The 72,089-nt window shown below is 23.9% G+C and overlaps 1 protein-coding gene across 1 annotated transcript; it reads left to right on the forward strand.

The window, feature by feature from the left end:
- The first annotated feature begins 27,104 nt into the window (after positions 1–27,104).
- Positions 27,105–55,614, forward strand: LOC145842428 (uncharacterized). Its single transcript, XM_082949872.1, has 15 exons — positions 27,105–27,239; positions 30,734–30,824; positions 32,206–32,288; positions 33,496–33,575; positions 39,787–39,973; positions 43,412–43,567; positions 44,777–44,902; positions 45,925–46,102; positions 51,741–51,872; positions 52,172–52,363; positions 52,614–52,814; positions 53,119–53,244; positions 53,751–53,892; positions 54,436–54,685; positions 54,934–55,614. The coding sequence occupies exons 1-15, from the start codon at positions 27,147–27,149 to the stop codon at positions 55,096–55,098; spliced, it is 2,202 nt and encodes a 733-aa protein (XP_082805998.1). The 5' UTR covers positions 27,105–27,146; the 3' UTR covers positions 55,099–55,614.
- Positions 55,615–72,089: the final 16,475 nt, after the last annotated feature.

The raw sequence follows: 72,089 nt of genomic DNA on the forward strand, positions 1-72,089 counted from the left end.
GAAATTACTGATTAGTAGGAACTTATCTTGCTTTATATACTATTGTAAAGTGTTTTTTTTGATTTTGTACTTGAAAAAAAAAACAATATTTTCATTTGTTAAGTATGCATAAAAGTTGTTTAAGCAATCAAAAGGAAACACATTTCCCTTAAAATTTTTACAGTTAAAACTTTGATAAAAATTTGATAAACTTAGATCTCAAAACTGGGTAAAGTTTAAAGTTTTCTGTAAAGTAAAGTTGATTTTTACACTTAAAGAACAGGTTTAAAAACGTTTACTATTTCAATAATTTTCTAAAAACATTTTGAGCTGTCGTTTTTGATTTCTTAAAATTTTTAAAATATAAAAACATGTTGGAACAATTTTTTTCTAGTATTGTTTTAAACTCAAAAAGTTTATTTTTTTCAATGCTTAACGAAAAACATAGGTAAACAGGATCGTCGCGATTTGCAGTTGCAGTACCACCTGTTCAAAAATAAAAGAAGAAGAAAAAATTAGTTACAAAATTTATTTTGTTCTTTTTCTTGGTTGACTTTCGCGTTTCAGCTGAGCATCTTGAACTACTAGCCTGGGAATCTTTTTTTTTAAACATTTTAATGCTGGATTCTACCATTTTAGATGAGTTTTCAAGGTAACATCTAACGCAATCAAGAATAACAGACGGTCTAAATTGTTCTTGAGTTGATTGCTCTGAATTCAGACTGCAGTTTTCTTGTTTTAATCTCCAAAATGTTTCTTCAACGACATCAGATAGTTCTTTTGCTTTTTTTTCAATCATATCAATGTTTGTAATTATTGACGTGGATTCAAAACTTGGTGAGTTATTCTTAACATTTTGGTCAACATATTTTTGAATTGAATTGTTTACGCTTATGCTTATCTTTATATTTGGTCTAGATATAAAATCAATAAGTTAATATAAACTGAATTTAAACTTCTATACATTCTCAGTAAATTGATAAAAATTACCCATAGTCACTTTTAACTACCTTGAGTTATAAAAAAAATGGTTCTAATCGCCTTTTAACTGATACTGATAAAACAGTTAAATTTATTAAAAACATTATATAAAAGTATAATTAATAATAACAAAAATTATTATTATTAATTAAAAAAGGTAACTATCTTACAGGTTTTGTACAATAAGTATGCTTGAACTCATCAAATTAGTTTTTAGTGAGAAACCCTGGCTAATTACTCACTTTTGGACTGTATTCTAAATTTGTTTTCCAAACATTGAAGAATTTAACATATGTTTACAAAAGACAATTAAGACGTTAAACTAAATTAATAACCTCAGTATTTATTTGTTTTTTTTTTTGAACTATAACCAAACTTTTATGAAACTATTTATAATTATGTAATTAACCGTCCACTACAAAAAGGTACCAGCTTAAACTGATAAAAAACAACCTGTAACCCACGGGTACATGCCCATTTTTATAACAAGTATTTGACAGGATTTATAATATAATAACTGCAGGATTACCACTGAAAATTAAGAATTTGTTTTTAAGGAAAATTATATTAATTTGTAGACAAAAATTTATATCTGCTTGAAGGTCCTTGATTTTTTTACTATTATTATATTATAACTCAGTTTTAACTATTCATTTTCTATAACAGATCTTATATACTTAATTTAAACTGGTAAACTAGTAATAAATTATTACTTTATAATTTTATTCTATAAAAATACAACTTTAGTTGCCACTTTTTGAGGTTAATCATATATTCTAAGTTTTTAAAAGTCAATAAATAACTAAAATTATGAGAAAAATAATAAAAATACTGTTAACAAAGTTGCTAATTGTTTTTTTTTTCCGGGATTTTCTAAATATACATTTTTGAGTCTAGTTTAAAGTTAATTTTCAGGTAAGAAACTGTGTTAAGTATTACAATAACATTGAAAAGATGCTGTAAAGCTGTGTTTTTTAATAAAAAAAATGTTGATAATTACAAGAATTTTTTATCTTTATATGGATTTTTGAGTCAAATCAGAATTTTACTACTGAACATGTTAAAATTTGTGGTTTTTCCAGGTTTTTTTAGTTCAAAATACATGGTTTTTCCAGTTTTTTTTTTGCCTAAACGCAAATTCCAGGTTTGTTAACGTATTTTCAGGTTTTCAGTTAAAGTGGCAAACCTGTGTTAATAAAGATTAAATGCCAAAAATAAACAAAATAACAACAAAATAAATTTATAGAAATTTCATTAACAAAAAACTGGCTTGAGATTAATAACCTTAACCTTGAAATTTATTTGAATAAAAATCAAATAATTTTGTTTTTAGCAGTTTAAAATAGCCTGGTATTTTTTTAACTTATAATACTAGTCTGACTGAGTAAGTGTCAAACCTTCGCTATAAACACTAATTAACTAATTGCAGGAACTGAATTTTACAAAAATTTTGAAAATAATTTTTTTTTTAAATTTTATATAATTAGAAAATCTATGGTTCTTTATCAATTTTGTTACTCGGCAGAAAAAGAGTAACATGGTGCAAGATAATCATTTTCATTACCCTATTAAAACAATAGATTTTATTTAAATAATTCACAGTAAAACTTTTAAAAAATTTTTAAACACATTTAGTGATATTGAAGTTAATAAATATAATAAAAATTAAAACTTTTTAACTAATTATCAAAAAAAAATCTAGTTTATGACTTAGTAATGACTTTTGACTTAGAATTTCCCTATATTAAAGCCAGTAATACAAGCCTAAATTACCAAAAATTATCCTTTTATCAATATAGCTAATTGGTGATTAAACTGAAGAAAAACCTTATTAGCTAGAAAGTTATGTCCAAACTAGCCTGAACATTTTCATTACGTAACAACCCTGTAATAGCTATTAGCATGTATTTATATTAAATTAGTAAAACTAAATCCTTAAATTTAATGTACATGAAGCTAGATTTTTTATATTAATATAATAACTTAAAATACAGTCAAAAATTATCATTTTAAAAATTAATAAAAAAATTTAAACTTTCATATCTAAATAAAGCTTAAAAACTATTAAAAAAATTCAATCAAGTCACAATAAGTTTTATACAAAAACTATAAAAAAGCAGGGTTGCGAAAGGTTTTTTGAGTTGTTTATTTATGTTTTCTACATTTTTTCACGTTTTTAAAAGGTTATTTATCATTTTTGCGTAAAAAAATAATCTTAAGGGAAAAAACAGTTTAAATGGTGTAAAAATATTTAAAATATTCTATGTTATGACTTTATAAGTATAGCATAAAATATGTTAATTAAAAACTATTAGTTGTACACTGTTTTTGAACTTAAAAGTTAAAATATATTTAAAAAATTTTTCCATGTTAATTAATCAATTGTTAACTGCATGCAGAAAATAAGTTTATGTTAAACAAGTTTTATTAGTTTTAATTATAAAGCAACTGAAAGTTTGGTTATTTTAAATTAGTTTCTTAATGCCTTATATCTTAACAAGTTTTTAAAAAGTGACCATTAAAATATCGTGACATTTCAACATTTAATCACAAACTTTTTTTGAAGGAAAAAAATTTTACGTTTATAGAAAAGTTCTTGAAGACATTATAATAATATTTTAATTATCAATAGTTAAAATTCAATTTATGTATAATTTTATTGTTTAAACTATGATTTCTTAAATTATAAGCTTATTTTACATAAAAAGTTACATGTATCAGTTAAAATTAAACTTTTTAAAATATTTCTGTAGAAAAAAATTGAACATCTTATTTTGAAACTAAACTGTATTTGATTTGGACTAAAACTCTTAAATCCTTAATCAGTTTCAAGATAATCAGGAATGCCACTCTTTAGTCATAAAAACTATCCTAGTTGACAAGAAACTTTCCTGAGTTATCCAAAATTTTTAATAAATTTAAAAGAATATTAAAAAATGTAAAAATTTATGTTATTTGACTTCGTAAAAAAATAATGAGTAACTAGGTTATAAATCATTAAATAATGAATAGCTTATTACATTCAAGATCAAAAATGTGGACATAGGTTTCAGAAAATTGTCAAAACAATCCAAAGTCTGTTGTATTACGTACAATTTCTTTATTTTATCCTGAGATTTAAAAAATCAAACTAGTCTGAATTATTCTAACTTATTCTAAGATTAAAAAAAATAAATTGTTTTGAATACCCCGAACATGTAACTATCCAAATTCAATATTGTTGCTCACAATTCTACAAGATACAACTAATATTATTGTAATGACCTTAAAGTTTTAATATCATATTTTTCAATATTCACTATTCAAAAAATTAGTAAAATACCTCAAGAGTTCCTGTTAGCATAGATGAAGTTAAAGATAAAATAATTTATTTTGTAATTATTTTTTATGTTTTTTATTTGTTTTTCAATGCCAGCAACAGCTCTTGGAAACCAGTATTTGACATCCTGTGCTAAGCTTTAAATATACATAAAAAGAAAGACATTATAAAGTAAAGTATATTTATAAAATTAAAAAACAGTTTTTTAATACAATAGTTGCCAAATTTCTATCAACAAATCGCCAATTAGCTACTCAAGCATTACATTTTGAATTAAAAAAACATTTCAACATACTATTACGAAAATTTTAAATTCAAGACTAGTTTCAGACTTTCAATATACGTTCTGGAGTTTATGGCAAAAAAAAGGTCTTATGCGTATTTAATGATAATTTTAAAACTTATGCTATTATGAAAGTATGATACAAACTACAAAGTTATAGCAGTATTAATTAACAGCTATACAACTGCGTACAAACTAAAAAAAAATTATTCGACTTAAATATGTAACTTTATTTCTTTCATAATTGAGAATTGAAAATATCTTTAAAAATTTACCTTAAAAAATTTAAGTTAAATAGTACTCTCTAATTTTTGGATGTTTGAAGTGTTACTTTAAAAACTAATAAAGCTTTTAATAAACCATGTTTAAATTCATTTAATAAAATAGGGTAATTAAAAAAAACAAAGAGCATAGCATAGCCATAACAATTTTTACAAATAAAACTTTAGTTGACATAATAAACAACGTTTTTTAACTTTCTATTACTGTGGTATGTAAACTTAAGTAAAAAAGTTCAAATCTTCATGATAATATAAGAAACATTAACACAGTATAACAAAACTGTGTACAAAGTCTAATCCACTTTATTAACAATAATTTGAAAGTTTATTTATATCAATACTTTTAGTTTTATAAAATGTTTGTGTGTAAGTGCATTCAACCGTTAATTCCACTTCACTGTATCTTAAATGGGAGCTCAAACTAATTTTATTTCGTTGAAAGTGAAAGAAATGGGGTATTGTCTCGTTTGGAACCTATTAATAAATCAAGGTTTTATGAAAAGTTTTTGTTGACGATTGAATGTCAAAATAATGATCTGCGTCGTTCCGGTCGTGTAAGCACCCGGAGAAGGATCTACGATGCTTAAAGTGGTACCAACGAACCTGTTTAAAAATAAGTTTATATAATATTTTTTTTAAGAGTAAACTAAGTTAATTGTAATATTTAAATTTTATTTGTTAATGCTGGGTTTATTTTTGTTAGTTGTAGAACTGAAAACTGTATTTAAGTTTACAACTTATTTATAAGTAGTTTTATTTTGCTAAGTCAATGTATTGTTTTATCTCCTTTTAGATAAAATCTAAAGGGAGATGTATAAGTGTTACTTAGCTTTCATTGTGTTTTCTTTTACAGATTTTATCATTATTTTAATTAGTTTATCATTAAACTTAAACAAGATAGATATACACCTATCAGTGAACTTATTTTGTTAAGTTTTTATTTCGGCAAACGATTATTTTAAGTTTTGAATAGGTTTCAAATATATAGATTAAACCTTAGCAATTTTTTTCTTTCCAATTTTGAAATTATTTACGTTTACTTTAGACTTGTGTTATTTTCTATTTGTTTTTACCAAACATACTTAAACTTTGTTGAAGTTCTGAATTAAAAAAGTATAACTTTATTTACTATTTTTATCTATAAAATCAAAAAATAGTTTTGCACTTAATCGCTAACTTTGTGGTTTGAAATAAGTCTAATTGAAATCAGAATCAAAATTAGTCTTGCCACAGAACGCAGGTTGTAACTTTATAGCTATTAAAAAGCTTATAAAAAATAACAAGTTGATTTAATAGTTCTACACATAAATATCTAACTAAAATTTTTTTTTACAGTAATATAAATTGTACTTTAATTGTTTTAACTTAATCGAGATTATGGTTAGTAACTTAGAACTTCTCCATTTAACAAGTAATATGTTGCACATATTTTTTACTCTTGAATATAAAACACTTATTGAATTTCATTACTATTTTATTATATTAAAAAATTATAAAGCTGTTTTATTTAACAACTGAACTTTTTTTTGATAGTTTTATATTATATGTTTTAATGCTGAAGAAAATTTCACGCTTTAACCTCAATTATTTAAATATAAATAAAACTTTAATATTTAAATAAGTACATGTAAATAAATTTTGTTTTATGAACCAAACCTGATATTTTTACGTAATAAAATAAACCATTAGAATTTTTTTTAGTTAAGCAAAGATCAATAAAGTTTTCACTTTTTATATAACTTGTTTTTTGTTATTGTTGATTTTGTTAAAAAAAAAATTTAAAATACAATATATACTTTTGCAGTAAAACTATACTTGAATTTTCAGTAGTTTATATTTGTCTAACATGTTTAAGGTTCAGAAACCGATAAAAATTAAAAGACGGATGAATATAATATTAAGTACAAAAACCATATATTTATATCAGTTCAAAAAAGAAATTATTTGTTTGCTGCTTTTGTTTCGTTAAACTTAGAAAAACATTAGTTTTCATAACTTCATTATTTTCAAAAAGTTTTGCAGATAAAAAAAAATTACAAGTTTAAAATATCATATTTTTGAATTCCAAGTTTTACAATTAGATATAATCTTAATAAATTATTTTTTTAGCTAGTGTTAAACCTTAAAAATTTTAAACAAAAAAGTTCATGAACCAAGCAAAAAAGGTGACAGTTGTATATTTCAAAATCATAACAACATAATTATAAAAAACTAACATTAATTTAAAAACGCAAAGTAAGTATTTAGTTTAGTTTTTAACTAACGTAAAACTAAAAAGTTCAATTTGAAAAAGTTTTAGTATAACAGCTTTTTTAATCTTTAAAATATAATTCTAATATAGACTGTTTTTTGGTATAAAATGCTAATTAAAATAATTTTATCATTTTGTTCACTACCTTACTTAGTTAACTAATCACTAATGTTATTTAGCTACAAAAGAAACAATCATTCTAAAGCAGTTAATAATTCTTAAAGGTAAAATAAATAAAAGTACTACATACAAAAATATACGCTAAAAATTAAGAAATTAAAAACGAAATTGTTTTTATCTAAATTTTTTGTTTACTTTAGACAATTAACGAAATTTTTTTAAATTATCATTTTTTGTGTAAAGCTTTTATTACATTTATAGACAATTATTTAATTTACTTTTAAGACGGTATCAAATTCAATAATTATTTGTTTAAATTATGGTTTATTCCTTAGTGTTTAATAACTTAATTGTTTTTTTTTACTGTTTCACATTTCATGTTAGTATACTTTTAATTTGTTTTATAGTAACAATAAAATTTTCAAAAATGCATCAAAGGAAACTGATTGCAAATTTCTAAATTTCAGAGTTTTTTCATAAACTAATAACTAACACTTCTAATATTTAGATTTAAATAGTCTGTTTATTGTATTTATGCTTCATGTATAAAATAAAATATTTTTTATTTTGAAGCTTTTTTTTAAGTGCTTTTACTTTTAACTACTTTAAATATTGAAGGTAAAAGTTTTAAACAAACAAAAATTTCAACTTAAAACAATTTTAAGCTTAAGAAGAGTAAACATAAAAGGTTTGAAATGTATGTGCTTAACAAATGTTTAAATATTAGAGCATCGGGCAAAATTTTCTAAAAAAAAATAGTAGTACAAAAATAAAGATGTCTTGTTTGTTTATGGAGTAGTCTTAATGTTAAAGCATTGAGTTTAGGTCAATAAACTTAAAACTCATATATTATTTAATAACAGAAAAAATTATTTAACTATAAATTCAAAAAAATATTTTTATTTACAACTAATTATTTCTTTTCAAAATCAAATTATACAACAATAGTAATCTATTTGTAGCTTTGAGAATAGCAATTATTTTACTGCACACAGAAAAATTAGTAAATAAAGAAAAAATTCTAAGTTTTTTTTTTCTAACAAAATAAGCTAACGGTTCTTAATAAATTAACAATTCTTAATACGTTATTTATATACCAAGACACTCTATACACAAGAAAACTGTTTTTTTAATAATTATCAATTCTTACAGTCTAATGTACATATAATATAATCCTTAGTAATTTACTTTCCACCGTTTTTGAAATCATCAAAAAGCTATCTTACACAAAAATACAAGCATATGTGAAAGTTTGAAAACTATTTTAATTCAATGTTGTTGACAACATAAATAGTAAAAAAACTAAATTTTTTAGGTGTTTGAGTATTTCTTTTTCTGTTTTAAACTTAAAGCAAGGTAGTCTGAGAGTAATAAACAAGTAAACTATTATATGTTAAAGTCTTTAAAACGAATACTTTTGTATGAAAACATTTTTTCAATATATAGCTTTTTGTTTTTACACAAAGTGCAGTTACTGTAAGATTTCTGAAAATTTGTTGACCATTAGACTCAAGGTTTTGCACGCGTTTTATAAACAAATGTAGAATAAGAAAACAAAGTAATAACGTAGCAACATAAAACTTACTTTAGTTAAGTTTTCAAGTTTTATTTTACTTTCAAATATGTAATGCAAAGCTTCAATTTTTATTTGAATGTTTTATTTTCTGACGAAATCAAGTTTTTATTTAAAACGACATTAAAATAAACTTCAAAGAAGCTTATAAGCCATAATATAAGCTTAAGACTTGGTATAAAAAGTGGAGCAGTTAAAAATAAAAGTCAAACAAGTTAGACTTTAGTTTTTTGTCGTTAATAAAGAGTTGTCTGTATTACGTCATAATTTAACTATAACAGTCTAAAAAAGTTAAATTATCATTTTAATGATTTAAAATGTTGTAATGCTACTTTAGAAGTAATTTTACTTGGAGTATTTCATTAAAACTTCTTACTAAGTTGTTTATTGTAATTAAAAATATTTTAAAAGCAAAAACACTTTTGAATTAAACTTGAAAGTATAATTTAATCATTAGTATCAACAATCCAAAGTTTAACTCGTCTAAAAACAAATTAAAAGGTTTTACTGACTTCTAAAGCGTTAAAAAAATACTTAAAGTTTTTTTAACTGTTTTCCTGGTTGGTAAATCAAACAAGCAGTTTAACAAGCAGTAACTGAGCAAATGTACTATCAACGAATTGTGATTCTTAACTATTGAAAGTTATTGATAATAAAATATCTTAACTACTGAAATTTATTTGTAATAAAAGCTTACAAGTTAAATTTTCCGTATCTAAAAGACATTAAAAGTTAAACCTTGCAATATTAACAAAATATTATCCTAAATCGAACAGTAATTTATAAGTTAGAATCATTAACGCATTTTGTTTACATTTAGTATTTAAAAAGAATGTATTGTTGTAAATGGACCTTATTAACTTTTTTAACGATTTTTGAGCAGCTAGATGCTGTAAGATGGTTCAACTGAAAGTTTAAGTTTTGATTGAATATAAATATATCTTTTTGTTTTAAAACTGTAATGATCAATGAGAATTCTTAATAATTTAAAGCTGTTCAGTAAAAACTAAAAATGATAAAATAGAACATTTTTAATTTAACATTTAGTAAAACAAATTCAAGGTAAAACCAAAATTAACCGTTTAAACATACTTCTACAATAACCATAAAAAGAAAATTGAAACAATACGCTTCTTAAATATAATTTTTTTTAACGAATAAAAACACGTTGGGTAAGTATTCATTGAAATTGTTAAGTTTAATGAAGTTATACAAAATAAGTTTATGGTTTTTTTTAGTTTGTTAGTGTAATCTAATAAGTATTTAATTATCGATAATAAACTTTTAAGGTGTTGATTTTTAAATCAAATATAACTATAAAATTATTCTTATACATTGAAAACTTTAAATAATTAAAATATTATGCTTTATACTAAAAATTAAAATATAACCTTATTATTATAACTAGTTTGTAAAACTTGCTATTAAGTAAATATTCAATGAAATTAATAACTAAAACTTATGAACTGCATGCTTTTATAACGACACATCAAGATTTAAATGATCTTTAGATGCAAAAAACTTAAAGAGTTCAAACTACAATTATATAGCAAACACTAAAGTAGAATTATGTATATAACTGCATATCATTTCGTAAAAATCAGTATGAAATTATTCTCGAAAATAGTATATTTTATTTAAGCACGGCATAATACTTAATAAGTGTTAAAGTTTTTAAGTATATAGAAATGTTAATTAGATGTACTAGTATTTGAAAGCTACAAGAATGTATTTTGTCTTTATTTATAACCTATCTAAATTCTTAAATAAGTACACCAGTATGTAAGTCATTTTTCAATAAAAAAATTAGGATTTTATACATATTGCAAAACCTAACAAAGAATTACATACGTAATCATATTTTACTAAATACAACAACAATAATCTTAATAAGTTCTATTTGAATGATCTTAATTTGAATATTTGAATGATAGGTTACAACCTCTTTGAAAAGTTATATTATAAATGTTTTTAAAACATTTTCTCATATAAATACTGCTAATACCTATACATTTCTATTAGGAAAACTTTTTTTTTTAATTAAAAAAATGATAATAATTTTAAAAAACCTACTTTAGATATTTCCAATCTTTTAAGTTAACTTAGTGAGTTTAAATAAATTAACAAGCGTTTTGATAGTAGTTTTTTAATTAATAATAATTTTTAATAATAATAAATTTTATATAATAGTTTCAGACACGGAAAAAACTTGTTTCCTCAATTTATGTTTTGAGTATATATCTTTTCAATGTGAAAACAATTGAAATATCTTATAGCAGGGACTTGATAAAAATTTAACAAAATAAAAAATATTTTTTTCTAAGAACAAGTTTTTTAAGTTAAAAATTATAGCTAAAAACTATAATCACACTAAACCAAATTCATTTTATACTTCTATAAATGTTGAGTGTAACAACATTTTAACAAAGTAAATTAGAAAAGCAATAAATCTTTTTTTTTTCTGTTCTAAGAATTTTGTTTTCCTTTACAAGATACGATGACAAAAGTTCAAACAAGTACATAAAAATAAAGGTCTGCCAATTTTATTTTATCAATTTACTAATAGATTTCACTTGAATCAAAAGTCTTTCAATCAGTGCTATTATTTATAAGATTGATTGAAGTGTTTTAAGTGTATAAATAAAATTTTGTATAACTACTAATTAAAGGTTTTGTCTTCAAAATCGCCGTACTAATTTATCTAAAAATTTTTTAAATAAATTGACAGTTGTTTAAATATTTTTATTTTAAGTTAAATATTTCAAAACCATTAAAACTCAAAAATACTAAATTTATTTCATATCATTTTTTAATATTTATAAAAAAAATATAAACCTAAGTTAAAAACAATTTAATGACTTTTCAGTTAGAATTGACAGTTATAAAATATTTGTTTAATATGTACAAATAACCAAAATATCTAAATTTTTTTTTAAAGTTGTTTGTTTAAGCGTTTAAGTTATTATATTTCTAAATATTTTAAGACTTCGGACAAAATTAAAATAGCTTCTTACAATTTATAAAACTGTATAACAATTTTTAGTTTTAAAAAATTTGAAAAGTTTTTACTTTGTTAATAACAAATTTGATGCTTCTTCTTAAAACATTTTTACTTAATGCTTTTATTTAAAAAAACTGTTCTTTATATTTTTTGTTAACTAAAGCACAACAAGTCAGCATTTTAATAAAGTTTTAATTGTTATGATTACTTATAGTGTTTGAATATTTCTTCAACTGAGTACACTATAATTATAATTTACATAGTTTAATAAATTGTATAAAATTAGTCATTTTAAAGATCTATACCTGGTTAAATTAAAAGTCTAGTAAATAAAAGTCAGTTTTATAAACAAGTTTATTTTTTTAAAACAAACGTCGACTGCTTCCGGAGACAATACAAGTTTACTTTTATTTTTTACAAAGGTTGACTTTTAATAGCTTTGCTTTAAAAACTGTCAATTAAGTTATAACTAATTACTTTTAAAGTATCAATTAATGTCAATCAAAGTACCTCATTTTCTTAAAAATCTTAGATTAATCTTCTTAGTTTCATAATTTTATTACTACTTTTTTTGTAAGTTTACAATACTAACATCTTATCACGAACAAAAGTTAAGCTTATTTTGTCCAAATAATGAAAAAAAATTATATTTTATTTCAATTTTTTTTAAATTTAATTTTTAAGATACCTTTAAAAAATGAAAATGCTACTATTTTAAAACAGCATATATAAAATAATAATATTTTTTACAAGTAACCAAATAGTAACATAGTTTTGTGTTTTGTTTAAAAAAATAGAACCACTTTATAGTTAGAAGGTTGATATTTCAATAACTTTGAATACTTTACATCAGTTTTAAATCATTATCACTCTAAATTTCTATAAAAGACTCGTAAATCTTGATAAACATAGTTTTTTTAAACTTCGGTAGTTTTTATTAATGGCGAGAGTATTTTAACTTGTTTACAAAAAGAAAACTATTCAGTGTTTCCAATAGAAAATAACTTCGAACGGTTAGTTAGGTTCATTTTATTTTTTTCAAATACTACAATAAAATAAAATGTTTTTCTATTTATTCATATTTAACATTATGTTCTTAATATGCTGATAAAACTTAATTTAAGTATTTAGATAAAGTTTGATGTGTTATCTAATATGATACAGTATACCAAATGTTTTCAATTTTAACTTAAAAAACTTTTAACAACATAGAAACTTTTAAACTTTTAGATGTTAAGTGATAGTTGCTACTTAAACATAACGTCGTACTTTAGTATGTATTTCAAAAATTCTGAATTTTCTCTGTCATTTTTGTATAATAAAGTTTATGCAATACACCGACAAGCTTTCTTAAACTAGGCATAAGCTCGTCTATATTTTATTTGTAGGGCAAACCTTATTTGGCGTCTAACAAATTTTTTACTATTTCTGACCTAAATTCAAAATATGTATATAGTTAAATAAAAAAAAGTTAGGGTAAACAAATTGTAAAAACATATATATATTGTAAATACATCCTTAGATGTTAAGTGATAGTTGCTACCTGAACATAACGTCGTACTTTAACATGTATTTCAAAATTTCTGAATATTCTCTGTTGTTTTTTATTACAAAATTTATGCAATATACTCATGAGCTTTCAAGTTAAATTAAGCATAAGCTCGTCTTTATTTTTTTAATGGGCACACCTTATTTGGCGCCTGATAACATATATTGTTATTATATTTTACTAAATTTGACCTAAATTCTTAGCATGTATACCGTTAAATAAAAAATTTAGTGTAGACAAAGAAACTGTATATTTGTAATAATTTTTTTTCAAATGTGAACATTAACAACTTTCTAATAAGCGTAAACAGTTTTAAATCCTATTAAATGCATGCTTTCTACAATCCAATAGAAAATTTTGTTATTTTAATTTTTGAAAAAAAAAGAAGTAATTATTTAAGTCAAGCTTTTGACTCCTAGCTTATTTGTTATCATACAACAAAGAACTTTAAAAAATATCACTAAGTTTTAGTTTATAACATTGAAACTCAATATAAGTTATGATTGAGTTTTATGACACAGTAAAATTACGTAAAATTATAGTTTATGGGTACAACGTAATAATAAATTTCATTTGAATAATATCTAAAATATTTCAAAATCCAGTTTTCAAAATTTCTTACAAATTGTTTAAGCTAACTTACAGTAATGTTTGTTTACTTATTTTAGACATAAACCAAAACTTCTAACATTGCAAACTAAAGTGTTTTAGTTAAAACAAAGTTAAAACGTAAAGTAATGTTTTTTCCACTATATTTATTGAAAACCTGTTTGTAAAATCAGAAAAATTTAGAAATAGAAAATTTATTGGGTAGTTTCCCTATTACAAATGCTACATTTTAATGTTTTGTATCATGTATTTTAGCGACAAACTAATATTTAAGTTTACAGTGTATATTTTATGAATGAGATTTAAATTTAAATGGTTATTTCAACTTTTAGGTTAAAGCGAAATTTAGTTTCAAACGTTTATAGCTATAAAAAAACGAAAAAATAAATTAAAAACTTAACCTAAAGTGTATTTTACTAACGAACTTATGATTTTGTTAAATCTAGGCTGATGTTGTATAAGTTGTTTAAGTTAAAGTAACTATTGTTTTAACTTTTTTATTAAATTCAAGTTATTTAGTTTTTATTTCTACTTAAATTAAAATGTTACTAAATTATTAAAAACTATTTTTAGTTTTACTAAAAAATGTGTGAAAGGTATTAATACTAGAAGTTGTACGTGATTTGCGTTTAACTTGGTATTTAAATCTAAAGCTAATGGTAGCAGAAACAATAGCGGTCAAAAACATACCAAATACATATCAGTATCAGTATATCGCGTCTATCTGAAGTTATAAAACCTATTTTAATAGGGAACTTCAGTTTTGTCTTACTACCTAAGCTTCCTTCAAATTGACAGTTGTAAAACTTTATATGTGTTTTAATTTATTTTACAATAAGTATGTTTGTTAACTTAGTCTTATTACTATGGAAAAAGGTATAGATTTGACGAGCTAAATTATAATTTGTGAATATTGCTAGTTAAACAATTATGTTATACAAAGACTTAAACGAGACTTTATCAACTTTCTAAATAGTTTATGTGCATAGATATTTTAAATGTAGTTTTATATAAAAGTTTTTGAACAAATAAAAAATTTGAAAAGGTTCAATTTTATTAATGATTAATTTGAAAATGTCTAACGTTTATTTTATAGGTTTGAATTTCATGAATTCTTAATTTAAAAAAAGTTAAAATATTTAAATTTTCATAGTTTAATCTTCCAAGTTTTTAGTTTACTTTTGTATTGATCTTAATACATTTATAAATATTTAAGCAAATTCCTGAAAGGTTTACTTCAATTTACTAAAACAATAATAAACAAAAAACTATTTTCATAAAATTCTTTAACTTTGATCATTTACACTTTTGACTTTAAACAGTGCTTAAAATGATTAATTTACGACATTGTTTAATCAGCTTCAAAGAGATAAACTTCTATGAACTGTTTAAAAGTGAAATAACCATAAAATTCGTCAAAAATATTTAAAAGAAGTAAAAGGAATTTAAAGTATGCATTAAAAAACTTAAGTGAGCTTTTCCATGAACAAAGTTTCTCTAAATAAGTTGCAAATACAAACTTTTATTTGCATTAGAAAAGGCAACGAAATTTTTAATGTTCACAAGTAAACGGTTTCTAGCATCAACCTTATCATTATTATTAAAAATTGCTGATAATATATTATTTTTAGCTTCTGGCTCAGATCGCTTACTTCAGTTGCTAATAAATTCGCTTATGCTAAATAATATTTACAAAACAAAGATATAAAATTAAATACTTTTGGAAGCAAATTTTTTTATATGCAGACCAGGTAAGAATATCAAAACTGTCAAAGGACAACAATAACCTTTCAAAAATACGTTTACCATCAGCATACTATTTCTAACTAGAAAATCAAAATCTCTTTTGTTGACAGCTTGTTGAATTTTCTTCCATAATGTTCCTGTAAATGCAACAACAAAAAAACTTGATATCTGTCTCTACTTAGTTCACCTTAAATATTTATTAGTTGATTAAGTGTTACTGCTACAGAGATATATTTTCACGAACTTAACATAAGTACAATTTATTTTTTATCTAACAAGTTTATTTGCTTCTTGCTACTATTTAAATCTTTAAATACTTATAAATGTTTTTATACGTAAAAATTATTAAAGTTAAATTATTTACTATTACTAAATTGTTAAAATTCGAATAGAATAAAATAAAACTTGTCTTACTTTGAAATATACTAAAGTTTTTGTAAAATATATTACCTTTTTTTGTAATTTTTGTCTAGTTTAACTTTAAAGTTCTCAACATATTACATTGCTTAAAATTTAATAACTTTACGGCTTTGATTTTTCCAGATTCAGGTAGTTGCATCGGAGTTTCTAAAGTTTCTCAATCTAAATAATATAAACTGTGTGTATTTTTGAAATAAAAAAATTAAATTTTAATACTGAGTTTAACAGTTCTAAAACGCTTAGTGTTTTTTTGCTGTTTTTCTTTCATAGAATTTGTTAAAGAGTCTTCATAATAGCAAAAAAAATGTTTAATTGCATTAATAATTAATAATAAATGTGGTAAAAAAAGTTATATTTACGTAAATTATCTTTTTCCGTATCTTAGCTTTTTCACACATATTTAGGAAAATATTACGTTTATAAAATTTACATTTACATCAATAGTTAGACTTTAAAAACTTTAAAACTTTTTATAAATATTATTTATACCAAAAAAAAAAAGGTTAAAAGTAGTATATGGATTATATCATCTTTGCACACAAGCTTTAGTTTTTTATCTATAAAGCTAGCTAATGTAGATTCACAAAAATTCATAGCATATTTAAATATTACTACTCCTTTAAGGTACAAAAAAATGTTTTTTTTAATTTAAATCTTTTTTATAGAACACCATTCTAAAAATAAACTCATATAACTTTAGTAAACAAATAAAGTCACTAAAGTGAAATTGCATGTACAAGTATTTATTTCCAATAAAATATCAACGGTTTTGTAAATGTTTGTAAGCAAACACAGTCGCATAGCAGTCTTATCTATTTTTGAAATTTACTGATAAAAATACAATTTTAAAAAGTTTATTTTATAACACATCTTACAGATGGTATTTTTTTACTTTTAAACTAAATTTTTAAGTATTTATAAATTATGTTTAAACTACAGTTCGCTTAATTTTAAAATAAACAATCAGTAGTCAATGCACTAAAACTATATGGTATATTTATAAAGATTATGTACCATAAATTTTTGTATTTAATTTTTTTAATAACATGCATTTTTGGAATAAGTCTGTCTGGTTTCGTATATCTATTTTTAACAACGTTACTAACCATCAAAATCTTTGTAAACTTTTAAGCTTTACAGTCATTACTTTACCGCATTTTTTTACGTTCAAACTTTGTAAATTTAGCTATAATGTAGAATATAAAAATTGGGTTGTTTATCTGGTAAATATACATATGTAAAATGTTAATAAACAGGTTTAAATAAATAAGTTCTCAAAACCATATTTCTTTAGCGTTTTTTACCCCAAATTTCTAAATGTAAACAAAAATTAATTAGTTTACGTAAACTTTAATCCAGTTAAAAGAGATCGTCTAGACAGTTTAAAATGTTTACTATATAATGCAAGTCTCGTTACACAAAACAGTTAATTAACAATGTTCGATAAGCTTTCAAAAAATGTCTATACACATAAAAAAGACACTTTAAAAATCAATAGATGCCAATCAAACCTAAGGTTTTTACTACTAATATATCAGTTATGCTTATTTGGTTTAAGCTTTTTATATTAAAAGTTTATAATTGTTTTTCATAACTATATAGGTGTAGAAGTGATTAAAAATAAAGTTTTGTTTTAGGAAGATACACTTCAAGGTAGACTATAATAAAAAAAACAGTTGTTTGAAAAGACTAACGGTAAATTTATTCTTTGTATAAATACTACATAGCCGTTAATGATTAAGATATGTTTTTTTTTTTTTAATTTTAATATATATTTTCTGTGATGTATAAGAAATGTCAAGAAAAGTTTAAATCCAAATAATTTATACATTTCTCACCTTAATTAAACCTACTATTGTAAAAATTTACAGAAGAATGTAAAAAAGGATCGTTGTTTTTTAAGTATGTCAAAAATTTGATGAATTTTTTTTTAATTTTAATACATTTTAGTCCGAATAATTCAGCTTAATAACAAATTGTAAAATTTTTGTATTTTTGATAACATTATTAGTGTTCTTTTATTTAGATTACCAAAAACTAAATGCACAGTTTTGTGTAAAGATGTAATAGTCTTTCAAAAACTTAGCTTTTGTTTGTTAGCAAGCATAAAACTTTCTACAAAAGCATTTACTTTTAGCAAATTGTTTACTTTTATTTATTTTACTTTTATTTGTTTAACAAGAAAAATTTACTTTTAAGTTGTTAGAACGGTATAAAATAAGTTATTTAAACAATTAGAGTTTAAAAAATAAATTAAGTTTTTACCCTCAATTTTGATTGTTTAACTTAGTTTGTTAGTAGTTTTTTTCCTATTATATACTTTTATACATACTTTAAAAAATAAAAGTTTTGTATGTTTACAAATTAAGGTTTTAGAGGAGCAATAAAGAAAAACTGTTATCAATTCTGCTTTAAATATATCCAGAAATATTTTTATATTAACACATATTACTTTATGACAATATTTAAATGGTTTTTGTGTAAAATAAATTACTGACAAAGACTTTAATATCTTTGTAAAAAATTTATAAAAATTACTCTATTATCAATCTAACGTCGTTATAACTAGTTTCATGTGTTAATATTTTATAAACCTTATAATTTCTTATCATTTATCAATCACAAAATGTAAAGCTCAAACATAATGTGCTTGTATTCCTAATAAACTTAGTATTTCTGAAATGATAACAAATTTGTCGAAAAAAAAAAATGTTAAATTTTACTAAACCATTAGACTTAGATAAGCATTTTATTTGATGTTAGATAAAAGCTTATTGTATTACCTTACTACTTAAGCATCCTGTAACACAATAGCAATAAAATTTTAATATCCGTTTCTACTTAGTTTACTTTGAGTATACTTAGTTAAATAGGTAAATAGTTAATAGGTAATAGTTAAATCTTTGATATTAAAATAAACTTGTTGTACTTTATACTTAAGATACGGTTTTCAATTTTGAAACAAATATGTTTTCAATAAAACAAAACAAAAGTTAACTCTAAAAACATTTCTGCTTTTTTATGTGCTTATGCCTTTTAAATTCTGTTTTTCAATGTATCAATAATCTTTATAAATTTTAGTTGCTGTTATGCATACTTTCAAAGATTAAGTTTTACTTTAAAAATAATGTTTATTTTCAAGTGTTAGTGCTAACTTTCTAGTTTTGTTAGATATTTTTTTTAGTTTAACACCTAATTAAAACCATTTGCTGTAAAATTCTGACGTGAACAAAATTTACCAACCAAAATGATTAAAAAATTTAAAGTATGCTGCATGATTATGTTAGCATAAGTCATTTTAAACATTTATTCACTCAACAGATTAAAATGCACGTTAAAGTAGAGAGAAAACGACCTGTGACTATATTTGTACAGCTATAAGGAGAAAGAGATTGCCTTAACCAATCAAAAATGTGTAAAATATATAAGCCAAAAATGTGTTTAAGTTTGCATGATAATAAAATCTATTTAATAACTTTAAAGGGTTTTTATCTATGATTAAGTTTTTTTATTTTATAAATATCAGAAAATTAAATAGTAAAAACTATACTAACACGTATCATAAATTTGTTTTTACAAGGTATTTAAAAAGTAATTTTATATAAGTCATTTTATAGTTTTTTTTTATTTTAATTTTTTGTGTTTTGTTTTAAGAAGTATTCTATATTTAAATTATCCTTTGGTATATTTATGTATTCTTTATAAGCCTAAATAAACAAAACTTTTCGTTTGAAAAAAAAGTTTAAATTGTTATGATTTGTAATAACAGTTTAAAATATTCTATAAAATAGAAAAACTGATAAATTATATACACAACTTATCTATACTTATATAATGACAATATAAATTATTTGAAACTGTATCAATTGTTCAACAAATACAATTTCAGGCTTTAAATAAAATACAAATTAACGAAAATGTTATGCTTTTATAAATAAATAAAATATTTTAAAATGAACTCATAAAACTTTATCTACTATACTCAAGTATAATTGCACTTATAATATGTATGTGTACATTAAAAATAGCAACGACAATTTCAATGTTTGTAAGCAAACAAAGTCGCGTTTTGACCTTATCTATTTATGAAATATTTCTGATAAAATCCATTTACAAAAGTGAAGTATAAACACTAGTAAAAGTTGCACCTAATATTTTACCAAAGTTTTTAATACATCAAACTAGTTTAAGTTACGTTTGTGCAGTCTAATTATACTAAATTTGAACATATAGTAAACAAAATAAGTATTTACAATATAAATGTAGTTAAAAATAAAAAATTAATGACAAAATAATACTTTATATTATAACATTTTATGTTATTAAAAAGCTGGTAATAAGAAACTATTTATTTTTATGAGACTATATAGCTATCTTATCTTTATTTACAACAAGAAGTTTCCCTTTAAACAAAACTCACTCCTTAGTACACAATTTTATTTAAAAGCCAAAAAATATACTTCTAAGACTTAAGAAAAATCAAGTTATTATGTTTCAACATAAAATTCAACGACAATATATATTCACAACTTTCATGTTAACAAAAAACAAACTTTACCAGTTTTGTATTATGGTTTTATATTAAAACTTTAAGGTGAAAATTAAAAGTATTTTTTGTTTATTGAAATATATAAACTAAGTCAGTTTTTAAATGCAAAAGCAAAATAAATAAAAAAGCCTTAAATTAAAGTAAGACCTTATTAACCAGACTTTTGACGGTTTTTCTATAAGGCTATTTTCTAAGTCCTAATTTGGGGTACACATTGGGTAACACCATTATCAGTCTTAACCACACTCAGCTGATAATTCTACTTGATTTCATTTAGACATTTATCGAATAAAAGTTTTATTTTGTTGTTACAAAGCAGTTAGTATATTTTGATAAAAGAAAAAAAAATCACTTGAAATTACTTCAATAACTTTGTTGCAGAAATTTAATTAAGTTTAAAACAAAAAAAAATTAGTTAATAATTTTGTTACTAGTTTAACAAATTAAAATAGTCTATATATCATTCTATGTCTATTTTTGTCGAAAACGTGAAAAAGCTCTTGTTTTTGTTTACTAAATTTCTAGAAACTGCTATAGTCATAACTAGAGTATTTTTTATGGTTTTAAAGAAACTTAAAGAAATATGTGAGCTAAAAATTTTAACATTATACTAAGAGCAAAATATAGAATTATCAAAAATAAAATATTATTTATGCACACAAATAATTACCACAATAATAAATGGAAATTTCGAATAGTTCATTAAGATATCCGTTAATTCTGTTTTTGACATACCCATACATCAAACCAATAAAAACTGCAAAACAAATAGTATTTAAATATAAAATTATTGAGAAAAGAATACTAATAAAAGAAATTCAGTATTCAAGACATAACAAAAACAAATACTTTTGTGTCGTTTCAAATAAGTTTTTAGTTTTTAAATTAGTTATGCATAAAGAGAAATTAAACGAATACTTTAATAAAGAAGTTTTTGTAAGTAAAAATAGTATTTAATACTAATTATTTGTCTTATTTTTTAAAGTTAAGGATGCTTTAAACTTGTATCAAAAGTTTGTAGTTTTATACTAAAGGATAATTCAAACCTGGTACATTAACAGGTAATTTACTTTCCTTTAGTATAACCTCGTTTTATTTTCTAGTACTAGATTTCTACTAGTAAATGTTTTCAAATTGTTATATAATTTATTTTTTAAAGCACTAACACAATAAATTATTTTTAAGCGTGGATATCGAATTGAAAACCTTCGTTTAAATTTAACTTACTATACTTTTAAGGCAAAACATCATAACAGTTTTTGTTGTTGCAAAACTTTGGAAAACACCTTGAAATTATACAATGTTGCATAAAAGCTAAAAATTTAATAAATTCCAAGATAAATCATTTTCTCATGTACTTTTTTACTTTCGTTCAGCTTTTGTAATTTTATCTCAGTTTCTTTAAAACAGCATGTGACTTAGTTTTGGAAATTTTGTTTTATGTGTGTTCTATTTAAATTGTTTTGACTTTTTTTTCCAAAACAAGTTTAAAGGTATTTATAAAATACGAATCGATAACTGAAATGTTCTTCGTGCACCTAAATAGTCCTAGGACTAAATAGTTTGAGACCTTATTTTGTCAATAAATAAACTAAATATATACTTAAGCAAATAAAAATGTTTTTTATTGGTACTTTATTTTTAAAACTACGATTTCTACAACGCTTATTTTTGCTTTATCTTTTTTAGGTAATACAACAACTAAAAACTTATTTAAACTTTATTTTGATTTCATTTAATTAAAACAAAAGTATATGTTCATGTATTTAATGAAACTGTAACAAGCTTTAATGTTTGTAAGGATACATCTAAGCTTTTCGTTTTTACATGTTTTAATCTTTTTTTACTATTTATAACTACTAACTATTTTTAAATTATTATAATAAGAAAAAATAATATTCATTCAGTTAAATGCTTAATTTTGTAGATAAAGCATGAAAATTTTTACTATTATTTACAAACCTAACTAATGACATTAGTAGTACTGTTTTATTTAAAATAAAGTTGAATTAGCCGATTAAAACCTTTAGTACAAATACAAAACAAATGTGTTAATGGCTTACAAAGCAAGCTTTAAGAAGTTTTAAACTTACATCTTTTTTAATAGAGTAACTTTAAAATCTAGTTGGTTGCAAGAAAATAAAATTAATATTACGACAGCAAATTTTATCTCATGATTGCAGTGCATATTATTATGACAAGTTTGTCAAGTAAATCCAGTTCAAATTAAACCGAGCAGCAAATTGAACAAGCTGCTTAAATTAAAATTGCATGGTGAACTTTGCATTGTTTCGAGAGGTTAAAACAACATCAGAAATGTGAGAGAAGTGAAAATTTGAGAGATTGAGAAAAAAGTTGAAGAAAGGAGGAAGAATTTTTGTGCAAGAAAAGCTTTATTTTGTTCAGTTCAGGCAAAAAAATATGCTCAGTTTGTTTGAGTTTATTTGCTTTCTTGGGTTTTTTAATTTTAATTAGATTTATCTTGTTTTTTGTTAAAAAAAATTTACTTTTATATTAAGTCTTTTTTTTTTATTATAAATTAGTCAGCTTTAAATTTTGTAAAAAAAAATTATTTTATAGTATTAGTCAGTTTTTCATTCGATTTAAGTTTGTTTGAAAAGAAAATAGTTTTTTTTTTTGTAATATAATTAAACATTTAACAGTTTATGTAATGCCTGTTTTTATTTTCGTTAAGAAATATTTAAGTTATAAATCTTGGTATATATTCAAATAAAATCTAGAAATAATCTAGTTGTTGAACTACTACAAATGTATTTTTAAAGATTTTTACTTGATCAATGATTATAGTTTAAATGAAACAAGGAAACAAATTAAAAACACATTTTCCTACTTGTTACCATAGTTATACTACATTTTGTAATAAGTCTTGTTTAAAAAACTTTCTACTCAATATTTCTAATTATACTACGTTTTTCAAAAGATCTACTAAATTTAATTTTATTTTTGAATTTAAATTTATAATATACTTTAGAACTTTTGATTTATGATTATAAAACAGTTTTACTGCAACTTTTAAGTATAAATATTAAAAAAACTAATCAAAAAAAAAAAAATTTTTAAACTAATGTCTGGTTATCTAACTTTCTCAGACAGTTTACAAAAAAAAAAACTCAAAGCATCTTGCATATCAGCGTTTAACAAAAAATTAAAAATTATTTGAGAATAAAAACTAGTTTAAAACTGTTTATTTATAAATAAACAGTTTTTTAAGTATCTGAAGGTTATTTATTATTTCCTTAAAATGTATATAAATCAAATCCCTAGAAAATTTACCTTTCTCAATTTGTTTAAACCATTAATAAAAGTATGATTCTCAAGTCAAATTACAATAAAGTTTTTGTTTTTAATTCCTTATAAACCAACAACCGTATGGTTATTACCATATTACACTCATAATTTTCTTAAATGACATTTGTGCCAATTTATCGCTAACATTTAAAATTAAAACAAAACTATTAGTTAGATGACTTCCTAAAACATTAAGTTTTAATCAATCATTTTACATTGCCAATTTTCAGTAACTCGCTAAACAGAACGTGCTTATTCATCCGTATAATCTACTTTTTCACCACTAAATAGTCGAGTTATAACTTGAAAAAATTATAAATTAAACTACAATCCATTACTAAATTATAAATTATCAAGTATTAAATTTCAATTGTTTTAATATAATACTTATCTTACTTTTTTCAAATTTAAATTCTTTAACATCCAATCATGTTTTATGTCAAATTTACCAGAGTGTGTTGATTCAAGCGAGTAAATTCATCTTTCAACACTTTAAATGTTTAATTTCAGTAGTAAGCTACTAGCTTTGACTACACTAATATTAGGTTAAAAATTAAGTTATCGTTTTTTATTTTAGTGATAAAACTGCGTTTTTTTCCTTGAAATTAATCTAAACTATTTCATTTATAGAAGTTTAACTTTTACTCAAAATACAACCAAACTTATAAAACTCATGTTCTATTTCGACATCCGGATATTAATTAACCTAAACTTATTGTCAACTAAAAATTAATAATTGCCGTAGTGTGTCTATTCAAGCATATAATTATCTTAAATTTAATTTTACTTTCATTAAGTAAACATTTAGGATGTTATAACAGACATAATCTAAATAGGTTCTAAAATCATATAACATCTTTTAGACCAAAGTAAGTATTTTTATACATGTATACTAATACATGTATACTAATACATCAGTATTAATAAAGTTAGCTATCTTTAAAACTAAGTGAATAATATCATTTCATTTGATATCTCAATTCATCATGTTATAATTATTTTGAAAACAATATTAATCAAACTTTTATGAAATTATATACTTAAGAACATATACTATTTAAATACTAAAACCGTTTTCTTTTTTAGATCTTTTCTTTTAAAAAATCTTTAAATATATGACAAAAATCAAAGAAGTTTTTTTTAATTTTATAGTATAACAAATAGTTCTTTAATTTTGCAGATAAATCGAAATATTCAAAATTAAGCTTTATGTTTATTGAAGAAAAAAAGACTAAACTTTAAAGATCTGCATTAAAAAAAAAGACTATCTTTAAACATTTTAGAAATTAAATCTCTCATTTTAAACTAAACAAAAGTTTAAAATTAAAGCCTTTGTTATAGAAGGAAAAAGTTGGGTTTTGAGCACATTAGTTAGCACAGTAAATTTTAAATTAAATATTTGCTTTAATCATTACTTGATAATTGATCATATTTTACCGTAGAGCCAAACAAAAACTCAAACGTAAAATTTTTGTCAAAAAACTTTCAACAGCCGAGTTAAAACTCCCAACTAAGTAAACTTAAACTAAATATTTGGATTAGACATTAGAAAACAATCAATCATATTTGTTTTAAAAGTAAGAAAAATTAAAATAAAACTTAGTGTTTATGAATCCAAAAGTTTAAGCTTTTAACACCTTAGTTAAAACTGCGAACAAGTAAAGTACAACTTATACTTGTTTTAAAAAATAATAGAAAATTAATCATGTTTCACCTCCCTAAAGTCAAAAAAAAACTCTAATTTATAGTTAGTGTTTATTGAATCGCAAAATTAAACTTTCTGCACCTGAGATTATAGAGTGCGAACAAAGCAAAGTTTAAATTATTATTTGATTTAAACATAAATGAACAATCAATCATATTTTCTTTTGTACGGGAACAATTCATGTTTATTGAATCGAAACAACTAAACTTTTAACACCTGAGATTTGAGACTGCAAGCAAATAAAGTTAAGATAAAATGTTTGCTTTAGAAATTACTGAACAATCAATCATATTTTACCGAGTCAGAGAAAAAATTCAAATTAAATTTCGTGTTTATTGAGTCGAAAAATTCAATTTTCAGCACCTAAGACTGCGAAAATTTAATATTTGTTTTAGAAATTACCGAGTAATCAATCATAGTTTACTGTGTACGTGAAAAACTCGAATTCACAAAACTGACGCCACGAATCCAGTGAAGCGTGTAATTCAGTTTTTCAACACTTTGAGTTGCGAAATTTCAACTCGAAGTATCGGGTTACTCACTGTTGATTTTTGACAACTTTCGTTTGCTTTGACTTTTGTTCATTGTAGAAAAGCGTGACTGCTTCTTTGCAGTTATTATATTATTTAATCATATTTTAAATAAAAATTATTTTATGTGATTGAAACAACCTAAAACTTCTGATTTCTAAAAATGTAACCTCTAGTTTTAAAAAGCAATTAAAATTTAAAGTTTTAAACAGTTTTTCATCTGATGTTTTTTTCTGGTTGTCTTTGACGTTTGCAACTCAAAAGTGTAGGCTTCTAATTTCATGGATCTAAGACCACATACGTCGAAAACCTCTTTATTACGTCATATAAGCAAGCGTGAAAAATAAAGTACTGTAAATCTTCAAAAAAAAAATACAAAACACATTTGTTATGTAACCTATGAATGTTTTATTTGTTTTCTTAACTAATAAAGATAAAATATTAACTTAGGTAAAACCGTATTATTTTTTGTTTTGGAGTATGTTTTATTATCAAAAGTTTATTTTAAGTTGATTTAAAAAAATCTCAATTAAACATCTGCTTACTAGTAAATTTAAATAGTTTAATTTAACGGCTGGACTTCTCTTTATTACGTCATAACAGTAAACGTGACTTCAGTAAGATTAAAAGTCTTTGTTCATAGTTTTTTTTTAATAATTTGAAATCAGTCAAAAAGCGATGTGTTTCTATTTAGTATTTTTTGAAATCGTGAGTCATTTTAAGTTTTAGAGCTTTGAATAAAAAATGCAAACTTCCAAAAATACAGTATTTCTAATAATGACATGTTTTCATTAAAGTTTTTTTTAACTGTTTAGAGTAGTCTTATAACTTATCAAAAATACATCTATTTCTTGTTAATTTATATGATAAGTTAATGTATAATTAAACTAACTTTTCTCAAGGTAATTAGTATAAAACAGTACAAATAAACCAACAACTAAATGGAGTTCGACAAAGACATGAGACCTGAACTCCACAAGAGACCCATCAGAGTGAAGTTGTTGAATGGAGAATCCGTTATATTCTATTTTGAGGTTAGAAAATAACATGTAAAAAGTCAATATAAATTAAGACGTAGCGTCGTGTTTTCTCATAGAATTTTTTTTTATAATAGCTAAACAGAGTTGATTTAGAGGTATTGAAAACGTTTAAACGTTTTAGTTTTTTTCAACTCAACAAGATTGCAATCTAAATTAGAAACAAGCTCACTTTGTTAATGTAAAAACAGTTTTAGTTTACAAAAAAATAATATATTATTTAACTAATGTTGTAGTAATGTATTTTTTATCTACTTTAATTACGTTCTCTTGAAGAAAACAATAACGATTTTTATCACAACTACATTCAAGGTCATTAAGTATCATGTTATCATTGATTTGAAAAAAGTAATTTATTTACTGTTTTGAACGAACACAAATTTTGAGACATTATGTTAATACTTACTTGTTTGTGCCACTATAACATGGTAAGATTCTTATCTGAACTAGATACATGAGGTTAATTTAAACTTGAAGCACACAGCAAATAAAGTCTGACATGCAAAATGACTCATTATATTCAAATTTAAACGTGATCGTTTTTCTTCGAAACAACGAGTTTTTTGAATGTCGTATTTGTTTACAATTTACTTGTAGCTCGGGGCAGTGCAATTAGCATGCCTTGTGTAGAAACATTTGTATTAACTTGCACTCTCGTGAATTATTTGTACCAACTTCATCTTTTCTCATAATGCGATGTTAACAAATTTGATTTTATCTTTTTAATTTTTGGTTTAGTTGAAACTTTTATGCGGTCTGAACTTAAGTAAAACAGTATTTTGAAATTTTCTAAGGATATCTGTTTATTACTTATAGATGCTACTAGCTCCACTTTGGTATACAATTCACGAAGTTATTAACACTTTTGTTAAAAAATATTAGTTTTTAAAAGACTTTTAACTTGTTTAGTTTTTAAAATAAAATGAATTTTAAGTTAAACTAACTTACGTCGGTAAAGGGTACGAAGTTTCTGTTTTGGAAAACAAATATTTATTCTTAAATTAACTTTTTAGTTTTTTCATAAAGTTTTAAACAATTTGTCTGATAAATACTTAACAAAAAAATGTTTGTCTTTAATTGTTTTAAAACGACACCTTGTTTTACTGCATAAGTTAATTTTCAGCAACAAAATATAAAAATGCTTTACAACTTATTAAAATAATGTAAAATGAGTTTATTATTTCTAAACAAATGATTTAAGTACTATTGACCCGGTAAAAGCCCTTAAAACGTTTCCTATTGAAAACCTAAAAATTTTTATCGGTCAAATTAGTCATCATGGGAAAATCAGCAAGATAGTTATAAGTTTTTATTTAGTACGGGTAAAAATATCTTTAATCAAAAATAAAGAGAAGAAAGCTTTCAACAGTTAACATTGCTTACAATTTGTACATTTTTTATTAAAAATACTATATTAAGTAGCGTTAATAACTTGAAACCAAAAAATACTTTCACATTAACCTTATTTAACCCGTTTTAAGATTTCAAAGCATTATCTACTGTTAAATCAAAGTATTTTAAAATTCAGTTTTATAACCAAAACATTCAAAATCCTTCAAAAGCTTACACATGTTTTTTTTCACTATTACTCAAGAATAACTTTGTTTATTCTTAAATAACTAAAAACTTAACTTTTTTTTAATTTAGAATTTTGTAACGACTGAAAAATTCCAGCTTAACTTTTGTTTTTAATAATACCGATTTAAACTTACTAAATCTTAATATGAATAAAAGTAATGACTTGTTTTCATCATTTTTAAATAAACAAGTTAAAAACAATTTAGTTCATAATTAAGCTTTTTCAAAAAATAAAACATTTATCGTAATTAAAAACAGGTCAGAATAATGTTTAAGTTTTTTTATCGAACAATTATCAAACTTTTTGTACTTTTAAGCTGTATGTTTCTAAAAGGAAAAGCTGAACAAAAGCAGACTTAAGCTATTTTCAGCGACACTATAAATAGGTTGGCACAAAGGTTCGGAAGCGCTCAAAAATTTGCATTGAACCTAAAATAATGAACATGCAACTTTTGTTGGGTTTTCTGTAGTAAACTTGCAACGCTAACTACCATTCTGAGCACTTTTTGAAAAGCTCTGTGCAAACACACTTGAAATTTAGTAACACAAATAACAAGAGAGGTAGTAACAAAAGATTTTGAAAACTTTTGAGTTCGTAAAAACGACCTTTTGAAACTAGGTGGAATAGCAATTATAATCTTATGGAAATATTTTTTCTTCTGTTATGGGTTATACAACACTTGACTTATATTATTATAAATAGTAAGAGTCTTGAAAAAATAGCTTTAGAAAGGTTTCAGAAAAACAAAATGATTTCACTTTGTACCTTAGAAACATTACAACCAAGTACCTCAAAAGCATTTAATTGAATGCTAAATTATTTGTTTGTATTGTTCAAATAAGTTTATTATGAAAATGCACGTATAGATTCTATCTTATTTTGTTACTCGAACAAAATTCATTGAAATAGTCTACTCATTTCAATAAATTTGACAATCTCAACGAAATAAAGGTACAACTTATTTTCAAGAGTCAATCAAAAATATTTTTGATGGTCCAAAAAAAATCCTATTTCTAAAATTCAAAATAAAAGAACTCTCAAGCTTTAAACTTATGAGAAAATGTTGACCTCTTCAGCAACAGTCATAACTAACTGACCTCAAGTTAAGCTTCTAACGAATTTTCTTTTGTGATTTTTGACCTCTGGGTTACACGCCTGAGTTTGTACAGCCTGCTCAATGGGTGTTTGATTCACAAAAGCAAGTTTTCATAAGTGCTTTCACTGGGATAGTTTTTTTGAAATCATGAGTATAAGTTAACGATGGTTTGCTGTATGTAAAGTATAGTTTAACTTTTTATATCATTTAAGCTTTAAAAACTTAACTTCCTTACAGTACTGTACCACTTAAGTTGTTGTAAGTGTTTGGTCAGTTTAAAATAAGGTCAAAAAAAATGTTTTAATGATATAAAATAAAGAAAAAAACTGATATATTAAATATACTTTTACGTTTTAAAATCCACATACAATAACTCAAACAAACCAGAAATTTGAACCTTTAAACTTACTTTTGTACGATTTTTTGACCGTTTGAGTATTTATTGTTGATATATAGATCCTTTGATGTTCGATAGGAAGTTTTTATAAGCAAATTGGAAAGGGTCAATTACGAAACAACTTTTACATTAGTTTGATATAAAACAACATTCTATTTAACAATGTTTGCTATAAGTTAGCTTCACACTTCTTTTTTTACAAACAACTAACGTGCTATGAAAAGCTGCAAAATATAAACAACAAAGTTATGTTAAAATTATTATATTGCAAAAAACTAATTAAGTTAGTATATAAAATAATAATACGAGTATTGCAAAAGATTAATTAATTCCTGTTTATATCATATATTCAAAATACTTTAAATAAGTTTAATTGAAAGTTTTCATCAAATATAATAAGGTTAATTTATTTTTTTCAGCCGAAGACATTGGTGAAAGAAATATTTCTGAGGGTTTGCCATTTCTGCTCCATTGAAGAAAATCAAGTGTTCGGGCTGTCCATTGAGAAGGGTTTGTTTTTATCTTAAAGTTGAAATACAAACTTAATTAGCGATTGAAAACAAAGTTTATTTTGGTACTTGATACTTTAAACAAAACCTATTTAACTACAAAAACTTTTTTTATTCAAGTAAGCAATAATTGTTTTTTCAAAATATCAATAAATTCATATTTAAATTTTTTTAAATAAATGTAAACTAACACGGTTAAATCATTTTTATGTCATTTTTTCAAAACCGCAACTAATTTTCTTCAAGACGAAAACAATTACAATATATATGAGAATTTCACATAAAGCCATCAAGTTCACATCTTCGTGAGAAATTCAAGTTGATTAAATTAAAATTAAGAATGCAGCTTCAACTTAAGTTTAAATTACTTTGCACTTAAAACTAAGTGTAAATGGATTTGTTTCTTTTAGAAAACAATTAAAAACAAAAATGTTACAGCATTTTTTAGTTTTATAAATATTTTATATATAAACTTAATAAACTAACTAATTTTTTTTATGTATTGCGCCCTTTAAGTGGTTTTAATTATAATTAAAACTAAAACTTTGTTTATCATCTAAAAATTTTCCACTGAAAATTTTTATTCTTGCTTACAAAGGATATTTAGTTTGGTGTTTTAGAACATCGAAACGTGATTTTTTAATTGTTTTTTCACTTTCAAACAATAACAGCAAGTTAATAACACTTGTGAGAACTCGTAGAGGATGTGTCTAATTCAATTAGTTTCTTAAGAAAGTCTTTATAACAGGCTTTAGCTATTGTGTAGAGGGTGAACTTACTTACAGGGGATTTTAAAATAAGTGAGAATACACAGTAGCTGAGCTCAGACAGATTTGTACTTGTGTAGACTTTAACCATCTGTTCGACAAACTCTTGCATTTGTGGCTTCGCTTTTCGTTTTTAGTACACAAAAGTCTAATTATATGAATCTAATTTTTTAAGTTGTTTGCACACTTGGAAAAGCTTTGTTTATCTAAATTTTCAATAATATGTAAATATATTTAGTAAAAGAATACAAAACATGTTAGAAAAAAAATCTCAATATTTTGAAACAAAACTTACTTATTTACCAAAAACGTATTTATCTTTAGCATTAAATATATTTACCAAACTAAAGTTACACATAATTTTATTAAACACTAACAAAAACAAAAAACAAAAACAACAACAAAAAATTAAAGAAAAGCAAATTAAATTTAGCTGTGAGATCTTGAAACATAAACAGTATCAAAATTTTATTTTTAACCAACAAACAGTTTTAAAACTTTAAATAAACAATTAATTAATTTAAGCGCGCTTTTTTGTCGCGACCACAATAAAAGAAGCAGCAAAATGTTCATTATGACGTAATGTTTCTTTTGTGACGTCACAATTGTTAACAGATCACGAAAGCGTCTTCCTGGATGCGGATGAGAAGATTTACAAGTACGCCCCAAAAGCTTGGGTCAAGACCCCACAGAAAAAAGTTTGTTGTTTTGAATAACGTATAACTTTTTATCAATATTTTATTTTAACTATTACTGATATAGTTTTTGTTTGTTTTTAATTTTAAAATAACTTTTGTTTACTGAAAGTTTTTTTATTGGAAAATTTAAATTTAAAAACTTGTATAAAACACAGTAATAACAGCATATGTTTTTTATCGTTATGTGGAATAATTTAAAAATTTGTTCTTAGCATGCTACGTTTCCCACTTGTTTTTCATGTACTGAAATTAAGTTTAGGAAACATATTTTCTTTTAATACTTTTAAAAGCCATTAAACTTTTGAAAATAGTTTAGATTTAAGTATTTTTTTACTAAAGCTTCTTAAAACCTTTTAGATTTGCTGTTTTAGCCTTTCGATTTTTAGTAAGAATACAGTTTTTAAAGGTTCTCTAAAAACTAGTCTTTAATGATCTTTTATATGTTGTTAGTTATATATATTTAAAATTTTATACTAACCAGATTATTTAATAAAATAAAAGTCTTATACATAAAAAAACATAATACAACTGTGACGATACCTACTAAATTTTATTAAAATACCTTTTTTCAAAAACAAAAACTAGTTACTATTTTCCTAACGTTTTTTATAGACCTTAAACTGTAAATCTATTTCTAAATTTTCAAATAAAACAGTTTTTATTTAAATATAAATTTGCGAAACTAAAAATGTTACTATGAAAAGACTTTTAAACTTATGGTTTTAATTGCAAACTTTTATTGTAAGTTGGAAATTTCTCCTTAAAGTTTTGTGTAAATAAAGGCATATGAAAAATTTCTCCATACTTTAAGTGGAATTTATTCTTTTGTTATCAACAAACTTTTAATTTGCTTTTTATAGTAACATTTGCAGAATATTTAACATATTTCTATATGTAGGCAATGAAATATAAATCACAACTTAAATTTTAAGTTTTTATTAAAAGTATCGAAAATTTTTAAATTAAACAATAATTTAAAGAATATGCTGTATTACTTAATCATTTAAACGGAATTATAAAGAAAATGTATATTAAATTTATAAGCACATATCAATTTTGTTATTTTCAGTATAAAAATTTAGTTGTAATTGTACAGTAAGATATTTAAAAAGTGTTTGGTTATTATCAGGTTTATTTAAGCAACTCAATTGTAACTTATTAACTTTTTTTATTTTTTTTTGGTTTTTCATAATGTATTCTTTCACAGGCGAGCCAGATAAATCTGTCAAGAATTTTCGATGTCGAGTTTCAAGTCCAGTTCTTTGTAGAGCACGAACGACTTATACAGTTAGTTTTGTTTTAATTTTTGTTATCATGTACTAGTTATAATAAAACAGCTTACTAATAAAACATTTAAAAAACTTTTAAAAATACCTTTAATATTTATTTGAATTTACAGATAGTTGTTTTAAACTTAATTATTTAGATTTAATGAAAATTTCGTAAAAACTATCAATTATAGGTAAAAATCATAATGAAGTTTGGTTTTTCTTAAACTCAAAAAGTAAACTATTATTAAAAATTTTTTTTTTAATATTATAACAGTGCTTAAAAGCTTTCGATCACTTTGAATAATACTTTTAGAGTGTAATCTAAGTTTTAATAACATTCAACATACAGAACCAAGTTTTATTTCTAAAACAAAGAACCAAAATAAAACACTAGACTAGTTAGAAACTTAAAAGCCTCTTGGTCTTAAAAGCAAGTTAAGTGTCATTATATCAGTTCTTTTAAATACTGAATGCAAAGACTACTTTTAGATTCAAATCAGTTCAAAGATAAACTTTACATTCTTGAAATACATATACTGCAACTGAAGTAAATACTTTACAAACGTTAAAGCATATGAAGTATTTTTAGATAAAGTCATAATGTACATACTTCAGAAGCTAAATATCAAACAGTATGAATAAAAAATATAAACAAACTTTTATAATAAACTAGCTGATTATGATTTAGTGTATAGTTTCAATACTTTTTAACATATCATACAATGCACGCACTTATAGTTCATGTTATTTTAGTGATAATTTCTACTTCAAATTCTTTGCATGCATTTAGTACAACTGAATATTAAAGCCATTTTTTGCACTAGAACTAAATGTTTAAGTCAATAAAGTACGTCAATAGTTTATAATGAATAAAATAAAGACACTTTTTTTTTCAAGTTAAAAAACTTAAATATTGGCAACCATTTTTTTTACTCAATAAATGTTTTAATCTTACTAAAACAATATTACGTAGCTAACCGAATGTTTAAGTTTAATCCGATTTTAAATATACATTAAAAGAAATACAACAAAAGTTAAATAAAAATAACATTTATATTTGGTTTATACTAAGTCAAGTCTTTTCAATCATAATACTTGATCAAACATAACTTTGTTTTACTGTAACTATTTTTGTTAAAATTTGAACTTTTTAGTTTTATATATGTGTGAATATTTCGTTGATAAATCAATTTATAAGCTACAACTAGTTATAAATGTGGTGTAATGTAAAATCGAAATATGTTATTACAAAAATCATCAAAAAAATATGTTTCATTCTAATTGTCAGCATCAAATAGCTTAAATTATTAAAAGTATGTGTGTCCAGTGGTAATAGATTATAACAAATTCGAACTAATTTTACGACTAACAAAAGCCAAATACTTTTAAATTTAAAAGTTGAACATTTTTTCTAAGTTTGGTATATGGTTCAATGGTAAACAGACATTTATGTAAACAGTTCTGTCTTCAAAAGCTGTTAAAGTCAACTAAACAAATTAAACTTAGTTGAACGAGTATTAAATTTTTACTGCCATTGTGTTACGGAAAATTTAACTTGTAAGCTTTTATTATCAATAAATTTCAATAGTCAAGAAGCTTAATCTGCTTTCTTGAACTGTTCTTTTTTTGATTTATTGTGGGAAGTTATTTCCAATAATTTTTTTCTTAACTTATTGTGATCAAGTCTGTTACGGGAAATATTCAAAATAGATTATTTTAAGTTTTGAGCAAAGTCTTGGAATGTAGAACAACAAAAGAAATTGTAGAAGTGTTTAAAAGCTTGCTAAACGGAAATTTTTATAAAATTAAAAAGATTATTAAAAAGAACAAGATAAGTTTCTGTTTTAAATTAAAACTTTTTCAATTTTTCAAAGTACATGTAAAAAAGATAAGGACAAGATAAAAAAATCTTTATTTAAAAAGTTCTGAAATACAAAATTTAAAAGATATAACAAACCAATTTAAGCTTATCTTATACGTCAACATCTAATAAATTTTGTGCATTTACCTCATAAGTAATTACTTTAGCTTATCATGAAGAGATAAATACAACCTTTATTTTTTTATAAAGGTTAGAAATACTTATCAGAGAGCTTACAGAAGTTTAAAAAAATAATTTAGAAAACATACGATAGTAGTTGTTTATCTAAAACTTTTATATCTAATTAATTTATTTAATTTCTTAATAAGATATTTTATTATTTATTGAACCGATAGTGTTTTTTTCTTGACTTTCAAAGGTCCTTATCATAAAATTACGACGTAATATATGTTTACTGACGATAAACAATTAAATCTTAATCTGTTTGACTTGTAATTTTAATTGCTCCAGTTTTTATAAACACATCACGTCTTAAGCCTTTATTTGCGCTCAAAGTTCTTTGAAGACTTTTTTAAAGTTGTTTTAAGTACTTCGCTGAAAATAAGATTTTAAAGTCAACTAAAGAGCTAAAAAAGCGTCTGTAAACTTTAAAACTAATTGGTTTTAGGCTTTTTAAATTGTCTATGTGTCTAGAAAAATTTAAAACTTACTTTTTTAGTATAATGTATATAAAAGTTTTTATAAGTCTTTTTTTTTCTGAATAACTAATGAAACTAGAAAACGTATGACATGATACATAAAAAATTCTTGATAGAAAGCAGACTTATCAAAAGTGTTTTAGTAGATATCTTACAGACGTTATTGTTAGTTTTAAAAATACTGAAGAATTTTTAAAGTTGCACAGTCTTTTTTAATTATTTTAAGGCTGCTTGAAACTATTGTAGAATAAAAATTAAAATCTGGCTTAATTTAACTATTTGTCAATGAGTTTAATTACGAACTAAAAAAGTGATCTGTTTGGTTAATGTAAGCACAAAAACTTTAAGTAACTTGACTGTAAACTGCATTTCCAAGTCAAATAAAAGACTTTTCCTTATTGCTACAACGTCAAATTATTAAAATTAAAGTCACTCCATTAACAAACATTTAACAACTTTTATTTACTATCATTAAAGCACTATTGTACAAAAGTTTGCCTAATACTCAAATATCAATTTAAACATGTCTTAGGCACATACATTTCAAGCTTCTAATGTTTACTTTTAATATGCTATAAAACTTTCTAAATTGTGTTTTGTTTGTTTAAAACTTTTAAGTTCAACATTGAAAAGCTGTTGAAATATTTCGATAAAAAAAAATTAACCTTCCGGCCTTTATATTTCAAACTTTTTAAAGCTAAAGTGTTTACTGTTTAATTGTTTAAAGTTGTAACATTTGCTTGTTGAAAACTTTGCAGACTTTTTATTCAAACAAAATCGTAGCGTCATTCAATATTAAAATTTTCCTAATGTTTAACAGCTTTAAACTGCTTCCAATTGCCTTTTGTCCAAACGTTTGCTTTCCTTTTTGTTAAAAATGTTTCAAGTTATAACTTCTGCTTTTTTTTTAATTTGAAATGTAAACATTATGTAGCTATTTAAACTTTTATTGTTAAAACAAAACTTTGAAACTTTAAATAACTTTGAAACATAATACAAATAAAACTGAAATAAAACAAGAATTCCATATTTCCGCAAAATTCCAAACGCCTAAATTAAACATTTCTATAGAAAAAGGTGCAGTCTTCTTGATAAAAAGTGAAATTTAACGCTTGAGTAATTTTGTTTGCCTCTGTGTGTTTTGTGTGGCAATTCTTCGTAAACCTAAAATTAAATGCGTTTTTTGAATTCCTGATATGCATTTAGTTGGCGACTACTTTCTGTGCAGATGATAGTTTTTGTTGAAGTATAACCTAAAGGTAAAGATAACCTCCAAAGTTTTTTAATTAGTCTACTCAAATTGCATGGTTTTTGTAAACAAACCGAAAAAACGGATATACACTTCTAAATATAGACGATCAAATGATTAAGGTTGTCCAAGAGTTAGTAAGATATAAAGCCTTACACTTGAAAAACAAACAAAACTTAACATGTAAGGATGTTGATCGTTTTTAAGCATTTTTAAGTAATGTTTCAAACTCCTATGTAAATAATTATTAAAATGTTTAATCTTTCAAAAAGAGTTTAAACTTTTTGCTTCAAAAAACATCAAACACGTAAACAGGAAGTCTATATTTTTACTTTGATTTATTGATAGGAGTTAAAAAACAAAAGTTGTTTTGTTCCAGTACAAAAATAAGTGTTTTCATTAGTGTTCAAAAAAATTACATATATGTATATAATCGAAATGTTTATATGAACATAGGTGCAAATCAACATTAGTTGTCAACAGCTTTAACTTATAAGATAAAACAATGTTTCTTATGTTTGTAACACTTCAATTTAATTTACTTATAATGCTTTTCACAGGTTTTAATCACTTATAAAGTTTTTAAAATACTAAAAATTACTTTTCAAGTGTTAGTAAGTCTTGAACTGTTAAACATTTATAGTATTTAAAAGCTTTAGAATAGCTATTTAAATTCATAAAAATGATTTGTGCAAAAATATGCTACATGTAATTGTTTTATTACGTCATTAGTTGAACAGGTTGTTGTTTTTCCATGGGAAATATTTACTTTTTTTATGCTATTGTTTTAAATCTTGAAGTCAAATTGATTTGTGTTTAATTTCAAGACAAAGAAAATTTGGAAGACAAAAGCATTTGTTGAAATTTATAAAACAGTTCTAAAAACAGAATTCAAAGTTGTTTTCATACAGTTACAAATTTATATAGCCAGTTTTTTTTTTAACTATCTGCAAACACACAAAAATTATTTTTGCAGATAAAACTTGTTAACTAAACCACAAGATATAAAGAACCTAAAAACAAACAGTAAAGTTGTAAAAGTTTACCAGCTTAGTAAACTAGAAACAACCATAAAAAAACTCGCTAAAGTTTTTTATTTTGATAGATATTAGTTATATTTATAAATAAAACTACGCTAAATTGTTTTTATGACTCACTAGATTATTACTTTTTATTAGAATTCGACAACGAAACTGATGCAATAAATAATGAAATACAGTTTTCTAATGAGACGAAAAGTTTGTAGTAGTGGTGGCGAGTATGTCTCACCTAGCTTACACTCTACTATGATTGCCCTTTTATTCTTTCAACAAAAGAAATTAGACAATAAAAATATTTTTAAGTAGGCTCATTATCGCTCCTTTGTAAAGATTTTTGCCGCCATTTAGCAGTGCAATGGCTACAACAATACTTCAAGTGAAGATTTGATATAAAAAATAAAAACTTTATGATATAAGTCAAGAGGCATTTTAAAAAATTAAGGGCTTCAAATCATAAGGTGATCTTTTCTTTGGAGGTTTAATAATGTTCTAGTTGACCAACGCCACATTATTGTAAAATTTTAAACTTCCAATAAGTTATTGAGGTATGTGAACTTATTTGCTTAGATGTACGTGGGATATTTTCAAGGGTGCTTGTATTGACCTGGTAAATATATTTATGAAAATAAATTGACTGATATGGTATTTGTTAGTTAAACATGGTCGATATCCAAACACTAGATATCACTTGTTACGACATTAGAATAGTTGGTTATAGTAAAAACCTGAATGTTTGCGGCATATCAGTTAATTGGTGAAAACAGTTTGCTGATAAAGTTATGTTTAAGATAAATGGTGTTTGTTTTAAAATTTTTATGACTTATGTTACAAAATTTAGTTAGTCTTTCACTGTTATAAATGTTATTCGTGAAAACTTATCTAAAAAATTAACACTTTATACCTACTTTATTACATAAAAATTGTAAAATCTTATTTTCATAAAGCTATAGATTCATTTTAGTATTTTAGAATAAGAGAGTTATTTACTTTTAAAGAGTTATTTTCACATACGACCACTTTTTTTTCTGTTTTTTCAAAACATTTGCTTACTACTTTCATAACAATTTATTTGAAGACACAAAAAACACAGTAAATGTGTACTACCAACTAAATTTTAAATATAAGTTTCACATACTTTGAATTATTTTAATTATATCTTCACAGAGATCCGTTCGCGAGACACAATTACTACCTCCACCTGAAGAGGAACTTAATTGTATAATAATTAAAATAATTATAAATACTTTGATATTAATTAATATAATGTTTTATTTTATTTTAACTTCACAGAGATCCGTTCGCAAGACACAATTACTACCTCCACCTGAAGAGGAACTTAATTGTATAATAATTAAAATAATTATAAATAGTTTTAATATTAATTATTATATTATTTTATTATATTTTAACTTTCAAAGGGATCCGTTCGCGAGACACAACTACTACCTCCACCTGAAGAGGAACGTTCTCACCTCCCAGGACCTCGTGTCTGACGAGCTCGTCTTCTCGCTTGCCTCTTGCTCCCTCCACATCGAGAGTGGGAAGTTCGACACGAGACTGCATCAGGGATCCTACTTCAACCCCCACGATCACTGTCCGAAATGGGTGGGTTGCTAAGAATTAAAAAAGTTGAATTTTGAGTAACAGCATAAATAAAATACACGCTTTAAATCTTGTTTCTTAATTCTTTTATTATTAGCTATTTACTCCTGATTTAATTTTAACCCTTGTGATCACTGTCCGAAATGGGTGTGTGTTTTGGTAGAATGCTGTAGATTTTGATGTCTTTTATGATAACTTTTAATATATCACTCTACTAAATGGGTTAGTATTTTGGAGAACAGCTGTAAAAATTTAAGTTTTTTGTATTCTTTTAATTAATCACTGATCTGAATTGGTGAGTATTTTGGTAAAAAGCTGTAGATGGTTATGCATTTTATGATAACTTTTAATTAATCAATGTCCATAATGAGGGAGTGTTGTATTGTTTTAAATTGAAAAACAATCAAAACTGCGCTTAAATTTTGAGACTTTGGTTATTGATGTTATAGTCATGTATTTGCTTAGTTAAAGATATCAACACCATGTTATAAGTATGTAAAAAGTAACAATTTTTAAAACTTATCTTCTTGTTATTCAACGGTTTTTCTGTTAGAAGTTTTAAAACAGTTTTAATAAAAACAGTATAACCTGTTGCCAAAAAAAACTTGTAGCAATATTTATTTCTAATAAGTCACTGTTAACACGTTTTGTTTCAGCATAACAAGAAAATTCAAATGTAAAGTAAACTTTTAAGTGCTTTTGTATTGTTTGATCCAATAGGTGTCTATGTTGTCAGCTACTATCTAGAAAATCTAGTTAAAAAAATTAATCAAAGTATGTAATGAGTTTAAAAAAATATTAGTGATTAATATGAGGTTTTTGTTTTACTCAAGCAAGCTAGGTTGATAAGTCTTAAATACAAGTAATAACGAAAGACAATAATAAAAATTTCTACAGTATTTACAATTCAATGTAAATGCTATTGAATTTATATTCTAAAAAAAATATTTTTTTTTATTGAAATTATTACTTCTCTGTTCTAGAAATAATAAAAAACCTAAATATTCTATAATCAATATTTATTAACGATAACCTTGATTATTTCTATAGTAAATATATAAAAAACGTTAATGATTAGAAAAATAAAAACTAAAACTTGTTAAAAGTTGCAGTTTAAATAAAAAATGACCTGTGCTCACATACGTATTAAAATGTTTCTCATTTGGAAGCAATTTTCGCTTATACTGTTGTTTTGTTTTACGCCAGTAATTTAGATTCGATTTTATGGCTGAGTATTATTTTTCAGTAGTTAAGGTTTTTGTTTACAAAGTTTATAACTAAAAAATAATTCAAATCACTGTTTTGTAAGAATCTCAAGTGACAAATAATATAAGCATAATTCTTCCATTAAAATATCAAATTTTGCTTTAAATCTTTGTGTAGCTTTCAAAGTAAGTCACAATTTAGAGTTACTGTTTTGATACCATCTCAAATTGCAAAATTGTTCTAAAATCGTGACTTACTTTAGGCGTCGTAGATTGTTAAGTTTTGCTTTTGAATATCGTTTTTATTTGAGTTTCAAATAGGTTTCATTCATTTTAATTATATTTATAAACAAACTATTAATATGTGGTTTTACAGTTAAAAAGTTAATCTTGATAACAGTTTATAACGAAGTAAACTAAAAAACCTTTTGGTATTTATACTTTAAGTGGTGTTTACAATTTAACTTATTTATGTACGGTAAAAAATATGAAGAATCTGATTAAAATGCGTTATATAAGTCCTAAACTTTCATAAAATTATATTCTACCTATTTAAAAAACTTACATGGACTTACAACGTTAAAATACCGTAAAAACAAAAATGTTAGGTATTTTCAATGTGTTATGTAAGGTATATCTAATCTGTTGACAAGAATTGTCAACAAGCCTTTTGTTTTTATTTTAATTTTAGTTGGAATTTTTTCATAGGTTTACTAAAGGACATAAAAGATTGAAGCTTAAAAATCAAGTTCATTTTACTAATTTTTTAATCATAAAACTTTTTAATTTAATAAAATTTTGTTGTATTTAAGCTCTTTTATATAAAATAAATTACTTTTAGCTTTTATAAAAGTTATTGTAAATTTTCTTTAAACTTTAGTTATCTTTAAAAAATGAGGAAAAAATTGTGAAACATTAATTTCGAAATAAGTATTTTTTACTCCTTACATATCAGTTTTGAACTGTTTCTGTGCTAATTATAATTTTTATCACGGATTTCAAACAAGCACGTGTTACTAATCAGTTAGAAATATTTTTTTTGAAGTACTAATATAAACATTTTCAATCTTAAAACGTATGTGTTTACATTAGTTTTATATAAACACTTTCTTTATATGATTTACAAAAACTAAGTTTATGTTGAATTTTTTTTGAAAGTTAAATACCAAAAACATATGCCTAAAGTTTGTTATTGATAAATTCTACATAGTGAAAATAAATGAACTTAAAAGAAGGATTGAGACAAAAAATGTAATAAAAATTTTTTGTTATGTTATGGTACAGTTGAAAGAAATATGTTTTTTTAAAGGGTTTGAAACCATAATATTACTATTTTTGTAAGTTTTCTTAAAAACTTCTGTGTTTGAGAAACGCTATTTAACGTCAAAGCACATTTCAAGGAAGGACTGAGTAGTTTTGGTTTTATTGTTTATGAAAATAAAACGCTCTTTTCTGCATTTTAAGTAGTTGGTTTGACGTAAGTATTTTATTTATACCGAACACAAACAATATTCTTGCACAATCATTGTTCTTAGAAATTTTCTAACCTTTTAAACTATATTGTTTTAGCTTGAATTCTTGTGAAATTACGCAGAAAACACTTGGTTATATGTTGATGTAACGTTATCATAGTATAACAGTTATAACTGTTAACAAATGCATGGTTTTTGTATGTAGTTAAATGATGTTTTTATTTCAACTAAAGTGTAATTTTATATTATACTATAGTATAGTTTGTTTAACGTTTCAATTAATTTTTTTACACATACTTAGTTTTATAACAATAAAGATTTTTTAAAAGATGTTGTCTATAAATAGGTTTATAAAACTCTTAATTAAAGTATTCCAAACTTAAAAGTTTCATACATAAATAATGTGAATTATGGTAAAAACAATACACTTTTGATATCATAATTTTATGTTAAATAATAAAAGAAACTTACCTTATAAACAACAATTGTTTTACTGCTGTGTTTTGATAACTAATAATAAAATAACACTTTTGAAGGTTAATTTAGTGTTTTAAATCGCATTATATTTCAAACACTGTTAAAAAATGGTTATTCTGTAACAACTCATGAACAAACACAACTACTTATTAAATTTTAAGTACTGTCTTATTCCAGTTCATAGTAAAATGGCAATAAAGTTTCATCAAACTATCCTACCGAAAACAATAATACCTTATGTATTAAGTTTCACTGTTTTAGTTTAACTTATATGCAATCTTTTTTAGTTCATAGTGAAATGGCAAGAAAGTTTCATCATTGCGAACCTGCCGAAGATGCACGAACACAGGAACACTATGACGCAACACGAGGTAGAAGGTGAATACATAAAACTTGCTAACAGGATAGAAGACGTCCCAGTTCACAGCTACCAGATCTCTAAGGTAGGTATTTTTTAACTGTACGTATATAACTAGCTATTAGAATTGAACACGTTCCAGTATACAGCTATCAGATCTCTAAGGTAACTGTTCGCACTACTTTTGTTAATAATGTAGTTTTTGAACGACAAAAAATACGCTGAAAATATTTGGTCCTAGGACCTGGTGCACCAAAAAACCTTTCAGTTATCGAGTCGCACACCACGGGTACCTTTTAACGTCTTGTCCAGGACGTTTTAATACATAAAACTGTTAAACATGATTAAGTTCATACTTGTACATAGTTACTAGACTTCTAAGGTAAGTGTTTGTACTACTTTTGATAATAATGTAGTTTATTGAACGACAAAAAATACGCTGAAACTGTTTGGTCCTAGGACCTGGTGCACGAAAAAACCTTTCAGTTATCGAGTCGCACACCACGGATACCATCTAACGTCTTGTCCAGGACGTTTTAATACATAAAACTGTTAAACATGACTAACTTCGTACTTGTACATAGTTACAAGACTTCTAAGGTTAATGTTTGTATTATTTTTGTAATGGTATATAAGTTTAGTAAATTAATACATACATTACTTAAAATAGAATATGGTGTTTAGAAATATGATAAAATGTTAAGGTTTAAAAACAACCACTAGCACTGCAAAAACACTGAGAATAATGTATAAATTAAAAATATTTGTATAATTGGTGAAATTTGATGTTCAATTAGTGTTGTAATCGTTTTAGAACAAATTTTAAGGTCAAAATTACTCGCGTTTTAGTTTTGAACTTGAAAACGTAGTAAAATGGTTTTAAATTATTGATGAAGTTCTTAGCTAAGTAGGTTTCACGTTAACGCGTTCAAATTCGCATTACTTTGAGTTCAGCTGTGCTGATGTGTAGTCAAATGTTTTCTGTTTGATTTTAGAAATTTTCCTATTAAGTAATTGTTGATATTACATTGGGTGTTATCTAGTATTTATTCGTATTTGTAAAACTGAAAAATTTAGTAAAAATCTATTTTAATATGTGTACAGCTATTCAATTTACTAAACATAATGTATCTACTTTTTATTTTAGGATTGAACTATTATAATCAGCTTTATAAACAAATACGTACATATTCAATAAATTTTTATCATACAGGCATTATAATGATGTTAAAGATTTTTTTTTCTGTCTGTATTGATTATATTTTTTTATTTTAATTAAATCTTAAAATTGCAGCACAAATACGAAAACCAGCCGAGCGTGACGATCAAAATAAACCAATCAGGCGTCAGGTTCGTCCACACAACTCCCAGGTTGAACCTGAATTACGAGTGGAGCAGAGTTGGAAGGCTGTCGTTTAAAGTGAGTTGTAATTTATGTTTTTTTGAGTTTGAGTAAATACATTTTAAAGTGAGTTTAAACTTTTTTTATAGTTAATGTAAATACACTTTAAAGTGAGTTTATATTTATTTATAAAGAAACAAAAAAATTTTTTTATAGATAAAAAAATTATGTTTTTTTTTTGGTTTTTGAAGTTAGGTATACTGTAAAATATGAATAAACCTTAGAACTTCTACATCCATTAGAAACTAGTTACTTTATATGCTTCTTATTATATTTTTTTAAGCTTCTTTTAAGTCATTACTACCTGTTGTAGTTTTATAACGAACTGTAATGAATCAAAAAGTAAAATATAAAAACCTTTAAAAAAAAATTAAGCAACTTTTTAATTTACTTTACAAATAGTCAAAGTGAGATTATAGTTTTGCTACAATTGTTTGGTAGGGATAAGTGAATAAAATGGGGAGCACTTGTTGAATTTAGGGGGTCAAAGTGTTTTGTAATAATAAGATTGTTTAAATTGAAGTAGCATTATCTCTATTCACAAGTAGTGATTAAATCTATTTTAGACTTTTGATCCAGTAGTTAATTTTTGTAGAAGCTTTAATTCTTCAACACTCCAAGTTACAGCGGAATTTTCTATACAATGAAACTAAGCTTATTTGATAAAATATTAAACATTTAAAATGTGTATGTATTTCTAAAGTTACTCTAAACCTGTTTTAACTTTCTCTTTTTTATTTTTTTTGACTAAATGTAACTTTATTAAAAATCTTGCATTTACAAAAACATACATATATATATATATATATATATTTTTGTTTTTGTAAATGCAAGATTTTTAATAATTTTTTATAAAAAGGTAATAATTATAAAATAATATATAATAAGTTAAATTTATCAAGTTAAATAACTTAATTTTATATATATATATATATATATATATATATATATACGTATATAATGGAGAAACTTAATTATGAATTTCAATTCACAAAAACTCTCTCAATCAAAGCATTTTATGAAAATCTCTTTCTCATCAGAAACGTCGTTTCGAGATCTACCCGTCGGAGGTGGACGCTTGCCACAGACTGACCTACTTCACCAGGAACGCCAGACAGTCCCAGTACTTCCTGAGGTTGCTAAAGGATGCGCACTCACTATATATGTCACTCAGCCCGTACATGGAACAAGTCAGGAAGGAGCAGCAGATCAAAAGAGGTGAGGAGAAAAGTTGTTAAAATTGCTTATTGATTAGAGACCAGAGATTCTAATTATAAAAAACCATGTTCTTAAAAATAGATCAAAAGAGGTATAAATGTCAAAGTTGTTATAGTGAATAAAAGTTATATGGACTAATATATGGTACAAGGCTTACTAAAGTGCTTATTTGAGTAAGATAATTTTGCTTTGTTATTTTTCGTTCATTTATAAACAACATCAACTAAATACACTTATGTATTTTAAAAAAGTAGAGGTCAGTACTAAATATTAAAATTAATAAGTGTTTGTTTATTTGTCTTATCAAAATATTTTATAGCAGTATTTTAGGTGATCAGAGATTAGAGAAAAGTTGTAAAAAAACTAGGTTCTTTTTAAAGAAGTTAAATCACTTTTAAAAACTTAAACATTGATTTATACTTAAAACGTGGTACTTATCAGTTTAACCAAGTAATGAAAACTTCTTTTGCAAATAAAAATAAAAGTTGTAGTAATAAATATATTTTTAGTTTTTAAGTAAATACAAAATAGAATTTTGGACTTGGTGCAAACCACATTGAGGTTTTTAGTAATAAAAACATTCATTATACAACATCGTGTTGTTTTTTGAACACCTATATATAAACTTTTAGCACCGATATTTATAAACGTCTGGTTTGTAGTTTATCGGTTTGAAATTACTTATGAAATATAAATAAAGAACTTTACAATTTTTAATTTAATTTAGATACAAATATATGATAAAGCCACAGAAGTATCTGTTTTTTAAAACTGATTAATAAGTTATCTACATACATAGAAGCATGTTGTTTTAAAATTATATCTAAGCAAAAACATTTTTAATATTATTCGTATTTTAATTAAAATTTTGCTCTAAATAATAGACTTATCAATTTATCATACCTTAATTGCTTTTTGAGGTTTCACGTTCTAAAAAGTGTGCTATTTAAATAGCAAGCTTGTTTATAGGTTGTTTAAAACGTTCGGTATTGGTTATTACATAAAATTCTTCATTAAACTAACATATGCAATGATTATTGAATTAAATTAATCAGTGTTATTAAAGACGCCAAGGTTTTAGAACTTAACACCTCAAAAAATAATTAAGTTAATATTTGATAAATAAATAGTCAGTTCATCTAAAAGTTAAATTTTTAATTAAAACTGCAATTTATCACTATTAAATTTTGATAGATTACATGTTGTTATGTATTTTATAAACGTTATATAAAATTTTTAACTAGTTAGAAAGTAAATACGTTAACTAACTATTTCTAATATTTTTACAAAATGTTCTGGAGATAAAAAAAATCTCTAAAAAACGTATTTAACCAATAAAACCATAACATCATATTTTTTGTTGTATATAATAAATTAAGAAAACATTAAATTTACTGCGAACAATAATGTACTGTTAAATATAGTAAATTTTACAAATAATGTGCTTAAGCCCAACAACGGTAAAGCTATTTGAAATTTATATTTAAACTCACTTTAATTCAAAACTAAATACCATGTTTAACACCTTTCAAAAAGCACTTTGTGTAGGAGCATTAGAAAAACTTTTAAAAATAGAATTCTTCTTAATAATCACTAGAGCATGGCTAGAAAATGCCTCCGAGCTAAATATTCGTGAAATTTTTCTATCTTCAATCTGATTGGTTAATTTATTTGACCACAGCTTTAAGGCTGCAAACATTTATTAAAGTATTATGTTGCAACATTATTTTATAGAAAACTTTAAAATACTTCAACTACAAACGGTTGTAACTGTGAAAGTATGAAAACTAGCTAAATTAATTATAACAGTTAACAAATTTTCATTTATTGTTTTATACTTTATGTTATATTTTAAATGTTTAAACGTTAGTGAATTTTTTAAAAAACTCCATTATTTTTAACATTGATAAATATTTTGTTGTCTATAATGTTTTTGAAATTGACTTTTCGTTTACTCATAGATTATTAGTCTTTCAGCTAAAGTTAAGTTAAATATCATTTTTCTTAATTTTAGACAATTTAGTTTCTTTGTTATTCTTAATTGATGACGAAGTTGTTTCTAATCGTAAAAGCAGGTTGTAATCTTTAATGTTTATTAACTGACGCTTGAAGCATTAAGTGTTATTTTTTGTTTACCAGATTGCCTTTAACATTGGCAGCTTAACTTTGAAGATTTTTTCAAAATAATAAAGTTTAACTGAATATATGCTTTAGTTTAACTAAGCTGATAATTGCAGTTTTAACTAACAAAAAAAACATTACAAACGAAAAAGTAGTAAAGTGTTTAACTAAGTTTTCATAAGTCTTCAAACTTTTTAGATATTGATAGCACTAGATTCATATATACAAAAAAGCTTGTAAGAAAGTATGGTAAAAAGTTTTTGTAGAAAAATGTACACTGAGATTTCTTAGAATGTTGCAAAGAGTTAAGTTTTGTGCTTTAATTTCACGGTCTGCTTGTTTCTAGTTATTTAAATTTAATTAAAAGCTTTCAAATGAGAATTTTGAGGTGAAAACAGGTGCTAAATGGGATATTTCCTATCTTTATCTTGTTTTTAGTGAGAGATATTTAAGTAAAAAGCTTTTTTTGGACATTAATATCTTATAAAATAATACTTTTATGTTGTTATACACCATACTCCTGTCTTAATTTCATATTCAAATTTCTAATTTTATTATTTAAAAATGATTTTTTTTGATAAACTTAAATTATTGTCTGTATTTGATCTAAGATCAAAAAAAATTTTGACAAAATTTAAAAACTATACTTTTACTTTACTGCTTGAAAACATACGTGCTTTTTTAATGTTTTAGAATTCAATTAAGTTTCGTTACGTAATATTTTAATTAAAAAAACATATGTATGACATTTCCAAGCTTTTAGATTTTTTAATTTGATTTTGTAATCAGTATTGGTAATCGATCGTGTTTTAAAATGTTTAGTTGAAAAACATCTATCTATTAATAAGACTTAAATCAAATTTTTTTTTAATTAATTAGTTTATGGTAAAACTATGTTTAACAGCTTGGTAAAACAGTTTTAACATATAATAAATAATTTTTTACATACTTTACTGTACGATTGATTTTTTTAAAAGATTTTTTTTAGTTTAGATTTTTTCAAAAGTAAAAACATTTAGCTTAAAATTCAGATCTTAATATGAGTAGAAATAAACAAACAACTGAAATCAAAATAAAGTTTTGTATTTATTTTAAACTAAAGCTTTCATAGCTTTAAATTCTTTTTTAGTATCAATAGCAAATAATTAAGTCAAAAGATAAAAATTCAAACTAACCTTAACCACATCTGTTTTTAGAACCTTTTTAAACATCTTTAAACTATTTTATATTGCTGAAGTAGTTTTCTGCACTTTATAGTGTTCTTTAATCTAGAGCTTATTTGTTTGACAATTACTTTTATAAATTAAATGTACAATATTAACCCTTATAAAAATAAATTTTGGTGATTAGATAGATAACAAGTTTTTCAGTACTTTGTAAAATTAAATATCAAAATCTCTATTTTATAAGAATTCAAAATAATTCCTCTTTTTTTTTATAAAATTATATGTAATAATTTTTCAAACTTGTATGAGCTGTATAGTTACATGTTGTTTTTTTTCTAGCTCAGACGTAAATTTTGACCCACTAACACAATAATTTAAGAACGACTGCATTTGGCATTATGACAACATAAATATTTATAAACATCTATACAAAACGGCTTTTTGTTTAAAGTTTCAAGCACAAACAAATTTTCAACTCCCTTTTATTATTTTTTTTGTGGTTTTTTATTGCATTTTGAAAATATATTTTTAGTTTGGAGTTTTAAATGACGTGTGAGGTAAAGATAACGTTCTAAAAAGATTTATTTCAAAAAGGTATTACAAAGGTATTAAATTTATATTAAGTTTATTTTATTGATATCTGCAAATAGAAACAAGTTTTTAATATAGCTAAAAACTTTGTTTAAAAAAAATAATCAACTTTTTACATTTTATTCTTAAAGTTTTCTAAACATTGCAAATAATAAACAAAACTACAGTAGCTTAATATATCAATAAAAATTATTTAATATTCGAATATTTTTTAAAAAATTTTCTCAATTACATAACCATTGTGTTGTTTTAAAAACTTACGATGTTTCTCGACAGTAAATCGCAATTTGACACTAATCTCAGAACAATTTATGTAATAAATCTAAATCAGTTCTGAATGAGAGGCACTCGTAAAAAATCACATTGAGTATTTCTGTGCAAACAGCTTTGAGTTGAATGTTTACTTTTCTAATTACTTGTTGGTTTAAGGATAGAAAACTTTTGCCCTTTCTGTGAGCTTATGCTTTAAAACTGCATAATTATAAATGATTTGCTTTTAAAGTTTATAATTTTTCAAATGTTTGTACAATCCTAACAAGTAATAAATTAAGATTTAGTTTTAGGTCTGTAACTATTAAACATTTTGTTGTTTTTGCTAATACTTAAGTTTATAATCGTCTTAGGGAACCCATTAGAAGACTTTTATTTTATTTATAACCCTTTGTTACTTAAAATGTTATATACAACTTAAAGTTGCCTTTTTTAGAATTTACTTTTGTTTTCTTAGATATTCGTATTTATTGAATTACTTTAAATAGATATATTTGTCAATTATAAAAAATTATCAGTTTTACATAAAAAAAAGTTGTTTGTTATTTACATTATGAACTTTGAAAACATTAACTTAAAACTAATGCATTCAAATACTTTCTTTGATTAATTTCTTTTAATTACTATGACTCACTAAAATACTATATTATTCGTTAATTATATTTTTAATTTATTAAATATTTTAGGCATTTTTTAACCATTTTGAAACTAATTTTACAGTTCTTCATTTGATAAATAATCTAAACATTACAATTTTCGAGTTTATTTTGAACTGGTTTTATTACTCATATTAAAAACAGTACATATGTCAACTTTTTTAAAGTAATCGTTTTGACTCATAACAAATTTATTTCCATTTAAGCAGGCGTGGTTCTTTTATCTGTTTTATAATTTATATGAAATAACTGAGTTATCTGCAACTTGAAAGATTTTGCTAGTTTTCTGGTCTAAATTATATAAATTACTGACTTACTAGCAACCTTGAGACGTAGTATTCTGAGGTTAATAATATGTTTAAATACATAGTTGTATTGTTTTATAACAAGTTTAGTTTTATTATAATTATCAGTTTGGACACGTTTTGTTATACTCCGTATGAACAAGTTAATTCAAGATTATGGTAATTTTTTACTCTAACTTTATCTAAATGAAAATAAAAATATCTAAGAATTCTTATTACTTTCATCGAAACAGAGCAAAAGTATATATATAAATATTTATATGAGTTTCTGTACAAAAATAAATTTATGACTAATTTGATTAGTTTTATAATAATTGTTTCTTTAGTTTACTCGTATTTTCTTCGGTTAATTTATTTTCGGGAGTATTTGTTTTGTTTTGAAAAAAGAAATTAGTTAAATTTTGAAAGCATTGCTCAATAAACTGTTTCAATTATTAGCAATAAATTGGTACATAAAATTAACCGTATCTTAAAAATTTAAAGTAAATTGTTTTCGAAAACTTTTCAAATATATTTTATTTACAAACAGCCCGCCCAGACTTCAGAGTTTCTTACATTTACGGGATCGACCCTGACGGTAAGGAGAAGGAAATCAGGGTGGCCAACCTGAGAAAAAGCGGAATTAACTTGAGGAACAAAGAAAAGAACAAGCAAAAAGAAGGTTTGAATACTTTTTGATTTTAACTATTTGTTTTCAAATATGCTTAAGCTCTTTATTAAAAAACAGTTTTAAGTTCAAAACAAATTAGATAAAAGTCTAGTCGCTTAAGCTAGGTTGGCTTGACTACAAAATGTTTGTTCATCTGATATTTGATGAGTAAGTCAATCTAGGAGTTATATATAATAATTTAGTAGATTTATAAAGTACACCGTTCTTAAACAGTCTTTGTTTATTAATATTTTTTATGAAGTTTTATTACACAAATCTCCTTACTAAAGTATTTAACTTAAAAACTTCAGAATCTGACGAGGCGACGACGAAAACAGCCGACGATGACGTCATGATCACGTCACGAGGCGGGTCGAGCCACACTTCCGGTATCGAGAGCAACAAGAACGATGACGTCACAGAAAACGACGTGACCACTGATGACGTAACAGAGGGTTCGATCAGGGAGTCAATGATCAGGTCCGAGTCCAGCAGATTTGATTGTCAGTTTTTTTTTTTTTTTTTTTATAAAATTGTTTTGTCGTTTTGATATAAGTTGTTTGGCACTACTATTTCTAATATGATTCACAAACTATTAAATAACTTAAAATTATTTACAATAGAACACGTTTTAGTAGTTTAGAATTTATACAACATATATATATATAAACATTTAGATTTAAGCATGTACATTATTAACGTAATTTGATATAATATTTTTAATATTACTTAGTTTTCATAAATTTTTTTCAGGCTCTGTCGATTCGGGAAGCTACGTTGTTCAAGAAACAAGAACCGAGACAGACAAGGATTCGAACCCGAGTAACGAAGAAGAACTTCCTGATACTGATAACAGTAAAGAAGAAAGCTCTCACGCAAAAAGCCCCAACGATGAAAGCCCACCTCCTTACACAACTGATGATGAGGGCAAGAATGAAGAAGCTGCGAGTGAAGGTTGATGGTTTAGTCTTTTTTTGTAAAGTATAGCGTGCTCTACGTAAGCTTATATACATATAAACAGCTTTTAAAAACCCAGAACATCTTAAAGCTCTTTTTAAAAACTTTTTAGCAATTTTTAATGAGTATAACCATAAAAAAACACGACTTTGATTATCATTAGTTAAACATTATGTTTTAAGATAATAAGTGTTTTCATAACTTTATGAAAATTCATCGAATTGTTTTATAAACTCATAACTGCCTGAATTTTGTAAGATTTAAAGTTTTGTACGACGTAAACAAAATCAATTTATTGTAGAAGATGATAGAGAAATAAACGAAATAGTCGATGGAATTGATGAAATTGTGAAATGTCAGTTAGTAGTAGATATGAGTGGAGAACCCAATAAAAAAGAAGAATTAAAAGAGAATGTTGAAATTGAAGGTTAGTAAATGTTTTTTTGTAAAAAAAAATTAATATTTTTAAATGCAAATAATATGAAACCTTAACTAGTTCTGATTGTATTTACTTTACTAAAATAAACAAATACTTAATTTTTTTTTTAAATGACGATTACTGCATAAACAAATGACTAAAAATACTAAAAAAATTACTCATAAAGTTTTAAATTAATTTGGGTTGTTTCAAGTTTTAATTCTTAAATTGCCGTTTTAGAGTGTAATTTATGCTATTTTAGCAAACAAGAAATAATGATGAACGGTTGTGATTTCTCCTTAGCTTATTTGCGTAAAACTTAAGTATTCCTTACAAAAAAAAAAGATAATAACTGACAAAATACAAGTTTTATTTTTGTTGTATTATAAAAATGCTGAGAGCTTGTTGTATATTTTAAAATATATACAATACTAAAAACAATATTTTTTTTTCTAAAATTTAATACAGCATAAAAAAGAAATCATTCATATTTTACTTAAATGAAAACATCACAGAAACCGCAGAAGTGGCAGAAAGCAGCGGGAAACATAATTGTGACGTAACAAGTAATTCTTCTGGTTGTGACGTAGCAGTTAATGCTGTTAATGACGTATCAAAGAGCTGTGAAGATATTCATGTGAAAGTTGAAGATGCAGAGTTAGTATTTTGTACTTTTGAAACTAAACTGTTGCTGCTTTTTCGAAAATTCTACTATTGATACACATTTGTTTTGTTTGAAAATTGCAGCACAAAGTTTAATTTGTTGCTAAAAAATATTTAACATATAAGCAAAACTGATTAACTTATTTTAAGTAAATTACAATAATCCCATAAACTTTTCTTTAAATAAGTATATTACTATAAGGTCATTATCAGATATTTTCAAAACTTTTTTATGCATTAAGATTTATGTAAATAATAATTCACTTCACTTAAAGTCTTTTTTCAAAGTTTTTAAACGCATGAAAACAAGTTTGACTTAAGTCTAGTTTGTTAACAAATAAATTATAGTTGCTTTATGGATTTTAAAATATAAAAAAATAAAATCTAGAAACCTTTCTAAATATATAACTGATTTGCTTTAAAGTAAGTGATAGGAGCTTAGGAACTTAAAAAGTTATATTAAAAAAAAAAGTTGACCAATTCATTTTCAATTTAAATTTCATTGAGTCTTTTTTTTATCAAAATTTTTTAAATCAGAAATGAGTCAGAAGCGTTAAGCACCACTTCACGAGTGGAAAGTGACCATTATGACGTAACTGAACAACCGCATTGTGGCGTGGCGCAAGAGTCTCGTTGTGACGTCATAAAAGACTCTTCGGATGAAGCGCCTCAACGGCTCACTTCAATGAAGAGCTTGGAAAACTTGTCCGAAATCACAGAGGACACGCCAAAGAAGAGCGAAGTTCACGAAAATGTCGTTAAAGTTGTAAAACAAGAACAGAGCTCGGTTAGTTTGTTTTTGAATAATTCAAATGTTTTTTAATCTAAACTTAAATTCAATGAGCACTTGATATCAAATTTAAAATAATAAAATATATTAAGAAGAGTAACTGAAGTGTTTGAGTTTTGAGACTTCATTTATCAGCTAAACGTTTAAACAAACACATTTAGAAAAGTTTTATCTTAAACTCTAATGCTCATTTGAAAACTAAGCAATACGTAATACTATGCATAAAACAATTAAAAATTTTTCAGGAGAACATCGAAAACGAGAAACCCGCGCCGAAGAAGTCAGTGACGTCACAATCCTCGGCATCCACGACACCCAGTGATGAGAAAATGTCCTCGGGATCCTTCTTCAGCCTGCCCAAGTCCCGTAGGTCCGTCATACTCGAAAGCATGCCCGAGTATATGGTGTGACGTCATAGTGAAGTTGCTTGTGACGTGATAATACCTCGGTGGAAATTAACAGGAGATTGTGAGCAGACCGTCCCATAACTGTTTAGAATGATTTTGTTCGTTTTTTTATTTTGACCATTTTAAGGAAAAAGGTTGTAGCTACAACGAAGGCTAAATTGTATAAAGTCAAACTATTATTGATATGTTTTTTGTTTTTAATTTTTATCTTACGTTGATAATAACTAACCTTTTTTAACTTTTACATTTTAAGTCAAGCTACATGTATTTTTTTTTTAACAAAGTTGACACAGTTATGTTTAATGTTAAATAATATTTTCGAAAGAGTTTTTACTTTTAACAGAATATATCGAAAAGTTTGCACGTTTTAATAGTTAAATATAAAATTGTTGAAAGTAATTGTTTTAATTTTTTTTTTTTTTAATTTAAAATGTGTTGAATTTAAACATCAAATTTACAATTTTTAAATAGTAATTAATATTTTTTAATGATTAAAATAATTAAATACCTTTAAATGAACACACACATTGTTTAGAAATAGATAGAATTATGCTGAGATAGAATTATGCTTTTCACAATCATTTTTAATTTACACTTCTCACAAAAAACATTAAATTACTCTTTATAAAGTGAATACACATGTTAATTAACTTTAGCTGCTTAAATTAATGCTAACTCTTTTTAGAATTCTAATATTAAACAGACATGGCTTTAATAAGTGCCTTTTTAGTTAAAGAAACTTTGTGTTAAAGGTTTTTTTCAATTGATTTTGTGTTTTCAGTAAGTGTTTAACCTCTTAATAAATAAAATTTAAACTTAATTTTCATTTGAAAATTCTAGATTTGTTTTGTATTACATGTTTTAAAATTGATTTATACAGTCTTTGTTTAAAGATGTTCATATATTTAAAACAGCTATACCAGTTTTTAAAACTAACTTGGCTTTTGGTCGTAATTATTAATAAAGACATAAACTGATATACTCTTAAACTTAAGTTTTTTTAAACCGCTTAAAATTAAAGATATATTTGGAAATTAAAGTCATTTTATTGCTGCATTTCATGTTTGTTTTATCGCTTTATTTTATTTCGTTTTTTTTTATTAAAAATAAAACTAAAACTTAAATATTGTTTTCGTAATCTTTAATTAACAGGTGTTTAAACTATTTATAACCTAAAAATGAATTTACACATTTAAACTGAATAAAACAATTATAGGATTTGTTAATCAAGAACAAATTACAGTTAAACAAGAAAACCTGTGAAAATTTTAATTTAAGTTAAAGTTCATATAAAACTAGTTGTTAAGCAGTTTTGCTAGATCTTTTTTTTACTTATCATATAAAAAAGTTCTTACTCAAGTAATAAATCATAAAGTAACTACTTAACAAAATTTCAATAAGAGATTGTTATATTAAATACTTAAGTGTTATATAGCCCTACTACTGTTAAGTGATCTAAAAGATTACTGCGCCAAAAACAATTTTGTGGCGTCTATAAATAGGTCATTACAAAGCATTCGGAAGAACTCAAAAATGTTTCGCTGTACAAGTATGCAATTTTTTGCAACTTTTGTTGAGTTTATTGTAGTAAAATTACAACGCTAACGACCATTCTGAGCACTTTTCAAAAAGCTCTGTGCAAACATACTTGACATATAGTAGCACAAATAACAAGAGAGGTAGTAACAAAAGATTTTGAAAACTTTTTGAGTTCATAAAAAAAACCTTTTAGCATTCACGAAACAGTAATACTTTTATACAAAGAGCTCTTACATAACATGGGTTATAATAAAACTTTTGACAGTTGTAACACGAATAACACTACTTACCCTAAAAAAGTAGTAAAATGTTTTTAATTTTTATTAAGTCTAGTGTTTGAGACTACACAAAAATAAAGTCTTTTTTTAAGTAAAAGGATAACAAAAAAATGTTTGAGGCAAGAAAACTGTTAGAACTTACTGACGTTTTTATTTTTTCTAAATATTCGCTTCACATTTTTTGTTGTTTCAGTAAACATAAAAATTATCAAAAAATAACATGTAACTAAAAAATATAACTCTAACTGGACTATTTTCAAAAGCTTATTCATAAGTTTTGTAAAGTTTAAATTTTTTTAAAAGCTTACTAACGTATTTTTTTTGTGCTATACAGTTTAATTAAGCTACTTCAAAGTCTTTATCAGATGTTAGTTTTAAGTTTTAATTTAGTAAGAACAGGTAATTCTTATTAATAAGTTAGATCACTATTAGCAAACATAAAAAAGTATATCAAGAATAAAAGGATATATTGACCTATTGACTTATAGCTATTGACCTTATTCTGACCTTCTAACGTATTTTTTACATATATTGACCTAAAGGTTATACTTGTAAGTTTAGGTTCCATGCTATTAGGTTCCAGGCTAGCAAAAGTAATTGTACAAATAAAATACTTTCCCAAAACTAAAAAGTTAAGCCGTAGTTATTAGTGATGTATTCCTATAAAAGCTTATTAGAATTTCAGAAAACTTTGAACTAGTAAGCTAACATACTTAATAGTAAACTTAAAACAGACTGTGGAAAAGCAACGAAAATCATTTAAGCGTTTGGTTAGTATAATCGAAAATTTAAAGCTAAAATAAAAGATCTTTGTAATTTTTTTTTCAACCTTGCAACTATTGGCTTTCAAAATTGACAAAAGTAAGCTTAAGTTACTTAAATCAAACTGAAAACCGAAAATTTAAATATTTTGAGTCATGTATTATTTTTTAACCGTTTGAGTTTATATCGTTGACCGAATCGTTTGATCGAGGAAAGGATGTTTTCATAAGCAGAGTCCGTTATTATGCAAACCATTATGTTAGGTTAGTATAAATAAACATCGTTTATATGATGCTTATGTTTTTATATTGTTTTGTCAGGCACTTCCTTAATACAATACAAAATAACATATTTTGAAAAATAAATAAATATTTAACAAAAACAAATTGTGAATTAGATTTTAAAATAACAAGTGCTAGTCCTTTTCGGTTTGAAACAAATACTTTAAAAAGATGCACTATGAAGAATTAGTTTTTCAAAATAATTAGTTAAAAACACAACAATTCGTGACTATACCACTATAGTGAATTACAAAAAAATTGTACATATACATTATATAAAAGTTTTATACAATATTCCTTAACTCTTTTTGAGTATTTTGAAAAGTTTATTAAATTTGTTTTTAACCGTAAATAATTGTATTAAAAATGGTATCTTCACGCAAAAACATTAAATATATGAGAGCTATATAAGATTTTTAAGTTATTAAATTACATAAAAAAAGAACTCAAACTTATTCTAGTGTATCTAAAGTTATTTTTAATCATTTTATATTTTTATATTAGTGGTTATTTGGTGATATTTTTAAACAACCTTTTACAATCACAAGATTAAGACTAATTAAATGTAAAATGAAAAAACAAATAACTCAAAAACATGTTATACTTTGTTTTGTCCTTGCGTTTTTTAATACTTTTGTAATTTAAAAAATAAATTTCTTCTGTTTAAAGAAATACCTCAAGGATTAAAAACCAAGTTTTTCAAAAAAACAACTTAAGAAAAACTCCTCGTTTCCATGGTTTCAAAAACCAAAGCGAGTATACAATTTCATGAGAACGAAAAAGAGGACGTCCTAATTGAATTAGCACTCAAGAATTTCGTTAGAAGGACAACATACTTCGCTTCATTGTAAGAGTGGTTTATGAGCGTTTTGCAATTGAATACACGATAACCCAGACAGATTTGTACCACTCTTGTATTTGTTAACAACGATCTGCTACTGAATACTAACAATTAGAAACAAAAACCCTTGTGTAAGTCGAAATATTTTTCTTTTGTGATTCGACAGTTGTTTCCGATTATATTTATTGTATTGTTATTCAGATGTTAATACACGGCTGACTGATTGTTTAACATTCAAAACAGTATAAAACGTTTCATAAATTTCCAAACAAAACGGTTATTTAGTATTTCTTCACATAAAACACAACAAATTTACAATCTCATACAAACAAAAACTAAGTTTTAAGTTTATCAAGCACTCAACGATTTTGCAAACACAATTTTCCATGCACACATAACAGGCTTAACCCTTTGTGTATTGGGTGTTCTTTTTCATTGAGTGATTTAAGGGAGGTAGAATATACAATAACAAAAAGACATGTAGACTACAGCCATATATTAGCCTGCACTAATTAGGATAGACAATAACCCTTGTGTAAATGCCTCTGTGAATTCGACTGTAAAACAAAGGAACAAAAGTGCAATCATTGGCATAACTAAAAAGTCACAGGAGTTTGTTTTGAAGATTATATAATCTAATTATCCTACTACTATAAGTTCGTAGTGCCTATTGGCTGAAATTTTTAGTCAATGGATTTATAATGCAAATAAAAATTAAGTTTAGTTAAAAACTTTTTAAAATCTGTATATTCGAGTAAAACATTAAAAATTGCAGTACAAAAAACTTTAAAATAAGTTTAGCATATATATTTTTATTAAGTTTTTATTTATTAATAAAAATGTTGTGTATAAATTTCTATTTAAAAACTAAGTAGCTCTCTGATATTATTTTTTACAATATTTAATATCAAAAACTAATCATAATTTTAATAAAACAACTTAACCACTTTAGCGCACTTTTTTTCCTTCGATCTTAATGAAAGAACTAATAAATTGTGAAACGTGTATTGTGACGACATCAAAAGGCTTTTTAATACGTCACAATGGTAAAAATATAATTGCAGAAAACTAAGCGTCTCTCTAAAATAAAACCATAAATTAGAAACAATAATTAAACTAATTATTTGATACTTTTGTTTTAGTTATTCTTAACATGAAAACTCAAATACTAAATAAAACTTAATACAAACGTAAACAGTATATTTAAGATTTATTTTCTACTTAAAATTCTTGGGATTCATAAAGTGTTATTATGCGATCAAGTGCAAACATAATAACTTTCAAAGTTCTTTTATAATAATGAAAATTTATTGATGCATAAGTATAATACAAACATTTTTTCATTATAACTGCTTGTTCAAGGATTGTAATTTGAGTTCACTAACTTTTAATTTGAGTAATTTCTTTGATATTTGATGTATTACTTAATGATACATGAGCGAAAATATTTATAAAATTTAAATTCTTGAATTAATTTTAATATATATTGAATAATTGGTAAAACTTTTCTGTGTTTTCTAGCAAAATATTTTTAATATAAAAAAGATTAATTTTAATTTTCAAGAATACAACAACTGATTCAGCTAAAACATACACTAAAGAGTATTTTTTACCATTTATTATCAACAATTTATACTATCTTTTAACAATACCTAAGAAAGCCAAAATTTTTCACTTTAAATAAATCAGAATTTGTTTGCTTTAAATTTAAATTTGCTGTGCAACGAATACAAGGTAAGCAAAGCCAAACGAACAAAATAAACCTAACTGAACGAGGATTAACTTTTTATTGCCATTGTGATACGTGAAGTTTAACTTGTATGACTTTTTTATTAATAAATTTCATTAGTTGAGAAGCTTAATCTATTGATAGTAAGCTTCCTTGAACTGTTCTTTTTTGATTTATTGTGGGAAATTATTTTTAATTTTTTTCGTTTTAGCTTTCTAAATACTTACTGTACTAATAATAATTCTAACTCACTCATGGAATGATGATTCATGGAATGTCATCTTTTTGATTTAAATTGACAATAGATTTTAATTGAAATTTAACTTGTAAGATTTTTTCATCAACAAATTTCAATAGTTACGAAGATTTTATTGTCAATAAATTTCAATTGTTAAGAAGTTGATAGTAAATTTGCTGGAATGTCACTTTTTTGATTTACTGTGGGAAATATTTTTTTTCTAGCTTTCTAAGTACTTACTATACTATGTACTGATAAATTTATCTCACTTCATACTTCTTAGTAGCTTATAATTTTAAAACATCAAAAAAAATATTATATTTTTGTTTTGATCATAGAAGAGATTAAGATTTTATTAGATTTAAATTACAATCAACATTGTGAAAATGTTTCTGAGTTAAACATTTTTTACAGTTTTTTAACTCTTCTTTTTTTGTTTAGAATAAAACAAGCGGCATAAAATCGTTTTTTTTTTATTTTTTAACATAACTTTTAACTTTAAGTAATTTTTAAATCTAAATGATTTAAAAATCTTTTTAGATGAACTTGCTAAATACGTCAACAGCTAATAAAAATTTTAACTCATCTTTAGATAAGTTGTTTTTCATTAAATACGACATTTAAAATAATAACTAATCTAAATTGTTACTGCAGCTCTATATTGAATACTTTTATTACAGTAGTAAGTTGTGTTTACAAAAATATACTAAAATATACAACTTTAGAAATTTAAACAGTTTTAAGCGTAAACTAAAATTCTAAATGTCATATTTAAACATTTTTAATTGAAGTAAAACAATTTCTGACGTTCAAATGTTTTTATCACGAGATTATGACGTCATATAGGTCATTTACTGACGACAAACAATTAAATTTTAATTTATGTTTGACTTGTAATTTTAATTGCTTAACTTTTTATAAACATAACACGTCTTAAGCCTTTGTTTGCGCTTAAAAGGTTTTAAAAAGTTGTTTGAAGTTTAGTTTAAGGCCACTTGAAGTAAAAATAAAATTTTAAAAACTAAAAAGAATTAAAAATTGACATATAGACTGGCTCTAAATATCTAAATTTTAACAATTGACATAAAACACAAAAGGGTATTGGACCACAAAACTTTAGAGAAACAAAAGGCTTCTTAATAGTATTTTTTGGATAAATATAAACTTTTATGGCTTTTAGAATTTTAAAATATAAAACGTTATTTGTTGGTATTTTCAGAGTTGTTTAAATTTTATTTGTAAAAAAATACTCAGAGCTAGGAGGTCTGAATATTTTAAACTTTTGATATTATGAAAGTAAAGCAAACTAGTAAAAAAAGTTGATTTTTTGTATTTCTATTGTTGTGTAAATTTATTTGAAATTAGTGTCAATGTCTGAACTTTGTTTAAAAAAAAGATAGTTAATAGTTGAAAAGAAATAAAATTATTTCTAAGTTTGATGTATAGTTATTTAGGAAAATTTTGTGGTTTTTAACTTAAACTTGTGCTTTAGGTTTATTAACCTAATCTGAATTTCTAAGGTTACTCCATTATCAAAGATTAATTTATGTTGTTTACTATATTTGAAGCACAATTGTAAAAGTGTTTGCCAATTACTAAAATATTCATTTAAACATGTCTTAGGCACATACATCTCAAGCTTTGATATTTGCTTTTCTTGTGTTTAAGACTGTTTGAAATTGCTATTTTTGTTCGTTTAAAATTTTAAGTTTAACATTAAAAAGTTGTTTCAAGGCTAAAATGCCCATCAACATAAAGTGTGTTTTAGTTTAAATAAATCAATAATTTAGATGCAACCTTATAAATTTAAGTTTTTCTTTTTAACTGATAACTATGTCACTTATAGAACTCATTGTAGATTTCGATTTTTAAGGCTTTATATTTTAATATTAAACTAGTTTTCAAGTTTTCGTTTTATTCAAACAATTTAACTTTTATCTTTTTTCTTTTCTTATATTTTTTAGCTAAAGGCTTTAACTTTTTGTTATCGTGACAAAAATTTATTTTTTTAATTAAAAACATTAATCATAAAAAAAGTTTATTTATTTTAAGTATAGAGCAAAACACAAAACATGTTGTTAACTATTTGTTAATAAATAAACTATAACTAAACAGCTGAAACATTTAAACATTTAATAAAAATATATATGCTTATCAAATATTACACAACTGTTATATTTATTTTTAAGCCCAAATAGAACAAACTTTTGGCGGTTGTTCAAAACACAATAAGATTTTTTTTTCGTCCAAAATCAATTTGCATAATGTTTAATTTCATAAAAACACTGAAAAATGTTGTTATGGTACAATTTGTTTTCAAACTTGTAAACATACTTGTTTTTTTTAAATTTCTTTCATGAATAAAAATAGTTATTAGACAATATTGAATTTTTTAACTAAACAAATATAATATGTTAATATACTATGTTTGTCCTGGACATGACTTTAAACTGTATCCTGGTGTATGACCCGATAGCCGAAAGGTTTTTTCGTACACCAGGTCCTTGGACCAAATATTTGAGCGCATTTTTTTTTTCGTTCAATAAACATACTATGTTGACTGATTATACCTTGATTTTCGAAAATATTTTATATATCTACTAACTTGGCAACATCCGTTTATGTGATTGTTATAAGTTTGAAATAAGAATAGTTTAAGCATTTTTTGAAAGTTGTAATAAACAAGCAAGCTATTAATTAATTGTAAATATGATTGATTACTTTTTCAGGTGACACATTTAAGTCAATTTTTAGTTTACTTTAAATTTTATAGCCTAATCCATTAGGATGTAAGATATTTATATTAAGCTTTTATTATTATACTATATTATACTTTTATGTCAAGATATCTAAAAAAATTATTACCACATTTAACAAAACTGAAAACTGTGTGAGAAATTATTAGAAAAATAAACTAAATAATATTTTAACATAACATTTTGCATATGCGTTTTAATAATTTAAACCATAAATCACAGTTTTACACTAGTATTTAATAGTTATTTTTTATAAATCAAAGTACAATTTAAGCATCTTATCTTTGCACAGTAAAGTTTTCTTAAAACGGATTTTTGCGGTTTTTAACTTAGTCACGACTACTTTAAGAATTTAATAGAAACCTTTGGTGGTCTTTAGAAAATGTTTAAAAAAAATTAAGTGTATTTGTCAGTATTAATCTATTAAAGTTCAAAGTTACTTATGTATTTTACTTCATAAACTTCTATTTTAACTGAATTTAAATCTTAATTGTAAGCTAAAGTACAAAATTTAAAAAAAAATGTAACATTTTTTCTATATGTTATCATATAAATTTATTTAAAAAAAGTTCTGTGTTTTACTTATTTGGATAGCTTTTGACTACCAACACATTGACTATAAAAGAAAATATAGAAAATACCTTTTTACATTAGCGGTACTATATAAAAAAATTTTTGTGAACGAGTATAAATTCTTCGATAACCTAACAACCTAATTAATTCTTAAACCGTTGGTAATTGATTTGTTGAACAGTTCTTTTTGGTTTATTGCGGTAAGTTGACTTCAAAGATAATTTTGAGTACATTAAATCAAATAAGATCAACCATAAAAAGTATTATTGTACAGTTTAATATTTTTCGTAGTATAAAACAAGTTTATTTACATTGAAAATCAAGGATAATGTTACATATTAACGTTTTCAGTTTTGGTAAATTACCCATAAAAATTAAAAGTTTTGTATGGTATTTTGGTAGATACTAAAACTATTAAAACTGTTTATTATTGAGCTAATAGTTCTTGATACTTTTTTTTTAAAGATACCAAAAAAAATTATTTTTTTAAGCTTTTTTCTAAAGTAACTATTATTAAAACTAGCTAACGTTTACCTTGTAAAAACAGTACTATTTAAAAAACTTTTGTAATTTATGTTAAACATTAGTTTCATCTTTGATACTAAAAGCTTATTTCAATTTACTTTTTAAACTTTTATTAGCAAACCCAGTTGTTTAAAGGTTTAATCAAAGAAACACTATTCTTTTGTTTTGTTCTTAGAAAAACAAACAAAATATGTCAACCAAGACAATATGTTGGTCTATTAATTTGGTTTTCTAATGTATCTATTTATATTTAATTGACCTAAATGTTATTTTTAATTTTCTGAAAATAAATTTTCGGCCTCTGATAAACAATGTTTTTTTTTTTTAATATTTTGATGTAATCTTTTAAGTTAAAGATGTAGCTAATGATGCTATGCTACATTTAAAAGTATTATTAATTTTCTATAATACATTTAACTTCTTTAAACACACTTATATAAACAATAAAATTGATTTAAACTTTATGCAAATTGAGTGTAAAGTAATGGTTATTAAAAAAATATTTAAACAAGCTATACTAACATTTTAACTTATTTAGATTGAATAAATGCAAAATATACACGTAAGATAAATATGTTGAATTTATTTTAACTGAAAGTCTAAACCTTCAAACTTACCCTATGCATCACTTTTTACCGTTTGAGTTTTTGTTGTTAAGTTTTGAATCCTTTGATATAAAAGAGGAAGTTTGTATAATCAGAGTCCGTTATCAAAGAGTCTTTAATAATAGGTCAATATAAATAAATATCCTTTTTATAGTGATTATGTTTTTTATTGGTTTGTGACGTATTTTTGTGATAGAATACAAATAACATTATTTGATAAACAAAAAAAAAGTTACTGATTGACAGCAGTTTAAAAATTAAACAAAAGAAAAACTAATTGTATGTTTTTTTTAATGATTTTAAATGTTAAAAAGTTTCCCGTTAAAACATAACTCTTTTAGTTATGTTCAACAACAAAAGCAAGTTTACGTTTTCATGAGAACGAAAAGGGGACCTTGTAATTGAATTAGCACTCAAGAATTTCGTAAGAAGCACAACATACTTCATTGTGGAAGTGGTTTATGAGTGTATTGCAATGAATACACGATATCTAACCCAGACTGATTTGCACCACTCTTGTTTTTGTTAACAACGATCTGCTACTGAATACTAACAATAAGAAACAAAAACCCTTGTATAAGTTGGGGTATTTTAGTTCATGAATAGAAAGTGAATTAGATTGTATTTACTCTATAGTTTTAATCCTCATAATTCAAATGTGTATACATAACTGACAGATTAATTTATGTTTAAAAAAGTTCAAAACAATTCAAATATTTTCAAACAAAATGCTTATTTAGTATTTCATTCACATAAAACACAATTGATTTACTATTTCATGAGAATAAAAATTGTATTTTAAGTCTATTAAGCACTCAACGATCTTCAAATACAAACTTCCATGCACACATAACAGACTTAAACAATTGTTTATTGGGTGTTTTTGTTCATTGAGTGTTGTAGTAAAGTAGAATATACAAAAACAAAAAAGACTACAGCCATATGTTAGCCGGCACTAATTAGGATAGACAATAGTCCTTGTATGAATACTTCTGCGAGTTTGATTGTAAAACAAAGGAACAAAAATGTAATCATTGACGTAGCTTTAAAGTCACAGGAGTTTGTTTTTAAGCTCATATCTTCCAATTATCCTACTACTATAAGTTCGTAGTGCCTATTGGCTGAAAATTTTAGTCAATGGGTTTATAATGCCAAATAAATATTTAAATTTAGCTAAAAGCATTTTTAAATCTGTATACTCGAGTAAAACATTAAAAATTGCAAAACAAAAAACTTTAAAATTAATTTTAGCATATATATTTTATTTTTTTATATTTATTTATAAAAAGGTTGTGTATAAATGTTTGTTTAAAAATAAGTAGTCTTCTGATATTTTTTTTTACAATATTTCATTTCAAAAACTATTTTTAATTTAATAAAATAACTTAACAATTTAAGCGCGCTTTTTTGCTAACAATGTTAATGAAAGCACCACTAAACCGTGAAACGTGTATTATGACGACATAAAAAGGCTTTTAAATACGTCACAATGGTAATAATATAATTGCAGAAAACAAAGCGTCTCTCTAAACTAAAACCATAAATTAGAAACAATAATTAAACTAATTAAATGATAATTTTGTTTAAGTTATTCTAAACATGAAAACTTAAGTACTAAATAATACTTACTACGTTCGTCGGCAACAGTATATTTAAGATTTATTTTTACTTAAAATTCTTGGAATTCATAAAGTGTTATTATGCGATCAAGTGCAAACATAATAACATTCAAAGAACTTTGATATTAAGCAAAATTTATTGATGCATAAGTATAATGCAAACATTTTTTCATTATAACTGTTTGTTAAGGGATTGTAATTTGAATTCTTTAACTTTTAATTTAAATAGTTTATTTGATATTTGATGTATTACTTAATGATACATAAGCAAACATATTTTATCAAATTTAAGTTTTTGAATTTAAATTTAATATACATTGAATAACTCGGTAAAAATTTTCTGTGCTTTTTAGTCTTATATTTTTGATATAAAAAAGATTAATTTTAATTTTCAAGAAAACGACAACTGCTTTAACTAAAACATACACTAAAAATTATTTTTTACCATCTTTTATTAGCAGTTTATACTATGTTTTAATTATTGCTAAAAAAGCTAACATTTTTCACTTTAGATAAACCAGAATTCGTTTGCTTTAAATTTAAATATACTGGAATACAACTAAACAAAGTAAACTTATTTGAACGAGTATTAACTTTTTATTGCGTTTGTGATACGGAAAATTTAACTTGTAAGCTTTTATTATCAATAAATTTCAATAGTTTATAAGTTTTATTATCAAAAAGTTTAAAAAGTTAAGAAGCTTAATATGTTGATAGTAAACTTTCTTAAACTGTTCTTTTTTTTTGATTTATTGTTGGAAATTTTTTTTTGTTTTAGATTTTTAACTACTTACTGTACTAGTAATAATCTTAACTAACTTCATTCTTCTTAATAACTTTTAATTTTAAAAGATCAAAATAAAATATTATATTTTTGTTTGATCATAAAAAAAGTTAAATTTTGATTAAATATTAATTATAATCAACATTGAGAATTTGGTTGAATTAAACAATTTATACAGTTTTATAACTAACTTTTTTGTTTAGAATAAATAAGCGGCATAAAATATCTTTTTTTTTGTAAATTTTTAACATAACTTTTTACTTAAAGAAATTTCAAGATATATATGATCAAAAACTATTTCCTGATAAATTTTCTAAATATTTCAACAGCTTATAAAGATATTAATTCATCTTTAGATAAGTTGTTAATCTCTAGATATGACAATTGAAATAATAACTAATTTAGATTGTCACTGTAAATTAAATCAGTAATTTCTTTCATCAAAAATAGATTAAAAAATACAATTGAACAAAATTTAAACAGTTTTAAACGTCAACTAAAATTTTTTAATATCATATTTGAACATTTTTAATCAACTTAAAACAATTGCTGACGTTTAAATGTTGTTATCATGAAATTATGACGTAATATATATTTACTGACAACAAACAACTAAATCTTAATCTATTTGACTTGTAATTTTAATTGCTCCAATTTTTATAAACACATCACGTCTTAAGCCTTAATTTGCGCTTAAAAGGTTTTAAAAGTCGTTTGAAGTTTATTTTAAGGTCACTTGAAGTGAAAAAAAAAATTTAAAACTAGAAAGCAATAAAACTGGAAATATAGGCTGGTTCTAGATATCTAAACTTTAACAATTGACATAAAACACAAAACGCTAATGAAACAAAAACTGTAGATGAACAAAAGGCTTATTTAATAGTATTTTTCGAATAAGTATAAATTTTTACGGCGTTTAGCATTTTGAAGTAGAAAACGTTATTTTGTTGGTATTTTCAAACTGCTTTGATATTTATTTGTAAAAAAACACTCAGGACTAAGAGACCTGAATATTTTGAACTCTCGATATTTATGAAAGTAAATCATATTAATACAAATTTTGACTATTTTGTATTATCATCGTTTAGAAGACTTATTAAAAATCTAGTGTCTAAACTTACTTTAAAAAGTTATTAAAAAGTTATAGATAATTTTTAGTTAAAAGGAATTAAATCGTTTTTACTTGATTTTACTTTAATGATTTGATGTGTAAACTTTTAAAACAATTGTTTTTAACTTAAACTTGTGCTTTAGGTTTATTGACCTAATATGAATTTCTAAGGTTACTCCATTATCAAACTTTATATTATGTTTGTTTACTATATTTGAAACACAGTTGTAAAAAAGTTTGCCAAATACTCAAATACTCATTTAAACATGTCTTAGGCACATACATTTCAAGCTTTTAGTGTTAACTTTTCTTGTGTTTAAGACTGTTTGAAATTACTATTTTTGTTTGTTTAAAACTTTTAAGTTCAACATTAAAAAGCTGTTTCAAGGCTAAAATGCCCATCAACATAAAGTGTGTTATAGTTTATATATATATCAATAATTTATATGCAACCTTATCGATTTAAAGTTTTCTACTTAACTGATAACTATGTCACTTGTAGAACTCATTGTAGATTTCGATTTTTAAGGCTTTAGATTTTAGTATTAAACTAGTTTTCAAGCTTTTGTTATACAAACAATTTAACTTTTATCTTTTATTTTCTAATACTTTTAATCTAAAAGGCTTTAAATCTTTGTTATCGTGACAAAAATTTATTTTGTTTATTAAAAACATTAATTAAAAATAAAGTATATTTCTTTTAAATATAGAGCATAGTACAACACAAAACATATTGTTAAGTATTTGTTATTAAATAAACGAAACTAAAAAGCTAAAACATTTAAAAATTTCATAAAAAAATATATGAATACGAATTATTACACAAATATTATATTTATTTTTAAGCACAAATAGAACAAACTTTTGGCGGTTGTTCAAAACATAAAGAGATTTATTTCGTAAAAATTTCAATTTGCATAATTTATAATTTCATAAAAACACTGGCAAATGTTGTTTTGGTACAATTTGTTTTTAAGCTTGTAAACATACTTTGTTTTTTTTTTTATTTCATTTATGAATAAAAATAGTTATTAAAAAACTTTTAACTTTATAAAACAAACAAATATAATATGTTGACTGATTATACCTTGATTTACGAAAACATTTTATATTCATGTTTACTTGTTAGCATCAGTTTGTGTGATTAATTCAAGTTGTTATAAGAATAGTTTAAGTGTTATTTGAAATTTGCATTAAAAAAGCAAGCTATGAATTAATTGTAAATATAAATAACTACTTTTCCATGTAGCACATTTAAGTCAGTTTTTGGTTTACTTTAATTTTTATAGCCTAATGCATTGGGATGTAAGATATTTATATTAAACTTTTATCATTAAACTATATTAGACATTTGTGTCAAGATATTTAAAAAACTTATTACCACATTTAACAAAACTGAAAACTGTGTGTGTATTAATTAGAAAAACAAACTAAATAATATTTTAGCATAACATTTTGCATATACGTTTTAATTAATCTAAACCATAAATCACAGTTTTACACTAGTATTTAATAGTTATTTTTATAAATAATAGTACAATCTTAGCAACTTATTTATTTTGCACAGTAAAAAGTTCTTAAAACGGATTTTTGCGGTTTTTAACTTAGTCACGACTACTTTAAGAATTTAATAGAAACCTCTGGTGGTCTTTAGAAAATGTTTAAAAAAAATTAAGTGTATTTGTCAGTATTAATCTATTAAAGTTCAAAGTTACTTATGTGTTTTACTTCATAAACTTCGATTTTAACTGAACTTAAAGCTTTATTATAAGCTAAAAAACAAAATTTAAAAAAGATGTAACACTATTTCACTTTGTTATCATATAAATTTATTTAAAAAAAGTTCTGTGTTCTACTTATTTCGGAAAGTTTTGACTCCGAACACAATGATTACAAAAAAAAAGAACATGAAAAACATCTTCTTACATTAGTGATATTATTAAACGAAAACTATTAGTTTTCAGTACAAGTATAAAGTCTAATTGAGTAACTTCCTATGAGATTCTTCTAGTAAATAATACTTTTTTAATCAATTTGCTTCACTGTAGTATACATTAAACTGACAATCTATTAATTTTTAAATTTCAAGAAAAACAGGAAATTTTTAAACTGTTCGCAACAAATTGTAAACTTATTTGAACTGATGTTTTTTCAGTTGTTTTAAGGAAACTATGATGTAATAGTGAATGAGTGAATTAAGTAAAGATTTTTAATAATTATGATAAGATTAAGGTTTTATGACACAGCAAACTCTTGTAGATTAAGTTAAAATTTAATTTAATAGTTAGAAAATAAAAATAGTTAAAAAAGTTGTTCATTTTTTTACTCAATCTTATAGAATTCATTAAATTTTATATAAGTAAGGTATATATTTAAAACATTAACCGGTTTATGTTAATAATTATTAATTTCTTTACAAAACACAAACCAACTACATAAAACTTGAAATCTATATTTTCATTTGCTTTCTAAACACACTTTTAAGTGGGTTTAGGTCTACTTTTGTTTGTATTTTACTTCATAATAAAAACTTCATACTAGTGAAAATTAAGGTTAATACTAAAAACTCACAAAGTTTACTTAACAAATACTTAAAATTCCTTTCCAATTACTACTAGCAGACTAATTTTGCGCTTATAAATTCTACACATTTTTGATTAGTTAAGGTAATTATTTACTCCATGAAGCTTTGTTAAAATAAAGACATGAACTATATTCTCCTTACACTAATTTACGTTACAAGATTTTAAGTATGGTTATCTCTAATCGATCAAAAAATAAATTCGTGAAAACATTTTAATTACTTTAAAGCTCAAAGCTTTTTCTTTATCACTCTAAGATTACTTATATTAAAAATTATACTTGAGTTTAAAAGTCCTTTATTAACTTTATATCAATAAATTTATTGAAATTTATACTATACTTTCAGAAAAGTTATCAAACACTGTCGCTTTTATAAAAAGTCTTTAAAAAAACCAAAGTTAATTTGTTAGTAACAATGATTATTGATTGTTAAGTTAAAAAACGTTAAATACTTTAAGTTAACTACTTATTATATGTAAAACCAGTTGTTAGAAAACTGTTTTTTGAATTTCAAGATTTTTCTATGACTTAATAAATTTCTAAGTCAGTGTCTATGAAATCATAATTAACTATTTATTTATTCTAAGTAAGTAGCGTTTATAATTTTTTTTACTTTGGAACTAAATTGCTCATTTTTGTAAGCAATTAACTCTTTGCAAATAACTTTGTTTTTTTGAAATTTTTAGTTTTTTTAAACTAAACTTTGTTTGTGCTTCTATTATAATTATTATAAGTTAAAATTGAACGGCATTTTTAAATTTTTGATGTTG

This window comes from Thalia democratica, chromosome 8, assembly GCF_965202585.1.
Source record: "Thalia democratica chromosome 8, ktThaDemo2.hap1.1, whole genome shotgun sequence".
In the NCBI taxonomy this organism is placed as follows: domain Eukaryota; kingdom Metazoa; phylum Chordata; class Thaliacea; order Salpida; family Salpidae; genus Thalia; species Thalia democratica.

Excerpts from the sequence above, each read along its gene's own strand:
- LOC145842428 (XM_082949872.1), top strand. The coding sequence starts at position 27,147 with ATGGAGTTCGACAAAGACATGAGACCTGAACTCCACAAGAGACCCATC. Across the intron at positions 30,825-32,205 it reads CGGGCTGTCCATTGAGAAGG|ATCACGAAAGCGTCTTCCTG; the intron begins GTTTGTTTTTAT and ends AATTGTTAACAG. Across the intron at positions 52,815-53,118 it reads TGAAGAAGCTGCGAGTGAAG|AAGATGATAGAGAAATAAAC; the intron begins GTTGATGGTTTA and ends AATTTATTGTAG.